The sequence below is a fragment of the Moschus berezovskii genome, chromosome 4 (genome assembly GCF_049115385.1).
Source record: "Moschus berezovskii isolate FMDL1 chromosome 4, NW_MosBer_1.0, whole genome shotgun sequence".
NCBI lineage: Eukaryota > Metazoa > Chordata > Mammalia > Artiodactyla > Moschidae > Moschus > Moschus berezovskii.
The window spans coordinates 96660604-96721551 of record NC_142463.1 but is presented as its reverse complement, the minus strand read 5'-3'; the positions used below and the strand labels follow the sequence as shown (position 1 = coordinate 96721551).

The following is a 60948-nucleotide window of genomic DNA, read 5'->3' as shown; positions in this document are numbered from 1 at the left end:
GAAATACAACTCTTTTCTGCAGAAATTTGCAGAGGAAGTGTTTTGAAAATGACTGCCAACAGGAAGAAGGGAATCTGAATAGTTCCCCAAAGGGAAATTCTCAGAGAGTTTGTACTAGTTAGAATACAAACTGCTATACAATTCCCAAATCTCATAGCTAAAAAAAAATTATTTCTTGATTATGTCATAGTCCGATGTGGGTGAGCTGGGATGAGAAGGGAGGCACTGGAAGGCTTTGTTCTACTGTCATTCAGGAACTGAGCCTTACCAGTCTACCAAAGGGTCCATGGCCAACAGCAGATTAAAAATCTCTGATCTAGTGGCTCCACAGTTCTCTAGGGCCCTATAGTTGTCCATCAGTTCCTTTGTATTCAGCAGGTCAACAAGAAACGAAACAGCACAAACAATCATATGCAAAGTTTTAGAAGGGCAGATAAGAAATGACTTACACATCACTTCTCTCCACATTCCACTGACTTAGACTTGAGTAATACGACCCATGTAACTTCAGTGAATAGGAAATGTAGTCTTTGATAGTCGGGAAGAAAAGGGACATGGGGGTTAGAGGACACAAAGCATTATCTCTGCGACACGTCAAACACATATTTAGTGGATTATGCCAATGATAATACAAATGCTATATGATTCAGTAATACTGAATATAGCAATGAGACTAAGTGATTCTATACCGCAAATGTGTAAAACTACAAATACTATAAAAATACAAATGTTAAACTACATGACACAGATACTACATGATAACAACACAAAATGATATAATAACATAAATGATATCAAATTCTAAATGATACAATAATACAAATACTATCAAACCACGTATTAGGTAGCAACCCACTTCTGCTCAGCCTATACAGAGATGGTTACTATAAAACTCTTAGAGGAAAACACAGGCAGAACACTCTTTTGACATAAGCACCAGGATCTTTTTTGACCCACCTGCTATAAAACAAAAACAAAAATCAACAATTTGGATCTAATTAAATTTAAAAGCTTTTGCACAGCAAAGGAAACCATAAACAAGATGAAAAGACAACCCCCAGAATGGGAGAAAAATATTTGCAAACAAAGCAACAGACCAAGGATTAATCTCCAATATATACAAACTGCTCATGCAGCTCAATATCAAAAAAAAAAAAAAAAGACAAACAACCCAATCAAAAAATGGGTGGGAGACCTAAATAGATATTTCTCCAAAGAAGATATAGGGATGGCCAACAACACAAGAAAAGATGCTCAACATCGCTCATTATAAGAGAAATGCAAATCGAAACTACAATGAGGCATCACCTCACACCTGTCAGAATGGCCATCATTAAAAAATCTAAACAATAAATGGTGGAGAGGGTGTGGAGAAAGGGGGACCCTCTTGCACTGTTGGTGGGAATGTAAATTGAGACAGTCGGTATGGAGAACAGGATGGGAGTACCTTAAAAAACTAAAAATAGAACTACTGTATGACCCAGCAATCCCATTTCCCATATACCCAGAGAAAACCATAATTCAGAAAGATACATGCACATCAGTGTTCACTGCGTCCACGTCCTGGCTATTTATAATATTGTAGCCAAGACATGGAAGCAACCTAAACGTCCATCGACAGAGGAATGGATAAAGAAGCTGTGGTGCATGTATACAATGGAATATTAGCCATAAAAAGGGACAAAATGGAGTCATTTGTAGAGATGTGGATGGACCTAGAGACTGTCAAACAAAGTAAAGTAAGTCAAAAAGAGAAAAACAAATATTGTATATTAATGCATATATGTGGAATCTAGAAAAATGGTCTAGAAGAGATGGTTACAGGAACTGCCTTGTTGAAAGGAACTGAAGAGATGGGAGGGAGTCTGTTTTAGAAAAGGCAGTAACACTGGCTCCCCATCAGCTGAGAAGAAAAAGGCACAGAGGGCTTTTTGAGTTTTTACTGAAGCTTAGGCACAACTCTCCCAGGGCTGTTTGTCCAAAGTAATTTATTGGTCTTATTTAATACAGTGATTGGATAACATGACTGGTTAACTAGCTGGTTAACATGATAATTTACCCTCGCTTGGAGAAGGACATCAGGTTTGAAGGTGAAACTGAAAGCCAAGGAGAACTCAAAAGACCAGGGTTAAGTCGTTCCCCCCAGATCCTAGTACAAACCAACAGTGGCACTTTTCTGAGCCCAAAAAACAGGAAGTTAGATGCCAAAAAGGACTTTGAGGTCAGCCAAGGAGAGCTTGGTGACAAATTCTCCAGATCCTGATAGAATCTGTTTGGCTAAATCTTTCTTTTTTTCTTGGAGTTGCAAGATCTTCTCTTCCACTGTTCCCTCGCAAACAAATCTGAAAAACAGACAAGCAATCAATCAAAACCCCAAAGCAGCATATCTAAAGAAATATTCAAACTTCTATGTATGCTTAGTTTTTAAAGGAGATTTCTTCCTCTATTTTTCCTTATGTTTGATTAATAACTCTATGTTTAGGAAACGTAGACAACTTAGACTAAATATATACATCCGTTTGAAGTGATCTGAACTCAGACTGACTTTTTATTTCTTTTCAAAGCTGAGATAATTAAGAAACGCCAGAATCACAAGAGATATGTGCCGAGTCACTCAGTCATGTCCGATTTTCCGACGCCATGAACTGCAGCCTGACAGGCTCCTCTGTCCTTGAGAATTCTCCAGGCAAGAATACTGGAGTGGGTTGTGATGCCCTCTGCAAGGGGATCCTGCTAACCCAGGAATTGAACCCCGGTCTCCCACATTGCAGGCGGATTCTTTACCAACTGAGCCACCAGGGAATATGCCGACCCCAAAAAATAACAATTGTAGAGATCCAGCTTTCACACAAAAAGCTCCATCTTGGGAAGGTCAGAAGGTCTAAAGCTATCAGGCTTCTGCTAAGAATATGTGTACCGGTTAAAGTACAGAGTGTCTTATTTCATGGCTAATCCACACTGAAAACAGGTCTGACCAGTTGAGGAGATGCCACTGCTGTCCTGTCTTCACTCATTCAACAAGTACTGACGGAGACTCAGTATACGCATGCACTACGCTGGGCACAGGAACACAGAGACAAACATGCTCGTGCAGCCAAAGGGAACACAAGACAGAGACACGAAAATGAACAGCAAGAAGAGTGACATGACCTGGGAACTGCTCCAGTGGAAATGCGTCCACTGTACAAGACGAGGGAAAGGAAATCTGTCTGGGGTATTCAGGGACGACCCCATTGACAAGTTAACTCTTAATGTGACTTGTAGGATGAGCAAGGGTTTGCCAGATGGCACAGTGGGGAGGGCATCCCAGGGAATGGGAATATGTATAAAACCATGGCTAACATGTGCAGCAACATGGATGGATCTAGAGATTATCGTACTAAACCAGAAAGAGACAAATATACCACATGATATCACTTATATCTGGAGCCTAGAATACGACAGAAATGACCATATCTATGAAACAGAAACAGACTCACAGGTATAGAGAACAGACTTTTGGTTGCCAAGGAGGGTGGGGGTGGAGGAGGGATGGCTTGGGAGTTGGGGGTTAGCAGAGGCAAACTATTATATGATGAATAAACAGCAAAGTCCTACTGTATAGCACAGGGAACTATATTCAATGTCCTGTGATAAACCATAAGGGAAACAATATATATATGTATAATTGCCATGTTTGCTATACAGCAGAAATTAACACTGTAAATCAACTGTACATCAATAAAATTAGAAATAACAACAAAGAAAAAACAGAATGAATGGAATAAAGAAATTGTCCAACTCTTTGCGATGCCATGGCCTATAGCCCGCCAGGCTTCCCTATCCATGGAATCCTCCTCCAGGCAAGAATACTGGAGTGGGTTGCCATTCCCTTCTCCAGGAGATCTTCCTGACCCAAGGATCAAAGTCAGGTCTCCTGCGTCATAGGCAGATTATTTACCATCTGAGCCTCAAAGGAAGCAGGAGTATGATTATATATTTAAGCTATTATATTACATGTTAGACCACTTATATTTAGAAGAAAAGACACAAAACCTTTGCTGAGTTTTGGAACATGGTATGCTTGGGGAGGTCATCCAATCTGGCCAGGGCAAAAGTCGAACACTACGTTGTACTACAACGGAAGTTCAGGAGCCTGGTGAGGGCTGGATCATGAGTGACCATTCCTGTGATGCTAAGAAACTTAAGAGTTGAAAGAAGGAAATGGCAGTGGATGGGAAGAAAGGGATGGTTATAAGAAACATCTAGGAAATAAAATGAATGGACATGGTTTGTGAAAAGTAAGAAGATGGAGTCTGGTTTTGGCTCCATGATTAGATAAACAGTGGCACTATTCACAAAGATAAGGAACTCAGAAGAATCAACGGATATGGGGAAGAAGGGAGAAACAATCTCAGCATGTGATCCTGTGAGTCCCTGGAACACATAACAGTACTTGCTACATAGGGACTCCCCACTTCTGCTGTCTGTTTAGCTCTGAAGTCCTATCTGACTCTTTGCAACCTCATGGACTATATTCCGCCAGGCTCCTCTCTGTCCACGGTATTTCCCAGGCAAGAATACTGGAGTGGGTTGCCATTACCTTCTTCAGGGGATCTTCCCAACCCAGGGATCGAACTCAGGTCTCCTGAATTGCAGGAGAGTTCTTTACCACTAAGCCACCTGGGAAGCCTAATAGGTATTCATTTTTTTGAGCTGAATGAGATAAATGCATGAGTAAATGAATAATGGGTATGGATGTGGACTCTTGGATTCATATATCTTGTGGGGATTTGGATATCTGGGCCGTAAGGTTAGGAGACCTCAGAACTGATGTTATAGATTTTGGACTTGCTGGAGTAGATAGGATTATTGAGAGAGGTGCATACAAAGTAAGCTGAAAACAGAGCTAAAGACAGAACAGCTGACACAATTGCTGTACTTGGCACATTTTGGAATTCATTGGTGCCCCTTAGCAAGAGCAGCTTCAGTGACATGACAGGGGTGAAAGCCAGTTCATATAGGTTGAGGAATGAATGGGAAATAAGTAAAGATAGACAATGATTTCTAATTCTTCAAGAAAGTTGGCCATGAAGATGAAGGAAAGCGGTCCATAACAGGGCTGGATTGCACTGTTAAGGCAGCTTCTATTACTGTTTTTAAAAAAAGGAGGGTCTCACATGGAGGGATATTCAACAAAATAACTGCCCCATGCACTTTAAAAATGTCACTGTCATAAAACACAAAGAAAGACTAAAGTGTTGTTCCGGATTAAAGGGGACAAGAGAGTCAGGAGAACTGAATGCTATGCAGGACCTTTCGCTGGGAAGGACATCACTGGAACAAGTGGCAAAACTGAATAAGGTCCATAGACCAGATAATAGTATTGTATCACTGCTAACATCCTGGTTTTGATAATTTTACTGTGATTATGTAAGAGATGTCATTTTTAGAAAGTGAACATCATGTCTGCAACTTACTGTCAAATGGTCCAGAAAAAAGCTTACACGCACACACATACAAATGTCAGAGCAGTCAGCAATTTTTTGGTATTATTCTTACAATTGAGAACTCTGGGGTATTTTTCTAAGAATTCTTACATTCTTTTCTATGTCTGAAGTTATGTCAAAATAAAAGAAAATAAAATAAAAGCGAAAGAGAGAGAAAGGGAGAGAGAGGAGGGTCCTTTCATGGGCAGCCTTGACTGAGATGAGGCTCATCACTGTACTTAAGGTTTCTCCTGCAGGGACCAGCTCCAAGGTTACCCCCAAATTGCTTGTGTTCCCTTCCTGACCATGACTGCCAAGGAGGATGAGCCCCACAAACACCATCAGTACAGTGACCACCAAATACTTTACCTTCTCTTAAAACACTACCCAAGAAAGATTTTCACGGGAGCAGATCTTGGCCCTAGGAGACCTTTACATACTTACTTATGTATGACAACATCTTTTTGCTGCCCTACTCGGTAGATTCGGTCACAAGCTTGATCTTCAAGTGATGGATTCCTGTGAGAAGACAGGTTGAGCTCAGGGGCACTGACATCGTCGACAAGGGGCGGGCAAATCCCACAGGCCAAATTCAGCCTGCAATCTGTCTCTATATGGCTCTTGAGTTTGAAATAATTGTTACAATTTTAAAGGTTTGTAAAAAAAAAACAAAACAAAACCAAAAATCCACAAAAAAGAATATGTGACAGAGACCTATGTATCTGCAAAGCCTAAAATATTTATAGAAAAAGTTGGCAGATCTCTGTTCTAGTCTATGTGGGGCTTGGAGACTCCCAGATGTTTTCTTGCCCTGTCATGAGAAACTGGGCTCAGATTTGCCTCCAACAGGAACTCTAAGCACCACCATCAGCTGAAAACTATAGGTAACAGAGGTTAAAGTGATGCTCAAATCCAATCATTAACTAGCTGGATGACTCTGGGCAAGTCATCTAACCATAACCTAAAAGGCTCGGGAATGGGAGGGCTGGCAAATGATCGTTAAGGCCTTTATCTTTTCTAAGATTTTTTTTAATGTGGATCACTTTTAAAGTCTATATTGAACTTACTATAATACTGTTTGCCTTATGTTTTGGTTTTTTAGCCGCAAGGCTTATGGGATCTTAACTCCCCAACCAGGGATTGAACCCACACCCCCTGCAATGGAAGACAAAGTCTTTTAACTACTGGACCATCAGGAAAGTCCCCTTTAATGCCTTTTTCAACTTTTAACTTTCTATGATTCAAATAAGGAGACTTAATTTGTTTCCTTCTTTCTAGATTCTCCTTTTCAATTTCAAACTAGTTTCTCATCTTACCGCTTTAAAATCTTGAATAACATTTCTCCAATTCAGAAGCCAGCATGATTCCAACTCTGCTTTCCTCATGTATGGGGGTGGGAGGGGTCCCAAGTAAGACCTAAACACATTCTCCAGGGAGATAAAAACAGGTGGACCTGTCTGTGCCCATCTGGGCTGCCTGGAGAACAAATGGCAATCCCTGGCAACGGTGCCTGGTGCAGCAATCCCTAACTGGCATCACTGAAAAATCAAAACTGGGACAGATTATGATACTTTCTCCTAGCAACGCATGAATCATTTGCTTTGTATCTAGGAAGGACGCTGCTATGCTCCTGGTGTTGACGCTATGAGCGGTGAGTCCAAGGCTATGTGTTAAGCGTGTATCTAACATAATTAGAAATTTTCTTTGCCTTTTCCTTTAGGAGTAATGGTTCTCCTTTGCCAATGGGGCGATCTCCTTGGATGTCAACAAGTATGTCTGAATACGGTGTTTTGAAGAGATAAACTCTTCGTTGACTGAAGTAGCTCTTAGCGGTAAGAAAAAGCCCTACTCCCAGTTTCCATGGAAACGGACTTTAGGTTAACAATAAAGTGAACAGACTATTTTGAATAGTCATTTGAATCCTTCCTTGCTCAGGAATACAGGCCCATCGACTCAGCCTACACCATTTTGACCTGTAGCTATACACATGTATGCACAGAGGCAGCTTCACAATACGAAAGGAACACACTCATTATGAGAAGTCAGGTTTTACTGCCCCTCTGGTCTCCCTGCGATGCAGGGACAACTCAAGAAAAATCCATAATTGTTACCAGTGCATGTCCAGAAGAAAAAGATGGTTTCCTCCAGTCAGGTTGAGACCGACACCTCCAGCCAAGAGAGAAATTAGCATAACCTTCAAAAGGAAGCACACCATTCACTTTACACAGATTCTGTCACATAAAGCATGTCTCCTCCTGTCACATGTTCAATACCAAGATCAATACAAATAAGCAACACGTTCTTATCAAATTTCCTTCTGCAGTCATAAAGGCATTGTTTCCAAACTTTGAGATGCCATTTCCCCTGCCTCACTTTTGAGAAGATTCTCATTTAACCTTGTTTTGGTGAGTCAATCTCAAGACATTAAATGTGTGCCTGCCAAATATATGAATACTACCTTTTAGAGTACTGGGTCTGGTCAGTTCAATACACTTTCCATCAACCAGATACTGCCTATTCTACCAGTCCCCCCACCACTGCCATGACTCTCCTGCCTATCACTCAACTGTTATTTGGTTTCTCAGTCATGTCTGACTCTTTGTGACCCCCATGGACTACAGCCCACCAGGCTCCTTCGTCCATGGGATTTCCCAGGCAAGAACACTGGAGTGGGTAGCCATTCCCTTCTCCAAGGGATCTTCCCAACCCAGGGATCAACCCCAAGTCTCCCCCTTGGCAGGCAGATTCTTTACCACTGAGCCAGGAGGGAAGCCCTAAATTCCCATCATTCATAATTAGATGTCTTTGAGAGGAGAGTGAAAAAATTGGCTTAAAACTCAACATTCAGAAAACTAAGATCATGGCATCTGGTCCCATCACTTCATGGCAAATAGATGGAAACAGTGAGACTTTGTTTTGGGGGGCTCCAAAATCACTGCTGATGGAGACTGCAGCCATGAAATTAAAAGACGCTAGCTCCTTGGAAGAAAAGCTTTGACCAACCTAGACAGCATATCAAAAAGCAGAGACATTACTTTGCCAACAAAGGTCCATCTAGTCAAAACTATGGTTTTTCCAGTAGTCATGTATAGATATGAGAGTTGGACTATAAAGAAAACTGAGCACCGAAGAATTGATGCTTTTGAACTGTGGTGTTGGAGAAGACTCTTGAGAGTCCCTTAGACTGCAAGGAGATCCAACCAGTCCATCCTAAAGGAAATCAGTCCTGAATATTCATTGGAAGGACTGATGCTGAAGCTGAAACTCCAATACTTTGGCCACCTGATAGGAAGAACTGACTCATTGGAAAAGACCCTGATGCTGGGAATGATTAAAGGTGGGAGGAGAAGGGGACGACAGAGGATGAGATGGTTGGATGGCATCACCGACTCAATGGACATGAGTTTGAGTGAACTCCAGGAGTTGGTGATGGACAGGGAAGACTGGCATGGTACAGTCCATGGGGTCGCAGAGTAGGACATGACTGAGCGACTGAACTGAACTGACTGTTCTCCCACTTCCCTCCATCTTTCCTCATATCAAGATCCCACCCATCCTTCCAGGCTTGCCTTTTCCACAGAGTTTCTTGATCCTAACCAGTTCTGTCCTTACTCTTTTTAACCTTCATATTTTATTCTCTTAAAGTATTTTCACACTTTGATACGTATCCCTGATAAATGTCAAAGGAATCAAAAATACCCAGAGGAATCAAAGCTATGAATATTTTTCAATTGAGCTATGTTAAAATTTTCTGTGTAATCGGGAACAATCTGCTCTTAATTACAGAACTCAGCTGTCATCAGCTCGTACCTGATGGCCCCTGGGGCTGTTAAATGCCTCTACCAAGTCCATTCTCTGTTTGGGGTTGACAGAGCCATCGATGGTGGCATAAGTAAATCCACATCTCTTAAGATGCAAGGCTACAACCTTCAGCATGCTGGTCCACTGAGAGACAATGACACTGGAAGAAAGGAGAAAAACAGAAAACCAACGCAGATGAAATAAACTCATCTGCAGGGCTTTAACACCTGCTATCCATATGATTCAGTTATCAAATGTGGAAGGAAAGCCTTCTGATACCTAAGGGTACACACTTAGGTGACATAAGATTATAATGCTTCCAGTCATTTCTATATCCAGTCTGCAACTTATCTTGTGCGAAATGAAGTCTGAACAAAGTGGTGGTGAAACTAAAGTGATGGCTGCAGCCTCCGATTATCTGGGGGCCTAGTTCTCATCTAGAGGAGGTCTGTCCTCTCGCAGAAAAGGAGGACAGGCCCCGCCCCTTGGCAGTCAGAACCATAAGCCTCTAGGGTTTCTCTGTTCCCCCCATGCTGTGCTTTAATTAGAGTTTTATGTGTTTAGATCAAAATCTTTCTGATCTACAAATGCAGTGAGTAACACAGAGTAAAGTAAAACAAACAACGACTGAACCTCCTGCATCCCCCGCCCCTAGCTCAGGAACATGCCCAGCACTGTGGGGGCTCTCAGTCTGACCACACCCCTCTCCCTCCATTTCCCTCTGTTATTCTCTTGCTTTAAGATGCTTCTTCTCTGCTCTTAAACGCTTCTTCAGATGCTCAGCTTATTTAGATCCTCCAGGGATTGCCTTTGCAACCAGTGTCAGAAATATTTTAATTAGAAATCACAGGGAATTTGTGCCGTAACCTCAGTACTTTCTGCTGAGTGTGACTCAAGGTCCTTGATGTAAAAAGCTAAGATTTATAACCATCCACAATATCCAATTTTCTTGCATAATTACAAGCAACACTTGGATAATGAAGTAACACATTTACCTCTTTTGGGACCCTGAATTTCTTCGGACTGCCTCCAATTCTGCCAACAGAGATGCAATCTGGGAAAAGGTTGAATTAACATAAGTAGGTTTAAGCAAATTTGCTTTTCTCCATTTTCTCTCCCCTGAATGAAAGAATCAGTCTCCCCCAGGGCCTCTCGGCTTTAGGTATTACTCCTCTCTGGTTCCCTCTCCTCTCTGCAGCCAGAGGACTATTTCCAAAATGCCAGTTTCTTATTTTCCTTTGCTGACTGAAGACCCTCCAGTGGCCTCCCACAGAGAATAAAGCCCAGGCTCCTTACAGTGCCCTCCCAGATTCTCACTTCCTCTCACCTCTCCAGCCTCATCCCTCACTACACCCAAATGACGCTGGAGTGACACCAACAATCTCCCTCCACTGAGCCGTGCTTTGTCTCATCTTTGTCCATTCCGTTTCCTCTGCTTAGAACAGCCTTAGGTGCCAGTTTAATGTCATTTCTTGGAGGTCCTCCCCAATCCAAGGTGCCCACTGACTATGTGCTACTATACACCTTTTCCTTCTATTGTCGTGGTCTTTAAAAAAAAATTATATACTAATTGCTTATTAGTTATCTCTTGCTTTCAAGCCCAAAGATGCCCCAAGGAGGCAGAGCTGGCATGTGTCTGGTTCATCTGCACCCTTAGCACCCAGCACACTGCGGCACCACAGAAGATACTATCCTAATATTTGCAGAAGGAAAAAGTAAAAGAGCCTGACCCAGTCTGAGGCCTGCTGCAAATGGTGTTGAAGAAGAGAACCTTTCCAGACTGAGGAACACTTGCTTGAGCTTTGGGACAAGTTCCCTGGCTATTTATCAAAACTGCTCAGGGCACATTCAAGTCAATAAAGGACCAGACAGTAAGAACACACGGGCAGGGCTTCAAAGAGTGACCGAGTTCATTCTTCCTGACTGCTAAGGTGAACGACTTTTCTAAAGGTTCTAAGAGGCCTAGAGTTCATCTCTGGAGTGGGAGAGGAGGAAGGAACCAGGAAATGAAGAGCATTCCTACTTTGCATCACAGGGCTAGATCACCCTGAAACTCCTAGGGAAGAGCTCAGCTTCCTCATGGGTAAAAGGAGCTGAGCCAGGACAATGGGGATGCGCTGTTGTGACGTTAGTGGTGACCTGTAGAGGCCCCCTCACGAGGCTGCGCTCCAATCTGAACAAACACTCCCACGACTGGGCAGGAAGACAGTCACAGGACTGTACCGTTTTGAATCAGTAGGAATTAAAAAAGCACGTACATGAAGTGCCTGGTGTTCTGACAAGTTGAGGTTCTAGAAAGTTCTTGAACTGTCACGTGAAAAACCTAGCCATAGGTATTTTGAAGAAAAAAAAATGCAGTGGGAGAGCAGGACTTATGGTCTGTGAGCTATAGACTAATTCTAATAACAATCTGTATGAGTTTTGGTTTGTGCTATCAAACAAACTCCCTTCCTTACGTGAAACCACCTTAAGAGGTTTGAACTATGATTAATGGGCTCACATTAAGAAGGCCTGTGAATCATTAACTGAGTATCAGACAAGTTGTGAGGAACACAAATTATTAGGAATGTGAGGTTTCAACCCATCTGCTAACTGAGGGTGCCAGGGCCTCAAACCTGGCCACACAGTGCCCTTTTCATGCTCTCCTCAGTTACTGATGGTGAAGACCTAGGTAAATATTTTTAAAACTCTAATTAAAAGTAACTCTTAGGTAAAACCATTCCCTTGGCAGTGACCTCCTTCCTAGTTACATATTTTAAAAACTTTGAAAAAAGTCTGAGGAAACCTCAGAAAGCAGCAGAGAGAGAAACCAGCCACGCAGGGCAGGCGAGACAACTGGCAGATTCCAAGTGAACCAGTGGAGGGGCAGGACTGAGTCACACACCCCAGGCTTCTTCTGATGGAACCCTTCAGTTCTTAAATCACTCCCGTGGGAGTTCAGTTCAGTTGCTCAGTCATGACTGACTCTTTGCAATCCCATGGACTGCAGCACACCAGGCGTCCCTATCACCAACTCCCCGAGTTTACTCAAACTCATGTCCATTGAGTTGGTGATGCCATCCAACCATCTCATCCTCTGTCGTCCCCTTCTCCTCCTGCCTTCAATCTTTCCTAGCATCGGGGTCTTTTCAAATGAGTCAGCTCTTTGCATCAGGTGGCCAAAGTATTGGAGTTTCAGCTTCAGCATCCGTCCTTCCAATGAATATTCAGGACTAATTTCCTTTAGGATGGACTGGTTGGATCTCCTTGCAGTCCAAGGGGATTCTCTCAAGAATCTTCTCCAACACCACAGTTCAAAAGCATCTCAGTGTCCTATCTTTTTGCCTTTTCATACTGTTCATGGGGTTCTCAAGGCAAGCACACTGAAGTGGTTTGCCATTCCCTTCTCCAGCTCCCGTGGGAATAGAGTGACTGATGAGGACAGAAGGCTGGTGACAATCAAACCTGGCAAATTGAAGCCTCTCAAAAAAGGAAAGCAATTGGCACTCAGACGTAGGACATTGTCTCAAGGCTCAGGTCTTTGTGGTTTTCCCAAAACAAACTGCTCACTTGCCCAGGCCCTGTCACCAGTGTAATCCTGACAGACTCTTTCCCTAGGAATCCACGCCAGAAATATGCCTTGATGTGAGAGGTGGGCCCAAGTCACTCTCTGAAAGCCCACTTCAGTTCCATTCGTGAAATGCAACCAGAATTCAGGACTAGAGGGAGAATCTGACCAGCTAACATCTAGTAGCTCCAGCTCTGCCATCAAATGGCTAGACCCACTTGGACAAATATGATGCTCTCAGGGAAATATGTGAGGAGTTGAAGTCTTTCTACTAGAATAGAGGTGATCATAATACCTTGGTGCTCTCTCTCTTGTCATCAAAAAGCTCCACCTTGAAGCATTTGCCATTAAGGGAAACAGAGGCAGATGGCTCTGAGTCGTGGAATTCAGACAAGGTCAAGGCACTGAGCTGCTCCTCCAGGGAGAGGGCCAGACCTTCACTCTTCAGCTCCGTCGGATCCAGGGCCTGACCAGAATCAGACAGGAAACACAGCGAATGGGTGGCTGAGGCAGCAAGCCATGGGACTTGCAAAGTGCTGACTGTTCAACACTGCACGTGACAAAATGTTTTGTCATTTACCATCAGTACCCCCTTGAGTAAACCCAGATTAAAATGAAGTCTTACAAGTTTTTCTCACCCGATAAAAATAAACCAAAGTGGAACTTTTTCGAAAATTGCCAGATAGTCTATATAAGATTATTCTATTTGCCCCAGCTAGAACAATAGAGTTAATTAAGCTATTGATAATCAAGACATAATTTATAGTACTACCAAAAAAAAAAGACACTTCAATGCCTCAAAAAATAATATATTTCAATAAAAACTTTTTAAATAAAAAAAAGTTTCAAGTACTACGTAGTTTCTTTTTTCTGTTCATAAAAATGACATATGCTTATTACAGAAAATCTGTAAAAGTTCAGAAGAGTATAAAGAAAAGAATCATTGATAACCAAGGAGAAATTAATATAAATTCTAACTGCCAAGGAGGAAAAAAAGTAACACATTTCTCTTGTTTTCAATGAAGTATAGTTAATTTACAAAGTTCTGCTGGTTTTGAGCATACAGCAAAGTGATTCCGTTTTATATACATATATGTTCTTTTCCATTATAGGGTATTCTAAGACACTGAGTTTAGTTCCTTGTGCTATAAGGGCCTATGACAGTAGGTGGTGGTTGTTACCTAGTCAACATACAATGGTATGTATGTGTTAACCCCAAACTCCTAATTTATTCCTCCCCCAGCCCTCTGCTATCCCCCTTGGTAACCCTAAGTTTGTTTGCTATGTTTGTGAGACTATTTCTGTTTTGTAAATAAGTTCATCCATATCATCTTTTTGAATTGCAATTGTCTTTCTCTTACTTACTTAATATGAACTCGCTAGGTCCATCCATGTTTCTGCAAATGGCATTATTTCATTCTTTTTTTCAACTAATATTTCATTGCATGTATGTATGCATATGTGTGCATATATACATGTATGTATACATAGCACATCTTTTTTATCCATTATTCTGTTGATGGACATTCAGGTTGCCTCTATATCTTGGCTACTGTAAATAGTGTTGCTATGAACACTGGGGTGCATGTACCTTTTTGAAATAGTTTTCCCTGCCATATGCCCAGGAGTACAATTGCTGGATGGTGTGGTAACTCTATTTTTAGCTTTTTAAGGAACCTCCATGCTATTTTCCATAGTGGCCGCACCCATTTACATTCTCACCAACAGGGTAGAATGGTTCCTTTCTCTCCACACCATCTCCAGCATTATTTGTAGACTTTTTAATGATAGCCATTCTGATCAGTGTAAGGTGGTACCTCATTGTGGTTTTGATTTGCATTTCTCTAATAATTAGCAATATTGAGCATCTTTCAATGTATCTGTTGGTCATCTGTATGTCTTCTTTGAAGAAATGTCTATGTGAATCTTCTGCCCATTTTTTGACTGGGTTGTTTGGCTTTTTGATATTAGCTGTATGAGTTGTTTGTGTATTTTGGAAATTAATCCCTAGTCAGTGGCATTGTTTGCAAACATTTTCTCGCAGTCCATAGGTTGTCTTTTCATTTTGTTTATGGTTTCTTGTTTTTTTTTTTTTTGCTTTGCAAAAGCTTTTAATTAGGTCCCATTTGTTTATTTTTGCTCTTACTTCCATTACTCTAGAGAACAAATCCAAAAACATATTGCTGCAATTTATGTCAGAGTGTTCTTCCTGTAACATATTCTTCTTAATTATGAATGTGTCTCTATCCATTGTAGAGACAACTTTTTCAATTGTATAAATACTTGAGTTTTCATAACTAGACTTATTAGCTTTATGACACCCTAAAATACCAAAGTATTCACAAATGGTTTCCTTTTTAATGAGGTACTATTTTGTATTCTAAAATAAAGCTATTTTAAAAAATAAAATAAATAATAAAAACTGTTCTCAACATCATGGGAATTATCTCAAGATCACTAACGATCAAAATACAGTAAAATAAGCAGTCTCCTCTTTGCTGCCCTACCAAAATACCAAATACCCTCAAATCCATTTTCCTCGATCCAGCAGACTGGAGCCCAGTTACTGGAGCCCTCCTACTGAGGCGGACTTCTCCGAAGCCCCTCGGGGGTCCCACACAGGCACTGTGCTTACCGACTTCAGCAGAGAAAGGTGGCAGCAGCACTGGCGGAGCCTCAGCAGCTGTGACAGTATGTGGGCGGTGCTGGATGTCGTCCAGCTGGCTGCCATGGAGGGCCCAGGCCCGCTGGACCCAAACTCCTGGGCCACTTCCAAGAGGGAAAGCAGACACAGGAAATAGCACAATGTTTAAAACAGAAACACAGGGGAGAACGGTGAACTAAATGAGGAGATGTGAAACCTTCTTTGATCTGAGGTTCAATAACACAGTTTTAACTCACTTCTCTACTAATGAAGAAAAACGAAATACTCATTTTCTCTACAGACCTACTGTATTTGCATTTTAATAAAACAGATTTCAGAAATAACTAAAAACAAGTTCACATCACCACGTCTGGTGCTTGCAGATCATATTTTACTTTAGTTTGAGGTTCCAAGCTAAGGGCAAGTCTCTGCTATCAAGAATTCACGACCCCCCCCCATTTCTGTAAGTTTACCAAATCTGCATCCACATTTTCATGAGTCTCTGTATTTACAAGTGTCTCACTGCTCACCTCTATTGAATGGATTGTCAGGGCTTCTTCCAGATTGGCTGCTCCCACTTTCATGTCTTTTTAGATAGTACTGCAGAGCCAACCTGCCTCAGATCAAGAAACAAAATGCACATAAAATGGTCACTAAGACCAAACAGGTTTACCATGGTCACTGCTGTGTTAGGACCTTGAAAAATTACAAAAGTGGACTTGTTGGACTTCCCTGGTAGTCCAGTGGTTAAGGATCCACCTGCCAGAATCCCAGGGATGGGGGAGCCTGGTGGGCTTCTGTCTATGGGGTCGCACAGAGTTGGACACAACTGAAGTGACTTAGCAGCAGCAGCAGCCAATGTAGGGGACATGGGTTCAGTCCCTGCTCTGGGAAGATCCCACATTCAGTGGGGCAACTAAGCCTGTGTGCCACAACTACTGAGCCTGCATGCTTTAGCCCATGAGCCTGTGCTCTGCAACAAGAGACACCACCGAAAGGAGAAACCAGTGCACCACAAGGAAGAGCAGCCCCTGACTGCTCCAACTGAGAAAGCCTGCATTCAACAGCAAAGACCCACCACAGCCAAAAATAAATAAATACATTTTAAAAAAAGTGGAAAAGTGGACTTGTTAAATGAAGGTAGGCTCACAGCAAGCACTGGCCAAAGGTAATAAAAATAATTACTTTAAAAGCTAAACCATTTAAAAATGATTAATAAATATTAACAAGTTTATTGATACTATAAAATATTAGTGTTACATTCTATATCAACTTAATATTAAATATGTAACAGTAATATTTATTGGTTAAGATTAATATTAAAATGTTTATTAATAAATATAAGATCTACAAAGAGGAAAAACTTAATCACTTTGGAAGATTTGATGAACAGCTTCTTAAAAGTTCTGGTGAGAGGCTGGATAACAGGTCAAAGGTCAAACAGATGTACTAGGTTGGCCAATACTTTCCTAATATAGCCCCACAACGAACAGAAAGAGCTGGTGACAGTGTGCACACCCTAGAACTTCTGTGCAAGAAACCCAGTGGAGAACAAGTTCACTGTGTATATGAGACAAAGGTGAGCTGGGGGCGAGGTGAGAGAACAAGGGAGCTTTTTTAAAAAGGAACACAGATATTCACTTGTCAATAATACCATAATTGCAGTTAGAGGAACCTTGACTCAATCCCAAGCAAGAACAAGAATAAAACAACAGCTGTGAGAAGGTGCTTCTTCACAGCACATACCTCGATCTTGCAAAAAGGACATTATAAACAGTCTCTTCGTCTTCAGAGAGTTTTAAATGGTGCAACTGAAATTTACGCTGGGGCAGCACCACCTGGAAGAGTAAAAGACAAAAATAGATGAAATGAACTTCCACAAATTAACTGAATGTTACGGAGCACGTTCCCCAGAGCTGACACTGGAAATCTAGTCAACCTTGGACGGCAGCTCCCACCCTCCCCTGAAAGCAGAATGGCTCTAACACACCACCAAACAGGACAGCTACGACCCGGGGCAGGACAGCAACTGGGGCCTCTGTGTGGGAACACAGGAGACTCAGAAGCTCCTGAAGCAAAGGCCATTGCAGTGCAAGCAGAGTCAAGGCCATGGTCACCCTCCTTCCTGACCCCCCACATCCACCCAGGGACAAGTGTCAGTGGGATTACCAAGGGCTTGCCGGTGGAGTCCAGCTGGTCCTTCGCTCTCCTCAGCAAAAGGCTCCTGGTTAAGATATTTAACCGTTCTCCTCCTTTCTTTGAGCCATTGTCTACTTGACTCTTCCACAGCTTAAACTCATCAAATGGAGAACAACGGAGAAATCTTTTATTAGAGGACAGAGAACAGGAAAGAAGCATGGGAGGATGGAGGAGAGAGTCAAAGATAGACATAAGATGAAAAGCAAATCAGGTTTTACATGTCATCCCAATCAATGTTAAAAGTCAATTTCATAGCAAAGCTCTGCTAGACAGAGCAAAAGGATCCAAGTCAATAACCAGATCATAAAACCACATTATAAAAATGTGCCTTTTCCCATTAAAATGTCTATATCATCACAATAGGACATATAACCAATAGCTAGAATTCATTCCTAAAGGTTCAAAGGCTAATATAGAAATTCCATATCCTCTTATGAGCTGACTTAAATAAAAGCAAATATTTAAAAATAAGCATTCTTTTCAGTTTGCTTCAAATAAATTATAGCCCTGACCTCAGGCCATATGTTTTAAAGCAAAAGTAGCTCAAAACATACTAGGAGTGAAGAAAGTGACTTTTGTTTCCTTTATCTGGTCCTGTATTTTTCCACATAGAAGAACTGCATGTCATAAAAGTCCTGTATCAGCCAGTCAATCAACAGATTATATTCTCATAAATATTAATTCCCTTGTCCTTTAAATGTTGACAGATTTGTCATCTGCTATACATGCTAATCTGGTGTACACACTGGCAACACGAGATATGAAATAATCAAGAAGGGTTACCAACAGGGCTCACATCTACCTAATCTCAAAGAGTTCACTCACTTCAGCAGTGAATACATGTCCAACAAGTTGTTCTGAATTGGGGTTCCAGTGACAGCCCAACGGGTTTGGGCCTGGAGCTTACAAACAGCCATGGAAGTCTGTACCCGGGGATTCTTAACATTGTGAGCTTCATCCAATATGATTCGAGCCCACAGTACTTGAAGCAAAGGTGATGACGTACCCTGGAAGAAACACAAGTGAAATCTAGCAAAAATATAGGAAAACATGTGTGACTTCCAGCCAATATGGGGAAATAAGCAAATTTAAAAGACTCACTCTTATCTTCAAGTTTGAGGGCCTAGATCAGGTACACTGAAATAAGGATTAAGCTTAAGAAACCAAGAGCAGAAACTCAATGAGTACAAATAAACAAGTCACTTGACTTCCCAATTGTTGAGCATAAGATGTTTAAGGGTAAAATGCTTCCTAACTTTAGTTTTCTGTATTCTTTCAACCCACTTTCAAGCAATGGCCACAGGTAAGGGATACACTAGCTGTCAAGGCTGCAAAGTCATTCAATCAATAAAATATTTACTCACTTTCCCTAAATTTACAATAATTCACTAAAAATTTACTAAAAGTCTACTTTGTTTTCTTTTTTGGCCATACCACACAGCATACGTGATCTCAGTTCCCCAATCAGAGATCAAACCCATGCCCCCTGCAGTGGAAGCGTGGAGTCTTAACCCCTGGGTCACCAGGAAAATTCCCTAAAAGTCTCCTTTTACATGTAAGATACTAAGCCAGACACAAAGATCATTTCCTCTCTTCAAGGGGCTCACAATCCAGCAGGGGAGAAAAAATAAAACAAGCATAAAGATCATTATATACAATGTATATATAGCAAGTCCTACTAGATGATTTAATACAGAACAGTAGGAATCTAGTGGGTCTTGCTCACTGCTGTATACCTGAAATAGCATCTGGTACATGGAAGATACTCAATATTTGCAGAATGCATAGAGTTTTGAGGTATAAGCCAGCAGTAGGTGCCAGGAGATGCATTTGACCACAGAGGGCAGAAAAGCACTCCATTCAGAGGGAGAACAGCTCAACAACACAACAGCGTATGGAGGGAAGTACAGCCCTTGGTACAGCTGAGCATGGGGTGCCCCTGGGAGGGAGGGAGACGGGTAGGGGACAAGGGACACTCAGGAAGGGCAAGACTGTACAAGGCCTAAGAAATTATTTAAAGGAATGAAGGTTTCAACTTGAAAGGTAAGAGAAACCATTGAGGAATCTGAAAAGTTAATCATCTGAAAGAAGGCAGAGCTGGTCATGAGATGGGTGAGCACTCTAGTCAGTTCAATCACTCAGTAGTGTCCAACTCTTTGTGACCCTATGAACTTCAGCACACCAGGATTCCCTGTCCATCACCAGTTCCCGGAGTTTACTAATTCATGTCCATCAGTCGGTGATGCGATCCAACCATCTCATCCTCTGTCGTCCCCTTCTCCTCCCACCTTCAATCTTTCCCAGGATCAGGGTCTTTTCAAATGAGGCAGTTCTTCACATCAGGTGGCCAAAGTATTGGAGTTTCAGCTTCAGCATCAGTCCTTCCAATGAATATTCAGGACTGATTTCCTTTAGGATGAACTGGTTGGATCTCCTTGCAATCCAAGGGACTCTCAAGAGTTTTCTCCAACACTACAGTTCAAAAGCATCAGTTCTTAGGCACTCAACTTCCTTTAGAGTCCAATTCTCACATCCATACATGACCACTGGAAAAACCATAGCCTTGACTAGATGGACCTTTGTTGGTAAAGTAATGTCTCTGCTTTTTGATATGCTGTCTAGGTTGGCCATAGCTTTTCTTCCAAGGAGTAAGCATCTTTTAATTTCATGGCTGCAGTCACCATCTGCAATGATTTTGGAGCCCCCAGAAATAAAGTCTCTCACTGTTTCTATTGTTTCCCCATCTACATGACATGAAGTGATGGGACCAGATGCCATGATCTTTGTTTTCTGAATGCTGAGCTTTAAGCCAACTTTTTCACTCTCCTCTTTCACTTTCATCAAAAGACTCTTCAGTTCTTCTTTGTTTTCTGCCATAAGGGTAGCGTCATCTGCATATCTGAGGTTATTGGTATTTCTCCTGGCAATCTTGATTCAGCTTATACTTCATCCAAGCCAGCATTTCACATGATGTATTCTGCATATATGTTAAATAAGCAGGGTGACAATATACAGCCTTGACATACTCCTTTCCCGATTTGGAACCAATCTGTTGTTCCATGTCTGGTTCTAACTATTGCCTCTTGACCTGCATACAGATTTCTCAGGAGGCAGGTCAGATGGACTGGTATTCCCAACTCTTGAAGAATTTTCCAGTTTGCTGTGATCCACACCGTCAAAGGCTTTGGCATAGTCAATTTAGCAGTAGATGTTTTTCTGGAACTCTCTTGTTTTTTGGATGATCCAGCAGGTGTTGGCAATTTGATCTCTGGTTCCTCTGCCTTTTCTAAATCTAGCTTGAACATCTAGAAGTTCACGTTTCAAGTAGTGTTGAAGCCTGGCTTGGAGAATTTTGAGCATTACTTTGCTAGCATGTGCTGCTGCTGCTGCTAAGTCGCTTCAGTCGTGTCCGACTCTGTGCGACACCATAGATGGCAGCCCACCAGGCTCCCCCGTCCCTGGGATTCTCCAGGCAAGAACACTGCAGTGGGTTGCCATTTCCTTCTCCGATGTGTGAAAGTGAAAGTGAAGTCGCTCAGTCTTGTCCAACCCTCAGCGACCCCATGGACTGCAGCCTTCCAGGCTCCTCTGTCCATGGGATTTCCCAGGCAAGAGTACTGGAGTGGGATGCCATTGCTAGCATGTGAGATGAGTGCAATTGTGTGGTAGTTCGAGCATTCTTTGGCATTGCCTTTCTTTGGGATTGGAATGAAGACTGACCTTTTCCAGTTCTGTGGCCACTGTTGAGTTTTGCAAATTTGCTGGCATATTGAGTGCAGCACTTTCACAGCATCATCTTTTAGGATTTGAAATAGCTCAACTGGAATTCTATCACCTCCACTAGCTTTATTCATAGTGATGTTTCCTAAGGCCCACCTGAGCTAGCATTCCAGGATGTCTGGCTCTAGGTGAGTGATCACACCATTGTGGTTATCTGGGTCATGAAGATCTTTTCTGTACAGTTCTTCTGTGTATTCTTGCCACCTCTTCTTAATGTCTTCTGCTTCTGTTAGGTCTACACCATTTTTGTCCTTTATCGAGCCCATCTTTGCATGAAATGTTCCCTTGGTATCTCAGATTTTCTTGAAGAGATCTCTAGTCTTTCCCATTCTATTGTTTTCCTCTATTTCTTTGCATTGATCACGGAGGAAGGCTTTCTTATCTCTCCTTGCTATTCTTTGGAACTCTACATTCAAATGGGTATATCTTTCCTTTTCTCCTTTGACTTTTGCTTCTCTTCTTTTCTCAGCTATTTGCAAGGCCTCCTCAGACAACCATGTTGCCTTTTTGCATTTCTTTCTCTTGGGGATGGTTTGATCACTGCCTCGTGTACAGTGTCACGGACCTCCATCCATAGTCCTTCAGGCACTCTATCAGATCTAATCCCTTGAATCTATTTCTCACTTGCACTGTATAATCGTAAGGGATTTGATTTAGGTCATACTTGAATGGTCTAGTGGTTTTCCCTACTTTCTTCAATTTCAGTCTTAATTTGGCAATAAGGAGTTGATGATCTGAGCCACAGTCAGCTCCTGGTCTTGTTTTTGCTGATTGTATAGAGCTTCTCCATCTTTGGCTGCAAAGAATATAATCAATCTGATTTCGGTGTTGACCATCTGGTGATGTCCATGTGTAGAGTCTTCTCTTGTGTTGTTGGAAGAGGGTGCTTGCTGTGACCAGTGCGTTCTCTTGGCAAAGCTCTGTTGGGCTTTGCCCTGCTTCATTCTGTACTCCAAGGCCAAATTTGCCTGTTACTCCAGGTGTTTCTTGACTTCCTAGTTTTGCATTCCAGTCCCCTAAAATGAAAAGAACATCTTTTTTGTGTGTCAGTTCTAGAAGGTCTTGTAGGTCTTCACAGAATTGTTGAACTTCAGCTTCTTCAGCATTACCTGTTAGGGCATAGACTTGGATTACTGTGATATTGAATGGTTTGCCTTGGAAACAGAGATCATTCTGTCGTTTTTGAGACTGCACCCAAGTACTGCATTTCAGACTCTTCTGTTGACTATGAGGGCTACTCCATTTCTTCAAAGGGATTCTCGCCCACAGTAGTAGATATAATGGTCATCTGAGTTAAATTCACCCATTCCAGTCCATTTTAGTTCACTGATTCCTAAAATGTTGATGTTCACTCTTGCCATCTCCTGTTTGAAACAAGCCATGCCGTGTAGCCATGAGCGATGCTGTGTAGGGCTATACCGTGTAGAGCCAAGATGTTTAGGGCCACCCAAGATGGACGACTCATGGTGGAGAGTTCTGATGCAATGTGGTCCACTAGACAAGGCAATGGCAAACTACTTCAGTATTCTTGCCTTGAGAACCCCATGAACAGCATGAAAAGGCAGAAAGATAGAACACTGAAAGATGAACTCCCCAGGTCGGTAGGTGCCCAATATGCTACTGGAGATCAGTGGAGAACTAACTCCAGAAAGAATGAAGAGGTGGAGCCAAAGCAAAAACAACACCCAGTTGTGGATGTGACTGGTGATGGAAGTAAAGTCCCATGCTGCAAAGTACAATATTGCATTGGAACCTGGAATATTAGGTCCATGAATCCAGCACTCTAGAGATCACCCCAAATACATGTGAATGTTCTATTGCACTAAGAATAAAAGTGTATGGAAAACAGTAGGTCTTGGAACAACACTGTATTTTCAGGGGGGAAAAGCCCATAAGAGTTATGCAATAAAGCCTCTACATAACTGAGACTAGCCTGGACACAGCAACATTAGGTTTCTTCCCCTGGTTATTGTTTAGCCTCTGGTCCATTGTAGCCTTTTTCTTTGCAACCCCTTTTCCTGGGAGGTGGAGTAAAGGCAGGGAATAATGCCTTAATATCAAAATACTAGTCCTGACACTGAATACAAAACACATCCTGAGAGTACACCCCAAAGACTCTCAAACACTGCAATAAGTGAAGCTTCCCTATATTCACACCATGATCAGCACAACTGCAATGTAGTCATTATTTCTAAAAAACAGCAAACTGCATCTCCACCTTCAGCACTGAGGAGGACGTCTACAGTAAAAGAGAAGGGACAGAGGAAAGAACTGTTTCCACAGGAGAAGCAGTGTGAATGCTCATGACCCCAGTAGAGGGGACCTTTCCATCTCTGATGCTGTGAAAAGACTCCTGTTAAACAATCTGCGGTTCCGACCCTACTTCCCCAGCAGGGTCCACACCTCACCTCCACACTGGGGTTTGCACCTGGGATCTGTTCGTCTTGTTTCACTGTGGGAATCTCCTTGGCCAGGAGGCTGTAGGTAGTGATCACGATGTCATATGTGGAGAGGCTGCAGATACAACACAAAGCAAATGGTAAGCCATCCAGCATGACTCTGACAAAGCAAGACAGAGTTGACTGCCTTCACAAAAATCCCTCCAGCAGCACTCATTAATTTGTGTCAATTCACACACACACCCTGAAGAGGTAAATTTTACACACTTGACTTCCTTATCACTTACCACTGGTCATTTTTACAGACTACTCACTGCAACTAAAACAGCCCCCTCTTCCCAACCAAGTCACGAAGGATCATCTCTGGCTGGGGTCAAATTAAGCTTGATAAGAGCTGACAAGAACAGAAAGTTGGGCAGGACTGGAATTTAATATTTAGTTAATTTGACACAGATGATTCTAAAGCCCCAAGGAAGTAAGAAACCTCTGAAGTACTGTTCGTCTTATATCAATGGTGCCTTCTCCTCACTGTTCTGTAATGGATTCGTGAAAACCCATTCATCTAGCTTTGATATTTGGGCACAAAAATACATGCTGTACACTCTCAGCTCACCTCGCCTATACTCTTTACATGTAAAGATTCTTAATGAAAAGCACAAATCTTTCTCCAAGGAAGCTTAATATTGTGTACCTGAGAGAACTTCAGTAAATACTTTTGATAAAGATGACATGCGAATTTGGAGAGGCAGTGATGCCTACTTGTTGCCTTAGTATCATACAAAGGTGTATGATTAAGAATGAGTCCTATCAGTCAATTAGTAGACTCAGAACACCAAACCCAGTACAATCAAAATGCAGATCATATAAGATGGAACTGACTTCTAAACAAAAATCTATAGTACTCCATGCCAGAGAAGGCGTGCAAGATGGCCACTACTGCCCTGACTCCTTTTGTCTGCTGAAATGACTACCAGTCATCAGAGCTGGTGTGCCCTTAAGACTTAGGATCACCATTCTTGCAATTCACCCCCGAGAGACTGCTGTGTTGTTCTTTGACAGATAAAATATCTAGTATCAGAGGTTGGGAAGAGAGATTACTTAGAAGGAAAAACAACTCAGTTCTTGACTAGGTCAGCAAGTATTCAATCCAGACCATCATATCGTAATTAAGAACAAAAAACAGGTCCTTTAAAACCAAAAGACAAAGAATAGGACTACAATCACCATCTGGGGAAACATTTTCTTTCCTCCTTCCTGGTCATATCCCCCTTTAGGAATTCAGTCAGGTTTAATCCTAAACTTTTGAATCTAAACTTCTTAGATGATTCACGTATGAAAAATCCAGCCATAAACATTTAACTAGCATGTATCAACTAATCATTAATATTACATCAAGATGCTCTGTTAAGACTGAGTTGGCTCCATTTACACTAACAGATAAAGAATGAATTTGGAATCAGATATTCAATCATGAAATAACTGCGACATATCCCTTTTACCAGCGGAACTCTGATACTTCCTAGCTGGCAGTTCAGGCATCGCAGGCTAACTTGCATGGCAGCTTGTTGAGAACGGTGACAGGATATAGCAACAGAACACCAGTCTCTCAAGATGCATCCCTGAGCACAGGTGAAGGCTGTTTGGTGATGACAGTGCCTGTGGTCTTCACAAACACCATTAGCCTTGATTAAATGAAACATCAGAGAGCACATAAGGCCACCATGACCCTTAAGACAAGATGCTGAACACCTCACATTGATGGCCACATTTCTGCACTTACACTTTTGCATGTTGATTCCGGTTTGGCCCATGATAGAGACAGACTCTTAATCTGTTGTGGCTCACATGTTTCTCCACCTCATTTTTCCAATGATGGATCAGAGAAGCAGGACAGATGATTAGTGTTCCATGAGAAGTGAACTCAGAGGAGTCTTGAGAGCGGGGGAAAAATCAACACCTAGTTACACTCATCAAATAGCTTTAACTTCTTCAAGGCATTACCTCTTTTCCTTGACTGATGTCTATTCATTTAATCAATATTTTTAACAACTGTTGCTCGTATTTCTACATATAGCTTATACTTTGGAGATACTGCAGGCTGGGATCCAGACCACAGCAATAAAATGAATATCACAATAAAGAGAGCCCCACAAAACTTTGCGGTTTCCCAGCACGTATGAAAATTATGTTTACACTACATTATAGTCTATTAAGTGTTCAATAGTATAATACTTTTTTAAAAGTTACATAGTTTAATTTAAAAATACATATTTATTGCTAGACAGTGCTAACATCATTTGTAATCTTTTTACTGATGGAGGGTTTGAAGTATTCCAAGAATTACCAAAGCGTGATATGGAGACATAAAGTAAGGAAATGCTGGTGGAACAACGGTGCCAAAACCACAGGGTTGACACAGACCCTCAACATGTAAAACACTATTTGTGAAATGCAATAAAATGAGGTATGCATGAAGCAGAATAGGAACTGGAAAAAAATAATTTTTTAACTCAAAACAATTATTTGTTTCTTTTCCCATATAAAAGTGGAAGACAGACTAAAAAGGGAGAGGAGAGTGGCTAGTACATTATTTCAGTTTAAAAAACCCCAATGCACTTTCCCAGTGGTGAGAAGATAGAAGCTGGGTCATTTCCTAACTCTTCATTGATTCACTAGAGGGCAGTATTATTACTTTTCTTTGAAAAGCATACCTTAATTACATTCATACTGAAGAATAAGTACCAAATCCTCTGGGATAAGCAAACATTACTCCAGAACCAGATAGTGATGGAGTGTTTGTACCTGTGCCCCCTGTGCATGGGCACACAGGTTGCTGCTCCACACGGGGACAGAGGACCCAGCTGCAACAGTGGTCAATGGAGGCCCTGAGAGCAGACGGCCAGATTCTTTGACTATCTAACCAACTGAGAAATGTATTTGTGTACATGCAGTTTACATGTGGTGCCATCTATATATAATATATAGGACCTTTAAAGTACTTATACAGTTATTACATTTTAAAAGCAGAGATAGAAATAAGAGAAACTGTCTAGAATCTGGAAATTTCTAGAATTTCAGAAACATGGAAAACTGGCTACTATGGTGGCTGAAGTCTGAATTTGTTACAGATCTTCCTTCAAAAAATAATATTTTAACTATTTGGGTCTACCCTGTAATTATGTTCTCAACATTAACAAAAACAATCATTACATTTAAACTAAGATTTTTAGACTTTTAGCTGCCACCATAAAACTGTTTCTAATCACAGGCCGAGCTAACCTTATATTTAAAGGAAAACAATGATCACTTCTAGTTAGTATATTCAGTGTCAGAAATGATACTATAGGAAAGTAACAGTTTTCCAAAAAATTAAATATGACCAAAGGCATCCTTTCATGGCTGAAAAACTCCCCACTGCCTCACGTGATTTAGGAAGCAGCAATCTAGCAAGACACTTTGGAATACCATTTTTGGAAAGCCAAGTCAAAGCCATGGTTTTGTCCTTTTCTTCGCTTTTCGTTTGATTCTTTTGGGTCAGGATGAGTGCAATCATTGTCAGTGTTTTTCCTAACCCCATATCATCCGCTAGAAAATGAAAACAAAAATAGGAGAGGTGATTACTTTGGGCAAGGAATCAGTTCAACATCAAGAGATGCAGTCCGGGGTAGATATCAGCCTGGTCCCTCTGCTGTCAGCACCACTCCAGTCACTATGCTTTGCCTCCTCTAATGAAGTCTTTGTCTTATTAAAATGAACACTAACTCTTGCCATTTATTTTGCAATCTAGGTCACAGACATTTATTATGACCTCTGTAAAATTTGAAACTTATTATTTAGATCTTCTTCGAGTCTGTGTTTTATTGTTACTTATCCAATACATTCACTGATATCTCTCCCAGTTTGATGATGCTGCCCGTGTGTATGTTAGTCTCATTCGTGTCTGGCTCTGCGACCCCTTTGACTGTGGCCCACCAGGCTCCTCTGTCCATAGAATTTTCTAGGCAAGAATACTGGAATGGGTTGTCATTCCCTTCTCCAGGGGATCTTCCTGACCCAGGGATCAAACTCAGGTCTCCTACATTGCTGGCATATTCTTTACCATCTGAGCCACTAGGGAAGTTCCAGATGTTGCCTAGTCTTCTTATTTATTACCCTGCAAAAGCAAAAAGGTCCCAGGAGATATATCCTACTACCCACTTTACTACTGCAATTCTGGAGTTAAGAGTTAACTCAAGACAGTCGTCTCCATCCCCTTAACTTATTCATCAGTGAAGGTCATAAATTAGCATTTCTTGGGTACCATCATCGTGCTAGTTACTGAGCTTATCCAATTTACTATTTGCTGCTGCTGCTGCTAAGTCACTTCAGTCGTGTCCGACTCTGTGTGACCCCATAGACGGAAGCCCACCAGGCTCCCCCATCCCTGGGATTCTCCAGGCAAGAACACTGGAGTGGGTTGCCATTTCCTTCTCCACCCTATAAAATGGCATTATCTTCTTTTTAACGGTTTAAATACACATTCTGACACACGTAGAAGTAAAATGTCACAGCAGGGGCTCTGGTTCAAGTTCTGGCTCTGCCACTGTGCAGAAGAGTTACCAAAGCAGCTGACTACTCTCCTTTGAAAGGCCAGCTTACAAGGCTGGCTCTCGGCTAGCATGTGGAAACTCATTTCAGGAGGGGTTCCCCCTTCCCCAACTGGGAAGAGTGGCTCACTACACCTTAACTGCTTGGATCCACAGTACACTGAATGCCTGCTTTCCCTCTGGGAATCTAGAATTTCAGTACCTGCCAGCCTGAAGCTGCCTATGTGGGTTTTTATCCCGCAGTAAAATTCCTGGGTGCCAAGTCTCTAACAAGCTTCCATGGTTGGCAACGTTTTACCTGTGTTTTCGTAGCTTGCTGCTGGGAGATTAAGTACACACTGAGTGACTCCACTGGGACAGGACCTGAACCCGGTTTCCCCTAGACTGTGCCCCATGTGCCTTTTTCCCTCGCTGATTTTGATTTAGATCAAATCAAAATAACTCAATTCTTATTCAGTTTATTTGACTGCAATAAACTACACCCATGAATGTGATGCTGGGAAAGACTGATGGTGGGAGAAGAGGGCGGCGACAGAGGGTGAGATGGTTGGATAGCACCAACCATCAACTCAATGGACATGAGTCTGAGCAAGCTCTGGGAGATGGTGAAGGACAGGGAAGCCTGGGGTGCTGCAGTCCATGGGGTCACAGAGTCAGACACGACTTAGCGAAGGAACAGCAACATATGACTATATGCTGTGCATTCTAGCAAATCATCCAACCAGGAGGTGATCTTGGGGACCAAGACACAGCCACTTACTAGCTGTAGTGGACCTCTGTCATGTTTTCTGGAAGTTGAACATCTTGGAAATTTTTAGTGTGATGAGGCTCCAAAGCAGAGCCTGACTTGCTTCCTGCCTCTTCGGTAGCTAAGGCACCAGCAGCAAGCCCAGGCTCTACAGAGACTTACACTCACAGCAGACCTTGTTTCAGATGTGAGCAACTTCAGAAGATGAGGCTCCTTGTGAAGCCCTCTCAACAGGAAGGGGTGGAGACAGCAGTGTGTGGCTCTGGGGAGCGGTGCTTTCCTCTACTGCTCCATGGCACGGAGCAGCCATATCGTTCTCACAGGACATTCCATTGGTAACTTGACTCTGGCCATTGCTCCCAGAAGTATGGCCTCCAGCTTGGCCCTCCACATCTTCCAAAGATTCTGTGGGCCACCCAAGAATAAACCCTCTCTCTGCTTCATCAGCCAGTCAGTCTCTACTGCCTGCAGCCAAGACCTGACAGATCCTATGGCTGTGTACTCTGGAGAACGTAACTTAAACTTCCTGATTGATGTTATGGCTGTGTACTCTGGAGTGCACAGCTTAAGCTGCCTGACTGATGCTATGGCTGTGTACTCTGGAGCGCACAGTTTAAGCTTCCTGACTGATCTTATGGCTGTGTACTTTGGAGCGCACGGCTTAAAGTTTCCTGACTGATGCTATGGCTATGTACTCTGGAGCGTGCAGCTTAAGCTTCCTGACTACTCCAGAGCACGTGGCTTAAGCTTCCCACGCTACGGTTTCCTCATCTGTCAAACAGGGTGTTAAGAGTAGCTCCCCACAACAGTTGTTGAGAGGACTGAACAAAGCAATGCATTTGCGGGCTCTTATCCTAACGTGAGACTCACCCAAAATTCCTCCTCGTGGCTTCTGGCTTTCCCGCCACAGCAGCCAGGCTAATGCCTGCTTCTGGTGCGGCAGCAAAGAGATCTGACAAAGGTAATAACCGAAAGTTAGGTATCGATTCCTGATGAGAAGCTATGCTGGAGCCTGGCCACATGGACTCCCTCTTCCTCTCGTTTATTTTCTGTAAGTGACACTCCCAACATTCTAGTTGTCACATAAGCTGCTCATTTCGCCTTGAAGTCCCGGATTCCACTCTCTCACTGAGGGTCAGCATGCGTCCTGGCCTGCCCAGGGCAGTTATCACTCACGCCAACTGCCCAGCCTGTCTATCAAGGGCCGCCTCTGTCACTCTCAGGTGGATGCTGCTTTGTCTGCTTAATCAGTCCTAGTCAAGATCTCTGAGTAATCACTCTACTTCTACCAGCCATTCGGCTGGCTATTCCTCGTTATCTCTTCAGTGTGACTCTCCTCTCTGTCGGCAATGTCTCAGTATGCAGTGCTAGTCATAAATTGACGGCCCTTTAACTGGGGGCCTCCCTGCTAGTCTTCCCTTCCTCCAGTTTATCTGGAATTCTGTGACATAAATAACCTTCTTAAAATATCCCTGCTCAAATTTCTACAGTGATTTCATAATATCTCTTAAGCTGTGCTATGCTTAGTCATGTCCAACTCTTTGTGACCCCATGGACTGTAGCCCACCAGGCTCCTCTGTCCATGGGGATTCTCCAGGCAAGAATACTGGAGTGGGTTGCTATGCCCTCCTCCAGGGGATCTTCCCAATCCAGGGATCGAACCCAGGTCTCCCACATTGCAGATTCTTTACCATCTGAGCCACCAGGGAAGCCCAAGAATACTGGAGTGGTTAGCTTATCCCTTCTTCAGGGGAATTTTCTGACCCAGGAATCAAACCGGGGTCTCCAGCATTGCGGGTGGATTCTTTACCAGCTGAGCTACTAGCGAAGCCCTCTCTTACGCTGCTGCTGCTGCTAAGTCGCTTCAGTCACGGTCGACTCTGTGCGAGCCCATAGATGGCAGCCCACCAGGCTCCTCCGTCCATGGGATTTTCCAGGCAAGAGTACTGGAGTGGGGTGCCATTGCCTTCTCCTCTCTTATGCTATCCTAGTCTAAATTCCTCCACCAGTGCTAGGCTCCATAGCAAGAGACTCTTTGTGCTAAGTTACACTCCCAGCTCAGGTGCTGCTGTTACCTGATCATCACTCATTAATATCAATATCTGATCTTCCCTCCGACCACCACTCCCTCTCACTGGAGTGTTGGTTTCTACCGTATCTAAAGGCTTGCAGTTTCTTTAAGGCACAAATAATACTGCTGACCTAGAAAAACTTTTCCTTTGTTTCAAATGCCTTTGTACTTTGCATACACTTCACAGTATGTGACAATGAAGATTTTCTGTTTAACAATGATTGTCTAATCATCTTACATTGATTGTACATGCATTTTCACTCCAACTAGTTCATTAAAAGCAGCAATTCTTCTGCATCCCTGTGGCGCCTATTGAAGCTCAATAAATGATAAATGCATCTGTTACTGCTACAGACATGTAACTTAATGATGCTAAGGAAAAAAAAAGTGTTTTTTATTTTCACTGCTAAACAGAAAAGAAAACACCATAAGGGAAACCACTTGAGTGTGATTTGTAGAAAAGATATATCACAACAGCTCTCTGGGACTTCCCTGGTGACAGAGTGGATAAGAACTCACTTGCCAACGCAGTGGACACAGTTTCAATCCCTGGTCCAGGAGGATTCCACATGTCGTGGAGCAACTAAGCCCAGCACCACAACTACTGAAGCCCACACCCTGGAGCCCATGCTCCAAACAAAAGAAGCCACCTCAATGAGAAGCCCATGCACCTCAAGGAATAGTAGCACACCCTCGCCTCATGCAACTGGAGAAAGCTCACGTGCAGCAACAAAGACCCAGAGCAACCAAAACTAAAACTACATAAATTCAATTTTAAAATAGTAAATTTAAAAAGAAACCAAAAAGCACTATTTAAAGAAAAACAACGAAGAACGGCACTCTGGTAGGCACTTTCCCAATGGTCAGTCCCCCTCCTCGTGGGCGCTAGGGCATTATCCAGGATACTCTGCCCTGCGGGCCTTCCCAGCTCACCTTCAGCCCAGCTGGATCCTCTGCCATGGCGGTCTCCCCAGGACACGACTCAAGAGATCGATGGAGCTCATCAATGGCTTCACTTGTGATCTTCCACACTGCGTGAAGGCCATTCTGGCTCACAGTGCCTGCAGACAAATCGAAGTTGCGAGTATTATGTCCTGACCAGAGCTGCAAAAAGGCAATTCATTATTTGCCAGATGATGGATCTTTATGGGCTAAAAATTCTTGCCTCCAGATTCTCCTAGCCGCTCTGGCTCCTTCAGCCTCATTCTCTGTATGTCTGTCTTTTAAAGTTCACATGAACAAGTGCTCTAATAAAGGACAAAGTAATAGAGAGTATAATTAAAATATAAGATAATCTATATATATATATATATATTTTTTTTTTTTTTTTTTCAGCTTTGAAGAGGGGGAAGAGAAAACAATACCATCAGAATTTTTGGAGAAAAAGAGCCCTGGGGCTGGATTCCAAGAAGAAAAGCCAGCAATAGAAGAGACCAAGCTACAGGAAGTTGTCAAACTTCAGGCAGAGAGAGAGCTCCAAATATGCACATCCCAAGATGCCTGCACTGCCCCGGGAATACTTCAGTGTTGGAGACCAGTCATTCTATTAATACACAGAGAACTTTTACTAAGGTTAGGTAATAAATACAAGCACCTTCAGTTCAGTTCAGTTCAGTCGCTCAGTCGTGTCCGACTCTCCGCGACCCCATGAATCACAGCACGCCAGGCCTCCCGGTCCATCACCAACCCCCGGAGTACACTCAAACTCATGTCCACAGAGTCGGTGATGCCATCCAGCCATCTCATTCTCTGTCGTCCCCTTCTCCTCCCGCCCCCAACCTTTCCCAGCATCACAGTCTTTTCCAGTGAGTCAACTCGTCGCATGAGGTGGCCAAAGTATTGCAGTTTCAGCTTTAGCATCAGTCCCTCCAATGAACATCCAGGGTTGATCTCCTTGCAGTATAAGGGACTCTCAAGAGTCTTCTCCAACACCACAGTTCAAAAGCATCGATTCTTCGGCGATCAGCCTTTTGCAAATTTAGGGATGAAGTACCCAAATAAGAGATTTCTAGATGAATAAAAATTAATTATCCACTTAAAACGTTAAAACGTTTTTAAATGAAAATCTATTTTAATGGGATTCTTTCCTAAACATATTACATAACTTCTTACCTTAATAATCCACCTTAATTTCTCTAGGCAACTCCATCACCATGGTGATGACTAACCGATGCTGTCATGCAGCAGTGTTCTTCAGCCTGGAGCATGGCTAAGCTGTGCCACTGGACTAAATATGTTTTCTTTTTTGTTTCAGTGGAAGTAGTTAATTCACAACATTGTGTTAGTTTTAAGCATACAGCAAAGTGACTCGGTTATGTGTATTTTTTTAATATATTCTTTTCCATGATAGTTTATTAGAAGATCTCCCAGTGCTATAGTCTTGCTGCTTGTCTATTTTACCTATGTAAGTACATTTTCTCTGTGCCCTTTTAGAGGGATCTTTGTGTCACATGGCACCCTGTCTATCCCTTACCCTCTTCTGACTACTGCTTGTCAACTTTTCTCCCTTCTCTCCTGCCTTCTTTGTTCTTTCCTTTTCCTTTCATCATCCTGAGCAGTTCTCAGAAGAAAACTGGCTTTTGCTTTTCTCATTGCTGTCAGCCCACCCAAGTTCCTGTGTCCTGGTCAGGAAACCATATGATCATATTACATAGTTGAGGCTCTTCTGGGGATCCTTCTCCTGCGGCTGCTTCAGAATTCACTGTTGTCTGTAGAGTTCAGGATGGAAACGCTCATTTAAATAGGGTGGTACTGCTCTCTGTGGGTCTATTGGTCATGGTCACATACTCCCCTGCTCTGCCTCCTCGCACACACATCCACACACACAGGACTACAAACACATCCCCTGGTTTGCCTTCCTCCTCATGATGTGAGTTTGAGTTTTCACTCACAAACATTTAGTAGATGATTCCCACATGCCGGCCACCAAGCTGGTTGATTATGGGCCACGAACAAGGTCAGTGAACAGGGCAGACACAGTCTCTGCTCTCAGGAAGATCTAAATTGCACGGTGTAAAAACTCAGCTGAGCACCACCAGCTTTATTACACAGGCAACACAGAATGGCTTCTCCCTTCTCATGGACACAATGGCATCTATGAGGCAGCACTTAACTTGAGGGTGTAGCTATTCCCCCCAGGGTCAGGCCCTCGGATCTCACCTGCACAGCACTGACCAGACCCTCCAGCAGCTTCCTGGTGGGGAGCCTTCAGTCCTCGAGAGCCCAGAGGCCAGCGATCCTGGCCCTGCAGGGGTCTGGGAGGCACCAAGTGGGGAGGGTCAGTGGCCTCTTCGGTGAGGTCACTCTGCCGAGGTTCTTGAGCGTTGCTCTCCTCCTTAGTGTCTGCTCAAAACACAGGGAAGAACAGATTAACCTCAGGGAACTGAAGGAATTCTATGAGCGAGGTGAGGTCAAGAGAGTGGGATCACCAGGAGCAGGGGAAGGCTTCCTACAGAGTGTGACATTTAAACCACCTCTTAAACAATGGGAAAAGACTTCAATCCACAGGAAATAGGAGGAAACTTTTATCAGTCACAGATGTAACTTAAAAGGAAGCCCTGAAACAGACAACAAGATGAGCAGGTGAATGCATCAACCTATTCTTTTAATGTCAGGAATTGTTTCTCAGATTTTTTTAAAATTTTAAGTATTTACTGAATTTGTTACATTGCTCCTCTTTTTATGTTTTGGGTTTTTTGGGGGGTGCGGGGCCACGTGGCATCTGGGATCTCAGCTCCCCGATCAGGGACTGAACCTGCACCCGCTTCATTGGAAGGTGAAGTCCTAACCACTGGACAGCCAAGGAAGTCCCCCAACCTGTTCTTTATCGAAATGGCTCTCGAATGTCTCGTGAAGTTCATGCAAACCGCGGGTTCAAGGGCAGAACCCCTTTTACCTTGCTCTGGGGAGAGGGCCAGGGCACTGAGAGCTTCCTCCAGCTCCTGAATTTGCTTGAACAACTTCTGACCCTTGTCTGGAAGAGCCTGGATATTCACCGATGCCAGTGTGCTCTGGAAAACAGATCCTATAAAATGGGTCACTTGCTCCTCTCGAGGTGTCAGAAGGTAGTTTCAGATTAAAACAGCTAGAAAGCTAAAACTGTGACATTAGTCTTTTAGCTGTATGTGTGAAAACCAGAACCTTTCTTCTTTCTAAACCCAGCTGATCTACCAAACCTGAACATATAAACACAGCGAAAGGCAGAAACTAAACGTCCACCTGTGAGACCTTCCTTACATTAATGTATTTCACTTGTTTGTAGCGTGCCTTACCTGCCCACAGCAAGCACTGCTCTGACCTTATAAGCAAACACAGGCAGTAGTTACCTTCTTTTGTTTCAGTTGTGTTGTGAGGAACACACGTTGGGCTGTTGGGTCTGAAGGTTCTCCCTTCTTGGAAACACTTGAGGCAGAAGAAACTTTTCTTTGCACACTCTGCCCAGGGAGTTTAAGGTTCTTCTTCTCCTGTGTGTCTGGAGGCAAGTCAAAGAGTAAGGGGCTCCTTGGTTTAGACGAAACAAAAACAACGTCATCTTCCTCACTGTCACCACTGCTTGTGTCAGCGTCTCCCTTCTCTCCTGCGGGACGCCCTGTGGCCAGTGGTGCAGGCTGAGCAGCTGGTTCCTTTGGAGCAGGCATATCCCGGGTCTCCAACTGAGCCTGAAAATGGCCCTGGAGCAGACTCTTTTGGAGGGTCTGTGTGCTTGGGTCATTCCCTGTCTTTATTTCTCTAGCTTCCCAGCTCTTAGGGTGCTCCTTGTTGAGGTGCTCCCCTTTCAGGGGCCGGCTTATTGAGTGTTGAGTGTGAACAATTCGAGGCAAAGGCTTAGTTTCCTCTTCTGTCGGAGGTTCTGATTCTTTTTGGGCAGAGTGACTCTCACTATCTGACTTCACCTGAAATGCAGATGGTTCTCTGAGCACATGGACCTGTTTGGATTTCATCTCAAAAAGGTTTTTTTTGTGCATTCCTTCTATCTCCTTTGCTTCACACTGAAACTCTGTCTTCTCCCTTTGCTGCTTGTCTTGAATTGCAGACTGTTTTTTCTTTACTCCCAGGCCAGATGAGAGCTCTTTCTCCATCCAGCACTTAGATTCTGGCTTCTGGTCCTTCTTTTGATCCAGGAGTGGATCTCCCTTTTCTCTTTGCTTCTTCTCAGCTGTCTTTTCCTCATCTTCACCTTTGATGAAGTGTTTCCAGACAGATGGTTCTTGATTCTTATCAAGTACCTTGAACGGGTTTCTCTGCTGGCTGGAAGGATAATGAGATGGCTCAGAGGCAAGCTGAGACTTACTGGTTCCAGAATGTTCTTTAGAATTAGGATCCTAAAAGACAAAGGAAATAATCTAATCTTAATATAAAATATGAATGCAACCTTCACACCTAGAATGCCTTTCTTCAGAGGAAATGGAAACACAGTAAAAGCAGTCCAGTTTTTCTCAATGTTCCTGGGGTCACTTCTTGCTCTAGAAAGGGCTGCCAAACTCACAAAGTATTCATTTCTTAACAGTACTTTCAATGCTTGGTTCCTTCTCTGTTTGTGATCACTGCTTTTACAGGTCTCAAGGAAAAGCAGTGTCCAGGTCAAACTGTTTAAACAATATTAATAGCCACAATGTGTATTTTTCATGAAAACGACTCTCTCAAGATGAACTTTTCCCCACTTCTAAACAGCTCTGATTTTGGCTTTAGGATGGTTTCACAGTGCAAATCTAGAATCTTACGTCCAAGCTATCCCTCTACAAGTCTCAAGACCTCCCTCAGTCTAGTTCTTCAGGTAGTAGACATCTGCAGGGTCTCTCCTAGTTCTCACATTCCAGAAGCTTATGAATTACACTCAGTTTATACAAACATCAAGTAGATATCAATCTATAAAAACATGCTGGGACTTCCCTGGTGGTCCGGTGGCTAAGACTTCATGCTCCCAATGCAGGGGGTCTGGGTTCGATCCCTGGTGAGTGAACTAGATCCCACATGTCACAACTAAAGATCCTGCATGCTACGACTAAAATAAGAGTAGCCAAATATATATATATATATATGCTGAGGTTAGTCAAGTAAATTTACATTTTTTCCCGAAATAGGAGAATGCTAACTATAGAATGGGCTTCCCTGGTGGTTCAGATGGTGAAGAATCTGCCTGTAATGCAAGAGACCTGGGTTCAGTCCCTGGGTGGGGAAGATCCCCTGGAGAAGGGAATGGCTACCCACTCCAATATTCCTGCCTGGAAAATTCCATGGACCGAGGAGCCTGGTAGGCTATAGTCCATGGGGTCGAAAAGAGTCAGACACAACTGAGCAACTAACACTGCTACTATTAACTATAGAATGGATAGATGTTTATGTGTGACTGAATCCCTTCACTGTTCACCTGAAACTATCACAACATTGTTTGTTAACTAGCCATACTCCAATATAAAATTAAAAGTTAAAATAAGATCCAAATAGTCCTTTGAATAACGAGCCCCAACAGGGTCTACCTTGCTGAAAGAAAAGAACTGTCTTTCAGAAAAAGTACGATGAAGACCAATCAGTTTATAATGGACTTTAGGGTCTTTTTTTCAGGTGATCCCACAGGTTAAACATCTTTACACAGTCAGATCTGAAAACAGATGAATAATTCCTACCTGCCATGGGATATTTCCACACCACTGCTTCCCCTCTGCTTTACTTTTAACACATCGGAAGAACAACCTGATAAAGTATAAAACACAAATAATCAAGTTTGTGAAAATCCATTAAAATAAAGATGAACTTGTTTTTAATTCAAGAAACCCTTTTATAATTATTTGATAACAGCTTTGAAAGGTCACTTGAAACCAATTACTCTTACATGTACTACATTTAAAAATTCTTTACCTCATAGGATATTTACAAGACCTGAGAAGTGAAAGAATACAGAAGTCATAGTAACCAGAGGATATTCATAGCTTTATTCTTTTAACTCTACAGAATGATTGACATGGGAACACTGATCCACAAGGGCTGCTAAAATCAGAAAAAAAGAGATAATCAGACATTACGTGTCTCTAATGAGAAGCCATAATACTTCCTATAAAGTAAAACAAACAAACAAACAAAAAACCAAGCCAAACCAAAACAAAGATTTCCCTGGTCATCCAATGGTTAAGACTGCGTACTTCCTCTGCAGGGTGCCTGGGCTCCATCCCTGGTCTGGGAACTAAGACCCCACAAAACTTACAGTGGCGTGGCCAAGAAAAGAAAACTAAGACAAAAGCAAATCTGAATCTGGTCAAACCCCTGGATCCAATTAACAATTTACAGGAAATGCAAACAGATGAACACATAAAACTAGACCAGAGGATGTAACACCTGCAAACTCTTAACAGTGGGAAATGCTATAAGACAAACAACTTGATTTCTTCAACAAGTAAATCACTCGATAAAGACTGGGGGGACCTATTTAAGAGACTTAAAAAAAATATATCAATTAACTGCAATCTGTAGACCTTATGAGAATCCTGACTTAAGCAAACGAGCAAAAACTACCAAAAATAAGTTATTTATAATATTTATGAATCTTCTGGAAATCTGTACTCCAATTGGTTAAACAAAAACAGTACATATTTTTTACAGCTACACACTGAAATATTTACAGAAGAAATGGCATTATGTGGGGATCTGTCTCCAAACATGGAGGATCTGGTGGGGAGGGTGCAGGGATATAGACGCAACAAGCTTCGCCATGAGTGTGGCTGCTGAAGGTCACGCGCAGCAATTCTATCCTGTCTACTTTTGTATCCGTTTCCAATCTTTCACTAAAAAAAAAAAAATGACTACAGGCCTACATCCCAGGCAAGGCAGTCCCTGCTCACACAAACACCACCTATATTACAGCTATGCAAAAATGGCTATGCTGTCTCCTGCTCAAACTAGGCCACACACTCTCCATCCTACTGGACTTTGCGCATGTACCACTCTCCATCCAAACAATGTCCTCTGTATCCCTATCTGCCCACCATTACCCCATCACCAGCTGTCAATCCTACAGGTCCCTCCACACTCAATTCAAGACATACTGCCTTTGCACGCTCTCTGCCCTGTTCATGCACTGGACTGCTTCTGTATTTTTGTCATATATAGTTGTGTTATGCTTATATCTGCCTGTCAGCAACTAGAAGGCGATAACCATCTCTTTATTCCTAAGCCTCGCTGTTTGTATAGTTAAACACTGGTGAATTAAACAGAACCAACTGAATTCTTCCTTACACCAAATGATTCCTCAAAAACATTTAATCAGTTAAATAAGAGCCTTTGAAATATGAATTCCATTTAATTGTTTAAATAGGTAAAATGCTCAATCAAAACGAATAAAACGACAGTGAAAAGCACCTCCTCTCCATCTGTTCAGTTCACTTCCCTCCCAAGTAACCACTTCTCTTAGTTTTTGGTTTGCCTTTCCAGAGATGGTTTTAATGAATATTCAGGTCAATGTATTTTCTTTATTTCTTCCTTATCTACTCAAGTGGGTAGCATAGTATGCTGGGCTGTGCTAAGTCGCTCAGTTGTGTCCGACTCTTTGCGACCCCATGGGCTGTAGCCCACCAGGCTCCTCTGTCCTTGGGGATTCTCCAGGCAAGAATACTGCAGTGGGTTGCCATGCCGTCCTCCAGGGGATCTGCCCAACCCAGGGATCGAACCCAGGTCTCCCACATTGAGGGTGGATTCTTTACTGTTTGAGCCACCAGGGAAGCCCAAGAATACTTAAGTGTGTAGCCTATCCCTTCTCCAGGGGATCTTCCAGACCCAGGAATCAAACTGGAGTCTCCTGCATTTCAGGCGGAGTCTTTACCAGTTGAGCCACCAGGGAAGTCCAGGTAGCATATATGCTGCTGCTACTGCTGCTGCTGCTGCTGCTAAGTCACTTCAGTCGTGTCCGACTCTGTGTAACCCCATAGACGGCAGCCCACCGGGCTCCCCCGACCCTGGGATTCTCCAGGCAAGAACACTGGAGTGGGTTGCCATTTCCTTCTCCAATGTGTGAAAGTGAAAAGTGAAGGTGAAGTCGTTCAGTCGTGTCCGACCCTTAGTGACCCCACGGACTGCAGCCCACCAGGCTCCTCCATCCATGGGATTTTCTAGGCAAGAGTACTGGAGTGGCTTGCCATTGCCTTCTCTGGTAGCATAGTATACATACTACCAAATATCTTGCTTACTTTTTTCAAAAAAACTGAACAATATGTCTTGGAGATTTTTCTATAAAAACATATACATAAAGGGCTTCCTTATCTGTACATATTTTCTACAATTGCAGTTTTTTACACAGCAGCCGTTTTCCACTATAAGGATGTTCCATTATTTATTTAACCAGACCCCTCTGGTTATTTCCAATCCTTTACTGTTAAAAGCAATATCACAATGAATAACCTTTTGCGTATGTCATTTCACATGTGTTTTACTATATCCATTGGGCAACTCTCTATATTTCATGCTGTATATTAGAGACGTCTCTGTTTTTCTTCATCAGTTAGCTTCTAGATTTTGTTAGCTCACTTTTTCTCCTTTCTACTTCATTAAGTTCCATTTTATCTACATTAATTCCTTCTTCCTGTTTTCTTTCTATTTAATTTCTTGTCCTTTTTCTAACTTCTTAAATTACTACTGTGATACACAACACAAGGGCTTCACTGGTGGCTCAGCGGCAAAGAATCCGACCACCAAAGCAGGAGACATGGGTTCTATCCCTGCATTGGGAAGATCCTCTGGAGAAGGAAATGGCATCTCACTCCAACATTCTTGCCTGAGAAATCCCAGGGACAGAGGAGCCTGGGGGGCCACAATACATGGTTGCAGAGTCGAATAAAACTTAGCAACTAAACAACAAATAACAACACAAATCACAACTGTGTGAGTCCTAACTCAAAATGAATCCCGAGCAGATCACAACCCCTCAATGCCATTACTTCACTTGGATGTAAAAGCAAAGATATCAAGCTCCAAATGGACAGATATTCCATAAGAGTGAAAAAGAAGTCATGGACTTTCCTAGTGGTACAGATGGTAAGAATCCACCTGCCAACGCCAGGACATGGGTTTGATCCCCGGTCAAACGTGGAAGGTTCCACGTGCCACAGAGCACTTAGGCCCATGCACCACAACTACTGGGCCTGCATCCTGCAGCTACTGACACCCGTGCACCTAGATCCTGTGCTCCACAACAAAAGAAGACCCCACAAGGAGAAGCCCACACACTGCCTCCAGAGAGCAGCCCCCACTCTCCATGACTAGAGAAAGCCCATGCAGACAACAAAGGGTCCAATGCAACCAAAATAAATACATAAAACCATTTTTTAAAAATTAAAAAGAAGAAAGGACCAGCTCGTATCATACAAACTCATAATTTTCTCATTCAAGGTCACAATAAAAAACATGTGTTGGTCTCTTTAATTTTTTCTTACTGCAATAAGAAAATTTAGTTCTGAGCATATACTTCTGAAAATTTCTGAAATGCCTTGATTGAAAAAAACTCAGGGGCTACTATTAGGGAGTACTGCTACTCATGAAAAGAAGTCAAAAACAAATTCTTGCTGTTCAACGTGTATCAAGTACCTGAAACCTTAACTGGAAGAATATTTTATAAATAGCATGTATTTTAAAGCCCAAACTTCATAGACTTTCAGAAGAAGGGCAAGATTTGGAGAAAGAGGGAAGTAAACAACACACACTGAGCATCAACTCTGTGCTAGGCATACTGCAAAAAATGTTTCTGCTTACATTTTTATTAAAAACAATCTAGATGAGCTTCTCTGTTTTTAGGATAAAAGTTTGTTATGTTTATTAAATTGTAAATCAATAGAGAAAGCAGTGGAAATACACTGTCACAGAGAACCCAAACACTGAGTCCACTATGAAAAACAGCGTAATTTCTATATGCATTAATTATTTTCCAAGGCATAGGTTATGAACAAGAAAAATGAAGAAACCAGCTAGGGGTCATTCAAGGCCAAGCTCAAGTCTCAATTCCTCCACTTTCTCAGTAACCTTCATCAGCCTTAATCTCTTACTGTTGGTTTTACAGTCAGAGAAACATCTGGCATTCGAACACATACAATTTAGCACTCTAACATGCAGATCAGACTGCTCACCAACCTTCCTGTGTCTAACTCTTAGCCCAATCGTTAGGGCCCTTAGAAATATGCGTTCACTTCTCCACATGCAGCAATGGAAAAACATAAAGCTGGATTTCTACCTTATCTTTTACACAAAAATTCAAGATGGAACAGAAATGTATAGAATAAAACTGTAAATGTTCTAGGAAAAAAAAATGGCGATGAATATTTTGGCAATCTTAAAATAAAAAGGGAATGACAAAATCCTGCATCTGAGAGATAAAGGATTTAGTAATTTGACTACATAGAAGTATTAAATGTCCATATAGTAAAAATACCATAGGCAAAATTATAAGACAAAAGGCAACCTGAGGAAAGGAATTGCTGTACACATCATAAAAGGCTAATATCCTCTCCATGGGCTTCCCAGGTGTCCCAGTGGGCCTTCCAAGGCAGGAGATGCAAGAGATGCTGGTTCAATCCCTGGGTCAGGAAGATCCCCTGGAGAAGGAAAGGGCAACCCACTCCAGTATTCTTGCCTGGAAAACCCCACGGACAGAAGAGTGTTGGGGGGGCTACAGTCCCTGTGGCTGCAAACAGTCGGACACAACTGAGTGAGTGAGCACACACATAATACTGTTTCCATACAAGGATTACTCTGTGGTACAGCACAGTGTGTGACAGTCCACAGCACCTAGTCACAGCACCGGCTTTGTTGAGTGGGATTCTTTATGGGTTGCTGGAGCCCAAGGTCCTTCTGCATGCGTCTGGCTCATGTCCCAGTGCCTGTCTGTCACCAGCCTAGCTAATCATCATTAAGATAATCTGCATGCCAATTTTACCCAGTAATCAACTGACCACAAAAGGGATGTCCGAGATGTGCGCAGATTCATATGCTATTAAAAATGAAGCATTCTGGGGACCTCTCTGGTGGTACAGTGGATAGGAATCTGCCTACCAATGCAGGGGACATGGGTTCGATCCCTGGTCTGGGAAAATTCCACATGCCTTGGAGCAGCCAAGCAGGTGAGTCACAACTGCTGAGCCTATTTGCTACAACTACTGAAGCCTGCATGCCTAGAGCCTTTGCTCTACAACGGGGGAAGTCACTGCAATGAGAAGCCTGAACACTGCAGCGAAGAGCAGCCCCAGCTCTCCACAACTAGAAGAAGGCCGAGCACAGCAATGAAGACCCAGCGAAGCCAAAAAAAAAAAAAAACCTCCTAAAAAAAAAAGTAAAAACATAAAGGTATTTTGAACATCCCAGTACAACCAGATATTTAAAGAACTAAAACCTGTTTTACCAATCTACAGACAAAGAATATTACCACCTATTTTGATCCTTGAGAATAAAAGCTAAAAGAGAGAGAGAGGGAAGAGAGGAGAGAACAGGAACTCAGGAGCCTGACGACCATATCCAATATCTGTAGGTCAACATGTGCCACATCGTTCATGTCACGTCAAGGCAGGAGTTTTTCTCTCTGGTTTTACTGAGCAACAATCATAGTTTTCTTTAATGCCCAACAACGGGGTCATGGCTGAAGAGCCAGTCAAATGCTGGTGAGTGGCACCATCTGGTGTTTAGTAAGAGAACTACACAAAAAAGTAGCTTCATGCCAAGGTAAGAAAAATGGGCACCTTAGTGTTACTTCAGTTTACACCTCCCCTCCACTAATCTGCTACACCTGTCTCCTAGCTAGGTTAAGCATTAAACGTAACAGTACTAATTCAAGGATATAAAGTCCTTTAAGTTCTTGAAAAGAAAACCCAATTCTGGGGAAGAAAAGCTTCTGCTACCTGATGTCTTTCTCCAGAGTGCAGGGATTCTGGCTAAATGCTTTACTGTCTACTAAGGAAGTCATCATCCATAGATACCTATTTCTTTTTTAAATTTTCAGCCTATACCACCTACCAGGGCATACTTGGTGGATTTTTTAGCTGTTTTTTTTTTTTTTTGCTTTGTTGTTAATTTGTTGTATGCCATAGAACTGTATTTTATTTGTGCTAAAACAATCTTTTCAAAGCTCTAATAAGTACCTCTTAATAAGTGTTCTAGACTTGAGCTAAAAGAAATACATTCAAGCATTCTTTTTCTATTTTTAAAATAATGAGTACCTCAGCCTCGTCTACCAGTCGTGTGAAGAGTAATAGTTCTCAAGATTCTACCCTCAGCCTAGACCTCTCTTTGGAGCTGCCCACTCACCTATCCAGTCTGCTTCACGTGTACATAAGACACAATGAGTTCAAAGCTGTACGTGTTAGCCATCCTCTGCTGACGTTAACTTTCCTTCCTTGTTTTGCTTAATGGTAAACTAACCCAACCAGGAAACCATTTCCTGAGCACTGAGCATGTGCTAAACACCAAACGAAGTGATCACACACGTGGCTGCACTGACCCTCATAGCACGGGGAATCCAGTGCTACCACGACCGCTATCCCAGCTGAGTAAATGGAGGAAAGAACATGCTTAACCACCAGGAAACATGCTTTATCAATTCTCTTTCAGCAAGTGTTCTCCAGTCTGTGTGTGTGTGTTAGTCACGGAGTTGTGTCTGACTCTTCTCCACCCCATGGACTGTAGCCTGCCAGACTCCTCTATCCATGGAATTCTCCAGGCGAGAATGCTGGAGTGGATAGCCATTCCCTTCTCCAGGAAATCTTCCTAATCCAAGGATCAAACCCAGGTCTTCTGCACTGCAGTCTGATTCACTGGTCTAAGCACACCCAACTCTACTGCCAGGGCTTCAATCCAAATTATCTTTCACTTAGAGAAAGTGGGTGTGCCTGGAGTTGGTTAGATTTAGGCTCAAATCCCAGGGGCTTCCCTGGTGGCTCAGTGGCAAAGAACCTGCCTGCCAATGCAGGAGATGTAGGTTCAATCCCTGGATTGGGAAGGTCCCCTGGAGAAGGAACTAGAAACCCACTCCAGTGTTCTCGCCAGGGAATTCCCATAGACAGGGAAGCCTGGAGGGTTACATTCCATGGGGTCACAAAAGAATCAGACACAACTTAGCACCTAAATAACAACACAACAAGGCTCAAATCCCAGCCATGCCACATTATAATGCTGGGACCTCAAATTCCTTTTCTAACCTCTCTAAATGTTTCCTCATCTGTCTATAAAACAGGGATATTGAAACCTATCACAGTAGATTCTATGAAGAGGTCATGAACATGCCATGTAGTAGGCATTCTATACCCCCAAATAGTTCAGTGGGCTCCTTGCCTCCACTGCCATCACTTCCTAATCTAACTTGGATAGTTCTTCTTTTGATGTAAATTGAATAAAAAATTCTTCACCATCTTCCTACCACACAGAACAGTATTTCTGTATGATCCAGGGCCCCCAGTAGTATGTAAAGGATACTGTTCTAACTTCAGGCACTAAAGGCTTACTGGCCCCACTGTACTAGCAGGAAACAATAGAAAAGTGAAATTTTTAAAAATTCCACTTATAAAGACTTCTCTGGTGGCACAGTGGATAAGAGTCTGCCAATGCAGGGGACACAGCTTGGATCCCTGGTCCTGGAAGATCGCACATGTGCGGAGCAACTAGGCTAGTGAGCCACAACTGCTGGGCCGGTGCTCTAGAGCCCACAAGCTGCAACTACTGAGCCCGCATGCTACAACTACTGAAGCCTGAGAGCCTAGAGCCTGTGCTCCTCAGCAAGCGAAGCCGTAGCAATGAGAAGCCCACATACTGCAACCAAAGAGAGGCCCTCACTCACCAAAGCTAGAGAAAGCCCGTGCAAAGCGACAAAGACCCCACATAGCCAAAAATAAGTAAACAAATGATTTTTTTTAAATTCCATTCATAAGAGTGTCAAGAAACATAAACACTGAGGACTAAAATGAACCAAAAGGGTATATAGCACTCTATAATCAGAACTATTCCACAATGCTGAAAGAAATTTTAAATGTCATCAGTAAACACACCATGCTCATGGACTGGAAGATCAAGATTAATATCAGTTCTCCCTACACTGATCTATACAGATTCAATAAAATACCAACTGGGTTTTCTGAGGAAACTGTAAAAGGTGATTCTACATTTTACATGGAAATGTAAAGGACCCAGAATAGCAAAAGTTGAAGAGGAAGTTGGAAGACTCATAGGATCTTATCTGATCACGTCAGGATAGGCAAAAAGATCAATGGAAGAGATTAGCAAGTCCAGAAATAGATCCACACATGGTGGTCAACCAATTTTTCACAAAGGTGCCAAGTGTTTCCATGGGAAACATTCAAAAAATGGTGCTGAAACAATTGAATAGCATTCATTCAATACTACATGAAAAAATAAATGACCTTCTGTCTCATAAGATATGTCAAATTAATCTGAGGTAGGGCACAGAGAGTGAAAGACAGAAAAGCCTGGCGTGCTGCAGTCCATGGACTTGCAGAGTTGGACAAGACTGAGCAACTGAACAACAAAAGGCGTAGACTAAACAAAAAAGTCATTAAAAAAAATAAAACAACTATAAAACTAAAAAAAAAAACACTGGAGAACTTTATGATCTTGAGATAGGCACAGATGTCTCATAGAAGACAAAAAGCACAAATCATAAAAAAAATGATAGATTGGATTACATAAAATGAAAAGTTTCTACTCTTCAAAAGACAGTCAAGAAAACCAAAGCCATAGACTGGCAGAAAATATACATGATATATATATCTGCCAAAGGACCTGTGCAGAGAACACATAAGGAACTCCTCCAACTCAATAACAAAAGACAACACAATTTTAAAAACAGAAAAAAATCCCCCAAAGTTACACTATATGAGTCCATGTATGTAACATTTTGAAATGACAACATTTTAGAGCTAGAGATCGGGTTCATGGTTGCCAGGAGTGTACAGAGGGAAGTAAGAGGAAGGTGGGTACAGCTACAGCAGGGCAACAAGAAGGATCCTCTGGTAAAGGAACTGCTCAGTATCTTGACTGCTGTAGTAAACACACAAAAGGTGGCTCAGGTGGTAAAGAAACTGCCTGCAATGCAGGAGATCTCGGTTCAATCCCTGGGTTGGGAAGATCCCCGGAGAAGGGAATGGCAACCCACTCCAGTATTCTTGCCTGGAAAATGCCACAGACAGAGGAACTTGGCAGGTTACAGTCCATGAGGTCACAACATGTCAGAGATGATGGAGCAACTAAGCACGCATGCATGCCCACATGATAAAGGTGCATAGACCTAAATGTATAAATACATACATACCATTAGACAAAGTCTGCAGAGGATCTCCTTGTACTATTTCTTAAACTGCCCGTGAATCTATAATTATCTCAATAAAAATTTCAATTAAAAACATGGGCAAAATTTACACCAACACAAACAAAAGAGGAAGATATAGGGAATCTACATGATAAAGAATTTCGAATTTTGGTGGTGAAAATGATTCAAAATCTTGAAAACAAAATAGAGTTACAGATAAATAACCTGGAGAAAAGGATTGAGAAGATGGAAGAAAGGTTTAATAAGGACTTAGCGGAAATAAAAAAGAGTCAATATACAATGAATAATGCAATAGAAGAGATCAGAAACACTCTGGAGGGAACAAACAATAGAATAACAGAGGCAGAAGACAGGATAAGCGAGCTAGAAGATAGAATTGTAGAAATAAATGAAACAGAGAGGAAAAAAGAAAAACGAATTAAAAGAAATGAGAACAATATTAGAGACCTCTGGGACAATGTTAAACACTCCAACATTCGAATCATAGGAGTCCCAGAAGAAGAAGACAAAAAGAAAGACCATGAGAGAATACTTGAGGAGATAATAGTTGAAAACTTCCCTAAAATAGGGAAAGAAATAATCACCCAAGTCCAAGAAACCCAGAGAGTCCCCAACAGGATAAACCCAAGGCGAAATACTCCAAGACACATATTAATCAAATTAACAAAGAACAAATATTAAAAGCAGCAAGGGAAAAGCAGCAAATAACACACAAGGGGATCCCCATAAGGATAACAGCTGATCTTTCAACAGAAACTCTTCAGGCCAGGAGGGAATGGCAAGACATGCTTAAAGTGATGAAAGAAAATAACCTACAGCCCAGACTACTGTACCCAGCAAAGATTTCATTCAAATATGAAGGAGAAATCAAAAGCTTTACAGACACGCAAAAGCTGAGAGAATTCAGCATCACCAAACCAGTTCTCCAACAAATGCTAAAGGATCTTTTCTTGACAGGAAACACAGAAAGGGTGTATAAACTCGAACCCAAAGCAATAAAGAAAATGGCTATGGGATTGTACTTATCAAAAATTACCTTAAACGTAAATGGGTTGAATGCCCCAACCAAAAGACAAAGGCTGGCTGAATGGATACAAAAACAAGACCCCCATATATGTTGTCTCCAAGAGACCCACCTCAAAACGAGGGACACATACAGACTGAAAGTGAAAGGCTGGAAAAAGATATTCCATGCAAATAGAGACCAAAAGAAAGCAGGAGTAGCAATACTCATATCAGGTAAAATAGACTTTAAAACAAAGGCTGTGAAAAGAGACAAAAGAAGGAAACTACATAATGATCAAAGGATCAATCCAAGATGAAGATATAACAATTATAAATATTTATGCACCCAACATAGGAGCACCGCAATATGTAAGACAATTACTAACAAGTATGAAAGGGGAAATTAACAACAATGCAATAATAGTGGGAGATTTTAATACCCCACTTACATCTATGGATAGATCAACTAAACAGAAAATTAACAAGGAAACACAAACTTTAAATGATACAATAGACCAGTTAGACCTAATAGATATCTATAGGACATTTCACCCCAAAACAATGAATTTCACCTTTTTCTCAAGCGCACACGGAACCTTTTCCAGGATAGATCACATCCTGGGCCATAAACCTAGCCTTGGTAAATTCAAAAAAATTGAAATCATTCCAAGCATCTTTTCTGACCACAATGCAGTAAGATTAGATCTTAATTACGGGAGAAAAACTATTAAAAATGCCAACATATGGAGACTGAACAACATGCTGCTGAATAATGAACAAATCATAGAAGAAATAAAAAGAGAAATCAAAATATGCATAGAAATGAATGAAAATGAAAACACAACAACCCAAAACCTCTGGGACACTGTAAAAGCAGTGCTAAGGGGGAAGTTTATAGCAATACAGGCACAACTCAAGAAACAAGAAAAAAATCAACTAAATAACCTAACTCTACATCTAAAGCAACTAGAAAAGGAAGAAATGAAGAACCCCAGGGTCAGTAGAAGGAAAGAAATCGTAAAAATTAGGGCAGAGATAAATGCAAAAGAAACAAAAGAGACCATAGCAAAAATCAACAAAGCCAAAAGCTGGTTCTTTGAGAAGGTAAACAAAATTGACAAACCACTAGCCAGACTCATCAAGAAACAAAGGGAGAAGACCCAAATCAATAAAATTAGAAATGAAAATGGAGAGATCACAACTGACAACACAGAAATACAAAGGATTATTAGAGAATACTATCAGCAATTATATGGCAATAAAATGAATAACCTGGAAGAAATGAAAAAATTCCTAGAAAAGTACAACTTTCCAAAACTGAATCAGGAAGAAATAGAAAATCTGAATAGACCCATCACAAGCACGGAACTAGAGGCTGTAATCAGGAATCTTCCAGCAAACAAAAGCCCAGGTCCAGACAGCTTCACAGCTGAATTCTACCAAAAATTTAGAGAAGAGCTAACACCTATTCTATTCAAACTCTTCCAGAAAATTGCTGAGGAAGGGAAACTTCCAAACTCATTCTATGAGGCCACCATCACCCTAATCCCAAAACCTGGTAAAGACCCCACAAAAAAAGAAAACTACAGGCCAATATCACTGATGAACATAGATGCAAAAATCCTTAACAAAATTCTAGCAATCAGAATCCAACAACATATTAAGAAGATCATACATCATGACCAAGTGGGCTTTATCCCAGGAATGCAAGGATTCTTCAATATCCGCAAATCAATCAACGTAATACACCACATTAACAAACTGAAAAATAAAAATCATATGATTATCTCAATAGATGCAGAGAAAGCCTTCGACAAAATTCAACATCCGTTTATGATAAAAACCCTCCAGAAAGTGGGAATAGAAGGGACATATCTCAACATAATAAAAGCTATATATGACAATCCCACAGCAAACATTATCCTCAATGGTGAAAAACTGAAAGCATTTCCCCTAAAGTCAGGAACAAGACAAGGGTGCCCACTCTCACCACTACTATTCAACATAGTTCTGGAAGTTTTGACTACAGCAATCAGAGAAGAAAAAGACATAAAAGGAATACAAATTGGAAAAGAAGAAGTAAAACTTTCACTGTTCGCTGATGACATGATCCTCTACACAGAAAACCCTGAAGACTCTACCAGAAAACTACTAGAGCTAATCAATGATTACAGTAAAGTTGCAGGATATAAAATCAACACACAGAAATCCCTTGCATTCCTATACACTAATAATGAGAAAATAGAGAAATTAAGGAAACTATTCCATTCACAGTTGCAACGAAAAGAATTAAATACTTAGGAATATATCTACCTAAGGAAACAAAAGACTTGTACGTAGAAAACTATAAAACACTACTGAAAGTAATCAAAGAGGACACTAATAGATGGAGAAATATACCGTGTTCGTGGATTGGAAGAATAAATATTGTAAAAATGAGTATACTACCCAAAGTAATTTATACATTCAATGCAATCCCTATCAAGCTACCAACGATATTTTTCACAGAACTAGAACAAATAATCTCACAATTTGTATGGAAATACAAAAAACCTCGAATAGCCAAAGCAATCTTGAGGAAGAAAAATGGAACTGGGGTAATTAACCTGCCGGACTTCAGGCTCTACTACAAAGCCACAGTCATCAAGACAGTATGGTACTGGCATAAAGACAGAAATATAGATCAATGGAACAAAATAGAAAGCCCAGAGATAAATCCATGCACCTATGGACACCTTATCTTTGACAAAGGAGGCAAGAATATAAAATGGAGAAAAGACAGTCTCTTTAACAAGTGGTGCTGGGAAAACTGGTCAGCCACTTGTAAAAGAATGAAACTAGAACATTTCCTAACACCATACACCAAAATAAACTCAAAATGGATTAGAAAACTAAATGTAAGACCAGAAACTATAAAACTCCTAGAGGAGAACGTAGGCAAAACACTCTCTGACATAAATCACAGCAGGATCCTCCATGACCCACCTCCCAGAATATTGGAAATAAAAGCAAAAATAAACAAATGGGGCCTAATTAAAATCAAAAGCTTCTGCACAGCAAAGGAAACTATAAGCAAGGTGAAAAGACAGCCTTCAGAATGGGAGAAAATAATAGCAAATGAAGCAACTGATAAAGGATTAATCTCCAAAATATACAAGCAGCTCCTGCAGCTCAATTCCAGAAAAATAAATGACCCAATCAAAAAATGGGCCAAAGAACTAAACAGACATTTCTCCAAAGAAGACATAAAGATGGCTAACAAACACATGAAAAAATGCTCAACATCCCTCATAATCAGAGAAATGCAAATCAAAACCACAATGAGATACCATTTCACACCAGTCAGAATGGCTGCTATCCAAAAGTCTACATGCAATAAATGCTGGAGAGGGTGTGGAGAAAAGGGAACCCTCTTACACTGTTGGTGGGAATGCAAACTAGTACAGCCACTATGGAGAACAGTGTGGAGATTCCTCGAAAAACTGGAAACAGAACTGCCATATGATCCAGCAATCGCACTCCTGGGCATACACACCGAGGAAACCAGAATTGAAAGAGACACATGTACTCCAATGTTCATCGCAGCACTGTTTATAATAGCCAGGACATGGAAGCAACCTAGATGTCCATCTGCAGACGAATGGATAAGAAAGCTTTGGTACATAAACACAATGGAGTATTATTCAGCCATTAAAAAGAATACATTTGAATCCGTTCTAATGAGGTGGATGAAACTGGAGCCTATTATACAGAGTGAAGTAAGCCAGAAAGAAAAACACCAATACAGTATACTAACGCATATATATGGAATTTAGAAAGATGCAAATGATAACCCTGTATACGAGACAGCAAAAGAGACACAGATGTATAGAACAGTCTTTGGGACTCTGTGGGAGAGGGTGAGGGTGGGATGATTTGGAAGAATGGCGTTGAAACATGTATGTTGTCATATGTGAAACGAATCACCAGTTCAGGGTCGATGCATGTTATAGGATGCTCGGGGCTGGCGTGCGGGGATGACCCAGAGGGAGGATAAAGGGAGGAAGGAGGTGGGAGGGGGATTCAGGAGGGGGAACTCATGTACACCCGGGGCGAATTCATGTCAATGTATGGCAAAACCAACCAATATAATATTGTAAAATAATCTGCCTCCAATAAAAAATAAATTAATTTAAAAAAAATAAAAACATGGGCAAAATTTTAAACAGATACTTCATCAAAGAAGATACACAGAAATAGCAAAAAACTACATGAAACAAAATGGCTTTCATAAATGGTATTCAAAGTGGTATTCTGGGCAATAACAAAGAATGAATTACCGATAGATACAACTACGTGGACGAATCTCTACTCTATAGACACTGTTACACAAAAGAAGCCAGATACAAAAGAATACATGCAGGATGAATCAAAACAGTGATTAGCTATGATAGGTGGGGGGATTATCTAGACGGGATCCAACGGCACTTAATGCAGTAATGGAAATAAATATTCTATATTTTGACTGGGATCTTGGTTTTAAGGATGGGTATATATCTTTCTTAAAACTCAATCAGAAAACAAACAAAACTCAACTAGCTGAACACTTAAGAACTGTGCATCTTACCGCATGCATAACTCAGTAAAGAAAGAGTAGTACAGGCAGTTTTCAGTTATGTAAAATTGTGAAGATGGTACTTGAGTGCCTATATTTGGGGGGGGAAATCAATCTAGAATATATAAATTTCAAACTGTCATATGAAAGCATTACATATAAATGTCATATAAAGACGACTACATATGGCCTCTGCCTTTCTGGCCAGTCTTATCTTCTGAAATCTCCACTTAAATATATGCTAAACAACCACTGAACAGTTTCCCTGGTGGCTCAGTGGTAAGAATCTGCCTGCCAATGCCAGGGACGTGGGTTTGAGCCCTGGGTTGAGAAGATCCGCTGGAGAAGGAAACAGCAACCCACTCCAGTATTCTTGCCTGGGAAATCCCATGGACAGAGAAGCCTGGTGGGCAACAGTCCATGTGGTCGAAAAAGAGTTGGACATGACTTAGTGACTAAAAAACAAACAAAAAACCATTGAACCAAATGTTTGCAATTACTTCATGCTCCGTATACTAATGAAGGATACTGGTCTGTTATATACGACCTCTTTTTTGCCCCTAGGGAATTCCTACTTACTTTTCAATACTCATGACAAATATCATCTGCCACCTATACAGACTTCCCTGTCCTTCTTCTGAGTTCCCGTAGAAAAGGAAACTAGCACTTATTGAGTGCTTAACATACATTAGACATTTTTACACATTACCTCTTGGCTCATATGGTAAAGATTCTGCCTGGAATGCGGGAGACCCAGGTTCAATCCCCAGGTGGGGAAGATCCCCTGGAGAAGGGAATGGCAACCCACTCCAGTATTGTTGCCTGGAGAATCCCATGGACAGAGGAGCCTGGTGGGCAACAGTCCATGGGGTCGCAAAGAGTCAGAAACCACTGAGCAGCTAACTTTCACTTTTGTTCTACTACAAGAATGAGAAAGTTGACAAGCAAGTGCAAATTAATGACTGTTGGTGAGTTGATGTTATTGGCTACTTGAAAGCTGGAGAGGGAGGGAGGTGAAGCAGTTTATCCAGAAATGAACCAGAGGTCAGGCTTCTCACACCAACAAGTAGCTCAGAAGTTAGGAAGTGACAGTCCAGGAGATATTCAATACATACAGAAACACCATTTGTTTTTTACTGATTTTAAAGACTAGTCAATCCGAGGAAAACACCTGACCATAACCCTTCCAGGCAAAGGAAAACAAAAACAAATACACTTAGCTGTTCCTTTTGGACACTTACCTGTATTCTTTCTTGCCCTGTGATAGAGACAGACCCTGAAGCTCTATCACAAAGTCCTCATGCAATAAACAGTGAGAAATAGGAATGCTAGAAGGGAAAAAAAACAAAACGGAAATTTGTGTTTTAGAAGGCAAAGAATAGAGGTCAATATCCTAAAATGAAATCTAAAATATGTGTTTTAAACATAAGGGCCCATATAATCTCTACTGGGTTTGTAAATCCCACACAGTTTCTTGTCCATGTGCATTCCTCTGGGGAAACGGCCCATCTTTTCATCTTTTCTCATGCCCCCAAATTAAGCATGACAATAAACATACCTACCTTTCTCCTGAGGACTCAAGTTTAAAATGATATTGCGTTATGTAGCACTATACTCGGAGAAGGCAATGGCAAGCCACTCCAGTACTGTTGCCTGGAAAATCTCATGGACAGAGGAGCCTGGTAGGCTGCAGTCCACGGGGTCGCTAAGAGTCGGACTGAGCGACTTCACTTTCACTTTTTACTCTCATGCATTGGAGAAGGAAATGGCAACCCACTCCAGTGTTCTTGCTTAGAGAATCCCAGGGACGGGGAAGCCTGGTGGGCTGCCATCTCTGGGGTCACACAGAGTCGGAAGTGACTGAAGTGACTTAGCAGCAGCAGCAGCACTATATTGTGATTCCTCCAAGCTGTGAATTTTTCCCAGGTTCTCCTATCATCCTTTTCCCTCTAATAACCTGTTAGCTGTCACTATCAACATGAGGACTCTGGCAACACACTCTACTAATTCACTTCATGCTTGATTAGCCTAAGTTTAACTCCTCCCTTCCAACTTCTTCAGTTCAGTTCAGTCGCTCAGTCGTGCCCGACTCTCCGCGACCCCATGAACCGCAGCACGCCAGGCCTCCCTGTCCATCACCAACTCCCGGAGTTCACCCAAACTCATGTCCATTGAGTCAGTGATGCCACCCAGCCATCTCATTCTCTGTCGTCCCCTTCTCCTCCCGCCCCCAATCCTTCCCAGCATCATTCTTTTCCAGTGAGTCAACTCGTTGCATGAGGTGGCCAAAGTATTGGAGTTTCAGCTCAGTCCTTCCAAAGAACACCCAGGATTGAGCTCTACTTCTTACTAGGAAAGAATTAATGTATAATATTTGAGAGTGAAAATCTAAAGTACTCTCATATGACCTGTGGCATTTTCCTTCTTTTTGCTTATAATCTGGTTACCAGACATATTCTAAATGGGTCAAATTATCAAATAACCATCTTTGAGTCAAATATTATACTAGTTTGTATAGCAATATGTTTTCATAAATGGTACTTTACATAAGAGCATTTTCATTTAAAACCAAATCTTATGCTTCCATTAATATTTAATATCTACAAATCCAAATGTGCTTTCATATCTGATGAAACTTGAGCTGGGTATTGAACCTAAGTAGCTCCATATACATAATAGAAATTAAACAGTAAACCCTGACACAATGATGTTTATAGCTTGAGTAATTTGTTTGGTCCCTTCTATCTTAAGATTTAACACTAATTTAAATAAAATCATTTTGTATTTAATTTAAATGGATCCCAGTAATTTCTTTCAAATGAAAAAACAACTTATTAGAAGGCTAAGAAAATACTTCCTCTAAAAAATTTATTTTCTAAATCTGAAAAAAAGGTAAAAATCTTCCACTTAAGTTTCAAAGTGTAACAAAAACACAAATCATCTAAATCACGTGGGGGAAACATGAGAAGCTAATATATGTGTTGAAAAAAAATATTTTCTATTGATATCCATAGTGTCTTACACATGTAGAAAATGCCTTTTCTAAACCAAGTTCAATAGAAAGCAGGAAAAAATGCATAATTTTGTGATGTGATAGTCTAAAATTTCACATAGAAACTGGACACCAGGTACTATGAAATATTAACAACACTTATGAGAACAGTATTTTCTCACTTCAAAGATGATGCTTAGTATTTCTCGGTCTCAGCTTTTAATTTTGTAAAAACTAGAGTGCTGAATCAGATTATTTATGTCTTTTCAGCTTTAATCCCTAATTTGTTTTTTTCGAGTATCAAACTCACCACTTAAACGCAGAGAATCCTGTTTTTAAAGGGCCCCATTTATCTGACTACCAGGGTGTTTTAACCTCAAACATTTGGAAACCAATTAGGCCGAAGACTAGTGTAAAGCTGGAGCCAATTATTTTCTGCTATGTCTGCACGTTCTCAATTATAAACGGGATGGGAGTAACGTCCCAACAGGAAAAGGGACGGTTAAGGCCAGGCCAGTGAACCCAGAACTGAAAAGGCCCAGAAGGATCCGGATGTAGCCAATCCTCCAGACTATAAGTGAGAGCCTTGGGGGGCCCAGAGAGGAAAAGTAAACTGCCACGGGTCACAGAGCAAGGGGCAGCGGAGCGTGTCCCTAACACCCGGGGATTACCGACTACTTAGAGGGCCCTGGCTCTGCAGACCAGGAGGCCCAGCTCTCCTGGTCCTTTTGGGCAGCGCGGAGCCGGCGCCTCCTCCTGAGTGGCCACGCGCAGCCCCAGGGAACCTGGCTCGGGGACCTACTCGGTGGCCCGCACAAAGCTGCATGTGTCCGCCCGGCACACGTAGAAGCTCTTTCCTTTGTTCGGGCCTTCTCGGACGCCGGTCTTCAGAAGACACAAAGTCCCTAAGGAGAGAAGGTCGACAACGATTACACCGCGCTAGGCTCGCAGACCCCTTGGACCCTTGGACCCTGACCTCCTACCATGCTCCGGACACCTAACTACTTCCATCTCGCTCCAGCCTTCCTCTTCTCCGAAGCCCCCGCCTCTCCCAACGCCTCCTCCCGCCTTTTTCCCCGCCCTCCTCATTCAGAAACAATCGTCACCCACCTCGGCCACTCTTAATCCCCCATAATTCACCGCCGCGGCTTTAGCCACACCCACCCTGGCACTATCAGCCAATCAGACAGGAAATGTGCTCACCTCCAACCAATCACGGCAGCCCTGAGATTCGCGGCGCGCCGAAATCGAAAGTGGGGCGGGGGGAAAACCAAGTCTTTGGCCGGTGGGGCGTGGCTGAGACTGGAGTGAGTTTTGGAGGCTGGCGGGGCTTTCCGGAGGAGGGAGACTTTGCGAGCAAGGAGCTGGTCGACTCCACCTAGCATGCATTTAAGACCTAGAGGCATCCCTAGAGGAAGCAGGCATTACAGACTGCAGAGAGGATCTCTACCAAGAAGACTCTCTTCTCCCCGAGGCCGAGAGCGTCTGGAGCTTCGCGGTCTTCTGGATGCCAGCCGGGGCCTGGCGCTGGTGGGCGCTCCCCTTCGATCACCAGGGAGGGGAGTCCCAGAGAAGCCGCCGCCTCAGGAGGAGGCACTGGGTTTGCTTGTGGAGGCGAAGCGGGGTGCGAGTGAGGGCTGTTGGGTCGTCCTTTATAGCTAATTGGTGGACTGACAAGTCTGTTGCAGAGCGGGCCTAAAGGCTTCTCCTGAACCCCACAACGCAGCCCTTACGCATACACGTCTGTCTGACAGCCTGGTGGGGTGCGCAGCATTGTAAGGACCCCGAGACTCAAAAGTTTGAGTGAGTCCCGCCACGTCAGAGAATTAGTGAGTGGGCAGTTGGCCGACGGTGCTCAGAAAACGGAACTGGATGTTCTCTAGGCACTCAGTGTAGGAGACCTGAGTTAGAAATGTCAAAGTGGAAACAACAGGAGGAATAGATCGCCTTTGGTGAAAGGGAGTTTTATATTGTACATTTTGTATTGTCAGACTTTTTCTATGCGTTTTTTGGTATGCGTTTGTAATATTAAAAATCGAGGATGTAATTAAAAGAAAGGGGACTATTTGAAATCGTAATCAGATCTCTTAGTCAACAAAAAGGGAGGAATAGGAATCCGACATGGCAAGAGAGACGGCTTAATCTTACAACTACTGAGGACCATATGTACAGACATATGGTGTGGCGTGTGTAACTGTATTTACAGAGACAGTAGGACAGGAAAATCTGCAAGTTCCAGGAAATCTGAGCTATATGGTGAATGTAAATGTCATAGGGAGCCAGAGGAGGGGAGAGAAACCTGAGAACAAATAATTCTTCTTGTTTATTAAGAATTAAACAAGTTCTTAATAAATAGCTCTTTGTATACCCAATGTGGGCTAGGTGCTTAGGAAATATACAATCCATTTATTCACATATAAAGTTTAAGACGACTATTCTAACCACAAAGAACCTGTTCGGTATTTGGAGTAGACTGATCTAGCACATACTGAACACTTAAATAACAATATAATAGCATTTGAATGCCATAATGAGGAGATCCCAGTAAACTCTTAGGACTAAAGATGTGTCTGGAAGCAAAGTAGAGTAAGTTTATACATAATTATCCCTTCTGAAACACCTATAAATAAATGTAGAAATAGCAAAGGAGTAAAAAAACAGAGACAATTTCATTATACCCAGATTGTAATTCTCGCATTGAGAGATTTCTATTCATTTATTTAATAAATGCTATATTAGAAGAAGTAAACTATGAATATTGGATTTGCAGGACAAGGGGCATGATAATTTAATTATTTCTTTAAAAATGTCTTTTTGAAACAAGACAAAATCAGGGCCTCTTAAATGTCTCATTAAGGAGGAAACTCTTCCTCTGTCAAGTATTCAAGCTAGTGTCTCAGGTCAAACTCCATGAAAGGGTGCACAGCCAAATCACAGAATGGGGGATTATTTCTCCCATAAATTTGGTCACAGTCCGTGGGGGTGCAAAGAGTCAGACACCACTGACTAACACACACAGAGAATTATACAATATACACTTTTCAAAATATATACATCAGTATGTGTATATTGTTTATATCCTTATAGCCTATAGACTCTTGGAGAGCCCTTTGGACACAATTCTGAGTAAAGTTGAGACTTAGAGTTTGTTTTGCTTTAAAACTTGATGTATTCAAAATGAATGCCTAGGCTAGATCCTAAGCTCAGTAGTTTAAATCCACAGGTTAATAAGCCAATAAATTCTTTGTGCATGGAGGTGGTCAGATATAAAGTATGTGATGGATCTGTTCTAAAACTCGGTTGTGGTAATGGCTGCACAATTGTATACATTTCCTAAGACTCAGGGAACTATACACTTTAAATAGGTGAATTCTATGGTGTTTATTCTTCAGTAAAGCTGTTAAAAACAGTGTATAGGCAATACCAAAACATCTGCAAGGAAAATAAATCTCGGCTCAATCACCTAAATGTTTCAGCATCCTAAGGACTCTTTAGTTTTAGCTGGTATTAATCCTTAAGCAGACTGGTTCTCTGACCTGTGGAATAACATCCAGAGTGTTACAAACACACGTTTTAATTCTTGGGAAATAAAGCAGTTGTATATTATCTGGTCAGCATGTGCTGAGTGGCATATATTAAACATGAAAGGCATCTATAAGATACTGGTGGTGAGGGTATCAGCTGGAAGTCACCTCTTGACTTCCTTTTCACTGTCTGGTTTTTCGGTCACTAAGTCATGTACGACTCTTTGTGACCCCATGAACTGCAGCACACCAGACTTCGCTGTCCTTCACTATCTCCTGGAGTTTGCTCTAACTCATGTCCATTGAGTGAGTGATGGAAATAATCAGCAATTCTAAGTTTTAAGTTATTTGTAAAATTCACATTCTATGCAACTTGATGCCTCCCAAAATCTTGGCTTTCTCTGCCCACCGAAGCCAAATAAAAAGTATGGAGAGAGACTTTGGAGGAAATAGAAAAGTGGCTTTAATCCTCAGCATGTGGAGGGGAGACAAAGCAGACTCAAGCCCCCCCTCCATGAGGAATCTGAGGGATTATATGGATGAAGGCTTGCAATCAGAGGCTGGTGATGAACAAAGCTGTTCAAAGCTGTAAGGATCTTTTATTCTTCCTCTTGCATTGTTTCCAAAAAATGGTCACAGGCTGGCATCAGGTAGCCCGGTAATTGGGTCCATTGTCTTCTGTGTATTGTACTGTGGCCTTCCTTTTATTAATATAATGCAAAAAGAGAAAAACTACAAGGGATGGTCTCCAAGAGAGTGCTGTAAAGGTGAGCACAAGATGTAGGATGTAATTAGCATAGAGTTAAAAGAAGTAGGTGCAGAATGTAGTTCATGCAGCACTAGAGGGCAGAAAAGCAAACTTAAGTTATAGACAATAATTAGGAACAGTTAAAAACTAGGAATGATCAGGCCTGCTGATCAGAGATCAGGCCTGTTCTCTCCATCTTTGTTCTCAGGATAGAATAGAAAAACTCATTCCTCTTTTTTTCCTTTTCACTGTTTTAAACATCAAGTTGTCCAAATATGCCTCTCCAATTAGTTGATAATCTAAGTTTATTTCAATTTTATATCCCTCTGGGTTATTGGGGTGGGGTGGGAGGGGTAACTAATTTTAAAGAGTAGGTAAAGGATTTTTTGTCCCTATGAGGCATATTTACTATAGGGAAACATCACTGTAGCCTACTTCTGCAGTATATTTTGAGGTAAGTGCTTTTTAAAAAATTTTTTTATTTACTTGTTTTTGGCTGTGCTAGGTCTTGTTGCTTCATGTGGGCTTTCTCTAGCTGCAGC

The 60948-nt window shown here is 41.9% G+C and overlaps 1 protein-coding gene across 2 annotated transcripts; it reads right to left on the bottom strand.

Moving 5' to 3' along the window:
• Positions 1–204: 204 nt before the first annotated feature.
• On the bottom strand, positions 205–57207 carry TTF2 (transcription termination factor 2). Of its 2 annotated transcripts, none has more exons than XM_088835617.1 (23): positions 57118–57207; positions 56937–57039; positions 54384–54470; positions 37867–37933; positions 35569–36564; positions 35139–35253; positions 34403–34588; positions 32177–32304; positions 30043–30124; positions 27304–27423; positions 25619–25769; positions 23848–23953; positions 18485–18666; positions 17630–17783; positions 17207–17298; positions 15991–16073; positions 15452–15585; positions 13112–13282; positions 10265–10323; positions 9279–9429; positions 7580–7662; positions 5913–5987; positions 205–2342 (listed from the first exon to the last, which is right to left on the bottom strand). In XM_088835617.1, exons 1-23 carry the CDS (start codon positions 57143–57145, stop codon positions 2198–2200), a joined length of 3498 nt encoding a protein of 1165 aa, XP_088691743.1. In that variant the 5' UTR covers positions 57146–57207; the 3' UTR covers positions 205–2197. The 2 variants fall into 2 exon arrangements, with proteins under 2 accessions (XP_088691743.1, XP_055259757.2); XM_055403782.2 differs by having other exon boundaries at positions 206–2342; positions 34403–34585.
• Positions 57208–60948: the final 3741 nt, after the last annotated feature.

Coding starts and splice junctions, on each gene's coding strand:
- TTF2 (XM_088835617.1), bottom strand. CDS start 57,145: ATGGAAGTAGTTAGGTGTCCGGAGCATG. Junction 18,667..23,847: donor GTGCAAACCCCAGTGTGGAG/GTGAGGTGTGGA, acceptor TGTTTCTTCCAG/GGTACGTCATCACCTTTGCT. Junction 5,988..7,579: donor TTTCTTCTGGACATGCACTG/GTAACAATTATG, acceptor GTCTTCTCACAG/GAATCCATCACTTGAAGATC.